This window comes from Cupressus sempervirens, chromosome 5, assembly GCF_028749045.1.
Source record: "Cupressus sempervirens isolate cs-2001-9-10 chromosome 5, ASM2874904v1, whole genome shotgun sequence".
NCBI classification, from domain to species: Eukaryota; Viridiplantae; Streptophyta; class Pinopsida; order Cupressales; family Cupressaceae; genus Cupressus; species Cupressus sempervirens.
This window is the reverse complement of record NC_143122.1, coordinates 823,753,164-823,825,252: the sequence shown is the minus strand read 5'-3', so window position 1 is coordinate 823,825,252 and position 72,089 is coordinate 823,753,164.

Here is a 72,089-nt window from a genome sequence, read left to right as displayed (position 1 = left end):
ATATGGAGCTAATAGCACTAAAAATTCAATGCAAGGATCAACGGTTTCAAAGTTACACTGTGATGCAACTATGAACTACAACACACTACAAGTTTTGGTATCAAGTGAGCTCATTGTGCTAAATATAGATAGAGTTTGATCTCTCATTTCATATTTAGGGCTCAACGTGACCATCTTGTAGCATTTGACATTTTGTTGATAGCCCCCACGAGCTTTGAGTTACAACCCTTGGAAGATTGACCTAGAAACTCACTTAGAGCACCTTGGAGATTCTTTGGAACAAGGTGGTCACGAATAATGGAGGCTTAATATGGATGAAAAAGTGTCACTAGGGTTTACCCACCCATATAGAACTAATGCCACTGATGATTCTATTCCAAGATCAATGGTTTCAAAGTTGTGATGCACCTATGAACTGAGGCACACTGTGAGTTTTGGCATCGAGCAAGATTATTGTGCTAAATTCAAATAGAATGTAATCTCTCAAAAATGAGAGATTATTTTAGGCCTAAACATGATCATCCTATAGCATTGAACATTTCATTGATAGCCCCAATGAGGTCTGAGTTATGACCCTCAAAATATTGACCTTGAAACACACTTAAAGCACCTTGGAGACTCTTGAGTATAGGTTGGCCATGATTGATAGAGGCTCTCTATAGCTAGAACAAGGGTGTCACTAGGGTTCACTATTCCATCTAGAGCTAATGATGCTAATGATTCAATGCCAAGATTAGTTGTTTCAAACTTGCACTCTAATGCACCTATCAATTAAGGAATACTATGAGTTTTGGCATCAATTGAGATCACTGTGCCAAATCCAAATAGAATGTAATATATTGAAAATGAGATAGATTATTTTTGAACTCAACATGATTTTCCTAGATAATTTTACATTTCATCAATAGCAACCACGAGATTTGAGTTATGACCCTTGGAAGATCGACCTCAAAACACATTTAGAGCACCTTGGAGACTCTTCGGTATGGAGTGGCTATGAATGATGGAGGCTCTCCATAGCCAAAAAAAAAAGGTTTCACTAGGGCTCATGCACCCATCTAGAGCTAATGGTGCTAATGGTTCATTGCCAAGATCTATGATTTGAAAGTTACATTGTGATGCACCTATGAACTGAGGCACACTATGAGTTTTTGCATCAAGCAAGATTGATATGCTAAATCCAAAAAAAATGTGATCTCTCCAAAATGAGATAGGTTATTTTAGGACTTGAAATTTCTATCCTATATCATTTAGCATTTTATTAATATCCCCCATGAGCTCAAGGTTTCAATCCTTAGAAGATCGACCTTGAAATTCACTTAGAGCACTTTGGAGACTCCTTGGTATGAGGTGGCTTCTAATGATGGAGACTCATCATAGTTAGAACAAGGGTGTCACTAGGGTTCACCTACCTATCTTGAGCTAATGGTGCTGAAAATTTGATGCCGTGTTTAGTAGTTTTAAATTTATGCTATGATGCACCTATGAACTGAGGTACACTACGAGTTTTGGCATCAAGCAAGATCATTGTGCTAAATCCAAATGGAATGTGATCTATCAAAAATAAGATAGTTTATTAAGCCATCTTTTAGTATTCTACATTTCATTGATAGCCCCTACAAGCTTCGAGTTATGACCCTCAAAAGATTGACCTTGAAACACACTTAGGGCACCTTGGAGACTATTTAGTATGAGGTTGTCACAAATGATGGAGCTAATGGCACTAATTATTTGATGCCCAAAAAAAGGGTGTTACTAAGGGTTCACCCTTGCATTTGGAGCTAATGGCACTAATTATTTGATGCCATGATTAGTAGTTTCAAAGTTACACTGTGATGCACCTATGAACTAAGGCACACTATGAGTTTTGGCATCAAGCGAGATGGTTGTGTTGAATCCAAGTAGAATGTGATCTCTAAAAAATGAGATAGTTTATTTTTTGCCTCAACATGACCATCATGTAGCATTCAACATTTCTTCAATAGCCCCTACAAGCTCTGAGTTATGACCCTCAAAAGATCAACCTCAAAATGTACTTAGAGCACCTTGGAGACTCTTCGGTACTAGGTGACCACAAACAATGGAAACTCTCTATGGATAGAACAAGGATATCACTAGGGCTAGTATTAAGTAAAAACTTTAATTTTTATCTCTCTCAATTTTTTGGCATTGGGCACAATGCAAGTTTGGTGTTAGTATGCATTAGAATCATCATTTTTTAGGTCCATCCACATTAATTGCATTAAGTAAAATCATCTTTGTTTTTTACATTAAATCAAAAAAATTACATTTACAATATCTAAAGTTTTTTATTTCATCATTATTACATCAATGTACAATTGTAAAAAATTGTAGTGTCAAAAATAGCAGTGTCAAAAATCATAGTGTTAAAAATAGAATAGATTTTTTTTCATCCTGCTCCTTATTTACTTTTTAATCTTCATGTATGGCTATTCTTCATAATGTACCTACATTCCAATATCATATAAAATATTAGTAACTTATTTTATTAAACAAGATAATCATTGGTTCATCGAATCATTATGAAAAAAATAATATAAGAAGTAAATATACCTAGTCAACTGTCCTAGTAGGGTCCTCTCTCTATTTTAAGGTCTTCAATAGGGCTTCATGATCAGAATTAGTGATAGTAAAAAGTTATTTTACTTTTTTTCTTCCTTAATGCCTCAAAAACTTAAATAATTTTTCTATAATAAGATGTGAATATATGAGAATTGTTTTGTACTTCTAATAGTCTTTGAATGCAAGAGTTCCATTCCTTCTAATCATATATGTCCATAGCCATGTTCTAGCAACAGCTACTAAACCAATATGATATGTGAATCCATCTTCATCTATGATCAGTTGTGCAAGATTTTTTTACCTCTTACACATCATGCTAACTAATAATCTAATTTCTCATCATCCCCTTGTGGTGCAACCAATGCAAAGACATGTCCTAGTTGAAGAAGATCTGATAGATGGATATGCTCAAGTGAACTTTCCATGTCATCATTTCTGATAGAGGGTATTATAGAAAATGTAGTAAGATAATTTGGAGCCTATATATGTCCACCCACTCACTCGACTCACAGTGATCCCAATCATATTGAAAACAACTAGGACAAAAGAAAGCTAGCTGTCGTATCCAAATGCTCCATGTACTAGAATCAGAGCTCCAAAATGAATGCATTTTTTATGAGTCTCTCACTGTAGCAAAATCTGATCTATCATCTATGGACCCTTCCAAAACCAACCAAAAGAACCTGCATACTACTAAATCAAGATGCCCCCCCTATGATAATGTTGAACTACACCAATCAATAATGTGATAGGCATTAAGAAGCTCTACACCTAAAATCTTCAATTGCTCCTTAACTAGAGCTCTCTTCACACATGGCCCTACTCCATCATGTTCCCCTTTCCCATAGATAGATCAAAAAAATTCTAAATATAAGGGACCCCCCTCTCTATGTGCATCCTACAAAACAATAAATTATGCAAGCATTCTTGAATTGACCTATGCAATTATTTGACCAAATGATATGTCTATCCATAGAAATATCATGGTCCTATAAGAAATCAAAATAATACTCGAAACAATGTTACATAAACTCATGAGAGTGAGATCTATCACTACTCATAAAAATGATACTCTCTAATAGTCTTCTAATTATCTTTCACACTATCAGGAGCATGTCTATGTGTTATGTGGACAAAAAGATCAATCTGAATGGAGTTGTAATACTAAGATTATGTCTCATTTTGAGGCTACAATGTGTAGTTCTTAGAAAAGTTAACAAATGATATAATAATGGCAATGGAAAAAGTATCCTTACACATTATAAATTGTTTATCCAACCACTCAGACCTATGACTATGTCTTGCATACTTGCAGAAAAGATTTATCTTGAAATCTGAAATAAAACTAGCCATGCTAATTTATTTTGCAACCAATTCACATCTAGAGTCCTCACCCCCACTCTTCAATGTGTATTTCACCATTTCATATACCATTTTTTTTACTATTGTCTTATCAAGATCTTGTTCACACCCCTCATGGAAACATGTGTCAAACTTGGATAGGTCACCACGTTCTGAACACAGTTCATTTAAGTAAGCATTTCTGTAAAAGAAACAATCATAAACTCTATGACATAAAAATCAATCTAGAAAGTCTCTTGATGATTTTGGAAGCCCTCTAGCACCACAATTATCCAACATTTCATTACTTTTCAAAGTAGAATAGATGGATCATAATAGTCAATGGTGCATAGAAAACTTGACATGATATTTGCAACAACATGTTTTTCAAATTTTAAGTAGCACACAATGGAATGGCTTAAAAGATTCAAAATAATTTTGTGATATATGAAATCTTGGATGACTCTAAATTTTTTGAACAACATATTTTGACTTATGACCAAATAATGTTTAGGATTTCATATGTGGTCTTGGATGCCAATTCTCAACTTTAACTTGTCTTTAGCATTGGGTGATACTCTGGAGCTAGATTTCCAAAACTATGTAATTTATTTCTTCATGTCATTAGATAGCTTCTTATCAAAACATGGAAGTCTCCCATTAAAATCCCACATTTCATTTTGAAGAGGATCATCAATTCTCTCTCGTCTACTAAATGCTCTTCTCAAAGTAGTACGATTTATGTTCAAGTCAATATAAGTTTGTCACATATATACACCCTTTCTCAAATGATGACTTGCCAAACAGATCGTAATAACCCTTTGAGTAGCTATCGTATCCTTCTCACTGGTATTTCTCCTAATGCTATTAAGAGCACTAAAAATATTATTCACAATAATGGCATTTCTTTCCAATTTTTTATTGACGCGAATCTTCAATTTGGAAAGCATAGGTCTCATCTTTTGCATCTTTAATAAGCTCATAAAACATTGACATTGCTCCACCACTGTCTTGTTGTTGAAAAACATCTTATTTAGTCTTGAATCCCATAATTGAATGGTTCTTTGTGCTTTTTTACCTTCCAAGTTGATAATAATCATTTCATCAATTTCAATTAACTATTTTGGTGTTCTAGAACCTTCATGTTGATTATAATTAGGAGATATGTATTGTTCTTGTGCATTATCATTTTTGACATGGTCAATCATGCAATTTACATTATGAATTGGTAAAATTTCATTCTCTAAATTTTTAATCCTGAAATTATCATTATCAATTGGTACATTTTCATTCCTCAACTATACATATTCATTATCTGACTCTATGATTTCACCTTTGATCAATACAACATCAACTTGACTCGCATTTAACATACCTTGTCTTTTCAGTCGGTGATTTACCTTGTACCTTTCCCTATACATTGCAATGTCTTCATTTGATACCTTCCTTTTGCATTTACCCTTTCGATGACTACTACTTCCCATTCAAAAAATGATATTGAACACCTAATCATACATTATAGAACCTTTTTCGATCATATGGGCCCCAAGAAATTATTTTTCTCCAAATCCATGAAAATGGCCCCCAAAAAATGTGATTGTCGGCTCTATAGTGACAAAGAATATTTTGGAAAAAGTATGCCATTATTTTAGGCACCTAAAATGGATGCCCAAATTTTGGAGGGAAGTCAAAATTTGGAAAGTGTGGGCAATGTGGACAAATTTGCACATTATTATATATTTGTATTTTATTAAATATAATATTATTATATTATTATTATTAAATATAATATAGTAATATATATTATTATTACTATTATTATGACCTATAAATATAATATATTAATATATATGATTATTATTGTTATATTTAATAGGATGTTATATATGATTCAATCAAATGCATCGAAAAGGGTCATAGGTTAATCTATGACCCCTTTTGATGCATTTCATGACAACATATGTCCCTAGGGGCCCTAGGACCCCTAGGGACCTATTTAGTTGGTTTGAATACACTGAAAGGGGTCATAGCATAACCTATGACCACTTTTGACAGTTATATTAGTCTCTTCAAAAGAGACTAATCTTTCTTGTTTTCTGATCTAATCCAACATGAAAAATAAAATAAGTTCCCAACCAAGAAAAAGAAACATTCCACTTCTCATTACTAATTCTCTTTCTTCCTCAACTATGATATTCTCATTATTTGGATCACACTTCCACAACCTTTGAACTTATTCTATAATGTTGTCAAGTTAATCTCTAGGTTGCAATTGCAAGGCAAGTTCATTCAGTTTCACTTTATAAAAGAATGACTTAAGTTCATTAGAATTTACAAATTAGTCATCCTTTGTGAACTCATCTACCTAAATTATTCTTTCATCCAACATTTGAATCTACAATTTAGTCATGTTGGGGTTCTTCTCATGCTCTCCTTCTTATTTAATTAAAAACCTCTGTCTAATGGTATCAAATAATTTAGATCCCTGAGGCATAATTTGCAATGCCTTTCCTTTGAATTTATTAGGAATATGAATCATCTTTAGTTTCTTCTTTCCCTTGGCTTTTGAAGATCTCTCTGGTTGATCATCCTCAAACTCAACATTTATAACATCCTCCTACTAAGGAGATAGGAACTTATGTCATTAATTCTCTCTATCTCTAAACTCTAGAAGCACTTGTGTCATTAATTCATCAAAATTTTCTAGGAACTTATTGTACATATCAAGGTAAGGTACATCATGGTGGAAACAATTGAATGATGGGTCTTCTACCCTCATGTCTTCTTCTATCTTCATTATCTTCCTCCAATTCTGATTCCTCTCCCTACAAATCTCTATTCGCAAGTAGTTCGTGATGCAATCTTCTTCCCAAATTGGCTTGTTTCTAGGAAGAGTGTACTTCCTCATTTTTTAAGAGTATTCCTCTCCAAATAATTTGGATCTTAGGTTCTAGTTGGAGTAGAGGTAAGTTTAACTTTAGCTAAACACTAATATATCTATTCTATGGCATCCTTCCCTATCAAAAGAACCTATCTTTTTGTTTCTAGTGACAAAATAGCCTTTCCTAATAGTAGGGCCTAGATACTCTCTATTCATCTTTTAAAACTTCTAGAAGAAATCTAATTGGCCTAATCTCTTAGGGACATGTCTAGGCAATATGTGGGGAGGCTAAGGACATCTAAATACTCTTATAATTGAAAAATTTTCAAATAAAAACAACTATCCTAGTCATGGTTGAGTACCTTATCCTCATTTGTGTAGGCAGATGGTCTAATTAACATCCTTACTCCCTTATCTACTCTCTCGTATACATTCATTAACACATTCATGATTGATAATAAAAAAGCATTATAGAAAGCAAAAGTACTAGCACATGAATAAAACCTTTGTCAAAAGATAGTCCATAATTGCATAGGTAGGGTTTCTCCATTCTCCTTAGTGGCCTCGATTAAGTCTAGACTAATGTGCCATATGTTCTTGGAAAGGATAATGTGCATCAACAATAAATAATGGAAAAAATTGAAGTTTCCCATGTCTCCCTTCTGAGCTGCCTCAATTTCTTCATGCATCCTATCAGTGATGTATTCCAAAAAGTCATAATAGACATTATGATTCGGATCCTATATATCTAATGCCATGATATGTTCATAACTTAGGGTATTCATGGTGCCATAAACTCCTAGTACCTTTCCAATCATGTAGATGATATATCTAAAATATTTGTAGAATAATTATAATGGAATTATTTCCCCTACTTTCTTAGGTAATTCACCCTTTTGCTTCTTCTTTTTTTGGAATGTGCCTCCTCATGACAATTCTAGTGCAGAAACTCTTGGAACTCTTTATGGTCTTATTCATTTTTTCTTTCCCAATTTTCTTTGTGAGAGGTCCTCCTAGGTCAAAAATGTCAAAAAATGTCTCCCTATCCAATCTACAAAGGACAATCATTTCCTTTCTACGAAAGGCCTTGGTTGGCAGATTGTAAGACTTGATTAGTGCCTTTACCAAATCTACATCAACTATCACCTTTGGCACTATTAATTTTTCCATGTTTCTGATCCATGGGTTACAAATTGGAGATTTTTCATACCTATTTTTATAAAAATATTAGAAAAATTCATTCTCATTGGTCTCAAGTACAATGGCATCCCTACAAAGGGAATATACATCTCTAAAGACATGGGCATTCAAAGTTTGAGCATGACAAGACACCAAGAGAAAATACACCCACTCTACATATAAAGTTGCCAATTTTGGCTTTTCCTACTCTATGGCCTATCATTTTTCCTTCCTCCTATAGCATGACCTTTGCAACTAAATTTTTTAGAACAATCTCTATCAATACTAGCTTAGAGGATATTGGGAAACTCTACATATTCTCGGTGCTCAAACTCTTGTCTTTGAACTTATGAAAAATACCATAACTCAAGAATTTATCACACCAACCTATTAATGGAGAGAAAATTAATAGAGGGTCATTTTTGTCTCTTAATGTCAATGTGAATGGGAAATCTCAAAAATTGCAAAAGTGTAGAACAATGATATGTACAACTAGTCTTTTAATTCTTTTATGCACCTTTTGAGAGGACATAACCTTTAAAGTCATAAATACACATCTAATAATCATTTCTCACTTAAAATTTCTTCCTCAAAACTTGGTGGATGTAAAATCTTACTTCTTTCCACTACTTCATGGTTCATCCTCTATTTTTGGTGACCAACCGTGCAATCAAGTGATCATGGGTTTTGACCCTTTTCCTAAATTTATTTGTGTGGTCGTCACCTCATGTTAACCTCAAAACTTAAGATTAATGACCCTGTGATGACTTTTACTTCACGAAGTTGTGACCTCAGACATGGTTATGCATTTTAATAATTTTCTCTTATGACCAAGAAAAAATCACATTCACCTTTGAATTCAACTACATCACATAGTCACTGCTAAATCTCTTTTATATTTACTAAATGCATGACCAAGAAATCAAGCCTTTCTAACCATCCTTTTTGGGTCGCAACTTACTTCTCTTACCAGTTACCTAACATTGTGACTGCATGATTTAGGATCTCTTTAACCTATTCACCTAGTCACATTTAAAAACTTAATTCTTTACCTTAACTTGTGGCAATGCAAAAAAAAACAATCCTTTTGAAAGTGATCCATCACCATGTGCCATACTGTCATTATATCACTATGAGTGAAAACCTTGCAACTCTAGATAGCAACATGAAGGCATTTGTTCATTTCAATCTTGATCTATGGTGTAGACTTTTTCTTTGAAACTTTACTTCTGACGGGTCCACTTGACAGGTGTCACCCCATTGCTATCTCACTAAGATTAAAAAACCTCCAAATTTATATAATGAAAAAGTGAAAGCCTCTTATTTTCTTCAATCTAATGTTCCTAACAAAATACCAAATTTTTATATATGCCAGCTCCCTTGACTAATCAAAAACTACCTTTATGCTACATCCCTTTGACACTGAACTACCACATCATCAGGTTTAATCCACATGGCAGCATGTCGCACCTCTACAACCTTAACCCATGGTTTTCATCAAACTCTAGTGATCCATAGAAATTCATCATTTCATGATTCAAACCTAAGGTTAGACTAAACCTCATGCAAACCCATGATCACAGATTGTTCACAAGCTCTTAAGCAGCATCGCACAATCACAGCCAACTATAAAAAAAATTTATCCAAGTGTCTGACCATGTGACCAAAAAAATCTCCTAGTCACTACCAAAGTTTGACATAAAATCTTAATAAGACAACCACAAGACCAAAACCATCTGAATGATTTCACTTGTTTACGGTTAGGAAAAAACATAACTACTAGTCTGCTTTGACTCAGTGATCAAACGGAAAAGCTTGCTTTTCCAGGTCACACCATTTGTTGTTGTGGTTTGGTAGAGAGCTTAGACTCTACAACTAACCATAGTCACATGGTCACATACTTAAAACACATGAACCTTCATTAGAAACAAGAAAGGGGTTTCCTTTGGGTAAAGCATTTTCAAATCTCAGAGAAACCCTAGGAACCTAACATAGATAATAAATTTCAAAATGAGGGTTTTGGTAGGGGATGAAAACATACTGTAATTAATCCAAACTTCTCAATTAATTTAGAACAATTTTAACAACACAATTTGGACAAAGGGCCTAGTGAAAATGAGGGCTAACACTATTGATAACATAAAGAAAAGAAAAAACATAAAGATAAAGAAACATAATAGAAGGAAAACTTTTTCACATTAGACAAAACAATTTTTTAGTGTTGGTGCAATTGAGGAAAAAAAAAAAAAATATCAATTTGAATAATGATATTTTTCTAAGGAAAACTATATTCTTAAGATTTGGTAAATAATAAAGAAGGCTTAAGATGAAAGAATAGAAGGTTTATGCAATCATTGAGCTTTCATAACCACTTCATGTAACTAACAATAGATTTTTTTAACATGTTGGATAGCTTAGATAATAAGTTATTGTCATGTGAAACATGTACAACCTTGATAGACTTCATGTTGAAGGGATGGTTTTAGTGGAGGACTATTTCTACTAATAGTATCATTATATTAAAGAGGAGGGAGATGTAGAATCTTAAACTAGAACCTCTTAAATATGGAATTTCATTTCACGTTGACTTTGATGAAAAATATTAAGTAGTTACTTTACGTAAGGATGGTAGATTGGTCACTTAATCAAGTGAAAAGCAAATGCAAATAGAAAAATGTAATGTATCTATATAATAAGAATTATACTTCATAATGTAGGATTCGAGAAAGTAGATGCATTACTTTATTTGGAATGAGTTTCTCTTATACACCAACCACTAAGTGGTAAATTTTAAATAATTAGGAAAATAATAATCAAAGACTTGTAAGATGGGTAAAAAAAAAATTAACTTTTAAATCTTAAATAACCATGTAGCAAAAACCTATAAGATATTAAATTTTTGATGTATTCAATATAATCATCAATTGAGTAGAGTACGTAGGTATAGAGATGATGAAGGATTTATGGTGTACAAATATAAATTTGATGTGTTCATTAAATAAATGCATGGAGTGGCATTCAAAAATTACTTTAGATAGAGGAAGATCTTTTAAAAATGAATTGTGCATCCCATAAATCTCAATGAGGGCTAAATTCATTAGAGAATTGCATGTTGGTATTTAGAGGATACTATGAAATCTAAAAGAAACATGTTTTTGATAATAAAAGTAGCAAGAGGATGTTATCCCATGGAACAATCGAACTAGCTCATTAACCATGGCTAACACATTCACAATAAGAGAGAGAAGCCATATTTTTACCCTTATCCAAAAAACAATACAAACCATAGCACAAAATAATATTTAAAATGAAAGTTAATATAAATACTTCAGCCCGCATGGTAGATACAACCAGTCTTAATAAAGAAAATTAAAAGGCCATCTATGGTTATATGAACTAGAGAGAGACACTAAAAATAAACCATAAAAACTAGTTTTTAGCACTTCTACCCAGCTACATGAAAAATAAAATAGCATTCCACTTCTTAAAGAACTCAAACAATTCCTTCTAGTCCTCATCATTGTTGACATTGGTGATAGTAGTTTTCTCCTACATGATGTAGAGTGTAACAAAGCATGTATGCATGACCTTGATAGAAAATATATTGGAGTTTTCAATATGCCTATTGAAACTGCCAACCTCCTTCTTCATCTCCTTGATTGTGACTTTGAGCATTGCTAATTAGTTCTTTATATTCCTTAGCATCCTACAACCCTTGGGGTCAGTCATGTCCATCTTTTCATCCTCCTAAAAATAATCCTACAAGGGAATGACATTGGGGGTAGTGATCAAGATTGGGTTTAGTTTTTGCAGAGGGTCATCATGAGGGGAGACAAATAGTTTTCTTTTCTTAATGAGGGAAGGGGACTCACAGGTCTTACTAGTAGAGTCAGTGGAAGACTCTCAATAATTTTCACAATAGAATTAGTAGACTTTGTGGACTCATTGTTTTATGATCAAGTTACATTTTTCTATGGAAAATATATTAGACCTAGAAGCACTAGGGGTTTTGATTAAGTCTCTAGAGTCAACAATGGAAACCTCTTTCTTTATTTTTTTGGTCAACCTAGTGTGTTCAATGCTAGTATTTTAACTAAAACTAGGGAGAGAAAGACTCATATTTAGCTCTTTTCCTATGAGTATCAGCTTGAGAGGGACTAGCTTCATGGGTAGATCTTAGAGGGGTAGCTTGATGCACACTAATGACAAGGAAAATAATAGGGGGATATAGGGCATGGTGGATATTGTACAACCTAAAAATAATGCCCTAATGTAGAATAACACTTTCATTAGCCTTACAAATGGCCTCAATAGTACTGTCAATTGAGCAAAAAAGAAAATAATGGAATGAAAATAAGGTATTTATTATGCAATCAATTGAAGAATAAAAGATTATAAAAGTAGAACATAGTAAGAATTCATTTAGGATGAAGTGTTTCATGATAATGTGGAAAAATTGTGGCCAAATACCTGGAAGATTCTCCCTGCTAAACCTTCCTTGCTTCTTCATAATTTTTTCATTAGGTGGTGTAAAGGACTTGTTGAGGACATCATAATCCAAGGTTTTTCTCATTTTTTTATGGTTATGTCCTTTCATGTATAGCCTAGCACACTAATGCAGGAGCATCCTAGGTGTGAGAGAAGTCTTGCATCACTCAAAAATATTTCATTTTTTCTTGAATAATGGTTACCTTAATGCATAGTTGTTGTTTCTAGAGGATTTCTACTTAGTAAGTTAGTCATACAAGCTTAGAATGTCCTAATTCTAGAGGTGGATGGTCATCTTGGATACATCATCCTACCCATTGAGTCACAGTGTCATATCATGATTATTTGTGGAGTACTTGCAATTTTTTAGTGTGTAATTTTAGTATTAAAGCTTTAGGCTTAATGTTTAAGGTAATAGAGGCCTCATATGGGCTATAAAATTGGGTTTACTAGAGCTTATGCAGGTCAAACTCTATAGATCAAAAGCTGAGGATTCTAAAAAGAAATTATAATAAACAATCAAACCAATAGTTCAAAATTTATGGTCTTTCAAAGTTGGGTTGACCAAAATTTCCAAAATAAGTGTCAAAGATGTATTAGAATGACTCTTTATGTAATTTTTGAGTTAGTGTCAAAGGTTAGGGTTCAAGATTTCTAGAATTTTTTGGGTGGTGTAAAGATTGCTATATAAGGATTTCTTATACATTTTCTTTGACAACTCTAAGTGATATCTTTCATCTCTATATTGAAAATTTTTGTAAGGAATGCACCTATGTGGGTTTGCATATTGTATCTCAAAATTTTGTAATTTCTCTTGAAATAAGAAGTCAATATCTTTTTCTTGTAAATCATTGCTATTCCTTTGTTCCTATTATGTGTTTGTGTTTTTAAGTGGAGAAAACTTGATCAAGTGGTATCAAAGCCTTGTTCATGAGTGTGTAAATAGATCACCAACTATGAGGCAATTACACCAAGATTGTGTTTTTGGTTGAGTGTGTAGAGAGATTGTGGATTGTGAGGCAATTTGCACTAGGGTTTCAACCAAAGTACAAAAATGCAACCACACATATAGAATGATGAGATAGAAGTAGGTGTTACACCTAAGGGTTTTAGAGCACTCCAAAGATAGATACAAAGATAAAAATAAAAAATCCATAGAGGAATAAAAAAAATTGTAAGAGATGAAAGTGAGGATGAAGATGAAGAAGAAGAAAATGTTGAAGTAGAGGCAATTTTGAACATAAAATAAGAAATACTATTCAAGGCCATCTACAAGATTAGAAAAAGATCTAAGTTTGAGGTTCCCATACTTTTGGTAAATCTTAACCCAGAGGATTTGATCGGCTAAATCAAGGAATTAGAGGAATGCTTTGAGTATGAAGATAGTGAGGATCCTGATAGGGTCAACTTTGAAAAGGAAAAGGTGAAGTGACATGCAAAGATCTAGTTGTAGAAGTTTCAATTGGAGCAAAATAGAAGAGGGGAGGAAAAATCATTATATGACATAGGAAGATAGATAAAATGAAGAGACAATTCATTCTTTTGGATTATGAGCTTGATTTGATAAAGAAAATGCAAGGGTTAAAGCAAGTGGGAAAATCTATTCAGGATCATACTGAAGACTTCTACTAAGTTCTCACAAGAACTAGCAATTTAGAAGCTGATAAAGAGAAAGTTGTTTGAAATCTTTATGGGTTGAGGCCAAGCATTTCAGATGCGTTGAGTCTAGTCTAAATGAACAATAATAAAAATGCATACTAGTTTTCCTTAAGTGCTAAGGAAAATATGAACAAGAAGTTTGATAACAAGAATAGTGGAGGAGATCGCAGTGGAAGATCTGACAAATAGTTTTATGGAGGCCAAAACAATGATTAGAAGAAAGAGGATGAGGCCAATAGTAGTAGTCTAAACCAAAGTGGAAATAATTCTAGAAAATTCTATGATCACAAAACTAGAGATCTAAGAGAAAGAAGTAGAAGCCAAGGATGTAGAAGAGGAGGTTTTGATGGAAAGTGCTTTCACTATAGAAAGAAGGGTGTAGAGCATTTGAATGGTTCGAGCACCAAGGAAGAACAAATTGGAGAATAAAAGGACATGCTAGAGTTGTGCATGTTGTTAAAGATGCTTAATCATCCCATTATGAATATTCTGAAAGAGGAAAAGTCCCAGTTAATCAAAGATCCTTGTTGAGTGGTGAGAATGAACCTAATCAAAGGAGAAGTTTGTTTTGCACAAGGTCCAAATATGAAGATATGTATTGTGATGTGATCATTTATGGTTGAAGTACTCACAATATAGTATTAGAAAAGATGGTCATGATATTAAATCTCAAGATGTAGAAACATCTACATCTATGCCATATTTCTTAGGTGCAAGATGACCACAAGATCATGGTCAATGAATAATGTTTAGTGATTTTCAAGATTGGAAGCTACTAGGATGACGCGATTTGTGATATCAAACCTATGGACATGTTTCATATGTTTATGGGAAGCCTATGGAAATTTAATAGGCTTGTTGTAAAAGAAGGGTGATAAAATACCTACCCTCTAACAAAGGGTGGTGTAAAACATAAATTTAATCCATTGAAGGTGAAAGAAGAAAATCTATGTAGTATTTCAAGAATATGTTCTGTTGATAGAAAAGAGTTTTTCAAAGTTATGAAGTGTGTCATATGTGTTTTTCTATAATCAAAAAAAATTTCAAAGAAGAAGTAGAGTAGATACTTGTAGATATTGTACACTTGTGTATAGAGTTTACTGGTATTGTATCAAAAAATTTACCTATTGAATTAACCCCAAGGAGGAAGACAAGTCACAAGATCAACTTGATTTCAAGAGCTAGTTTTCTAAACAAGGTTGTGGTACACAAAATGACACCACTAGAAAGTAAGGATTTTACAAACAAGTGCATGAGTTATTTTAGAAGGGGTTAACTCCTAAAGTACATCCTAAATCCATGTCATGTACTAGAATTTTTTGCACCAAAGAAGAATGGATAATGGAGGATATGCATAGATTCACATAATATCAACAAGACAACAATCAAGTATAGATTCCCATTTCTAAGCATAGATGATATTATGGATTGTTTGAGTGGATCTATATATTTTAAAAAGATAGATATGAAGAGTGGGTACCATTATATTCTTATTAAATAAGGAGATGAGAAGAAGACAGCATTCAAGATAAGGGAAGGATTATACGAGTGGTTAGTCATGCCTTTTAGGCTAACCAATGGACCAAGAACTTTCATGAAGTGTTGAAGCAGTTTCTTAATAATTTTGTCATTTTTACCTAGATGATATATTGATCTTTAGTAAGATATTGGAGGAAAACTTGATGCATATTCATAAGGTGTTTGATAAATTGAGGGAGGAAAAGTGATTATAAATTTTATGTAGTGCAATTTTGTGAAGGAGTTTGTGTGCTTATGATTCATAGTATCAATAAATGTCTAAAAATGTACCCCAAGAAATTGAAGGCCATCATCAAATGGCCTACTCCAAGGAGTGCAACTGAGGTAAGATTAGATGTATTTTTGAATATTTGAGTGAAACAAAAAGATGGGATAGAAAAGAATTTAAGGGGACTATAGGAGAAAATAAGTTATTTAATTTGTTGAAACAAAATGTTAAAGAGCACTCTATTTTAACACTTACAGATTTTAATATGTTGTTTCTAGTAGACTTTGATGCTAGTGGTAATGAAATAGGAGTTATTTTAAGCAAACAACATAGACAATTTACTTATTTATGTTAGAAGTCAAATGTTGCCAAAAGAAACTATTTTTAATGATAAGGATTTTTTATGCTATAGTTTAGGCATTGAAGAAGTGGAGACATTATCTTCTTCCTAAGGAGCTGATTTTCTATATTGGTCATCAATATTTGAAATATTTAAATAGTCAAGGAAAAATAAACCAAAGTCATTTGAAGTGGCTTGAGATTTTGCAAATTTATACATTTATTTTTAAACACAAGAGTGGGAAGTCTAATAGAGTTGTAGATGCTCTTAACAGAAGAAAAAAAATGCTAATAGAGATTGAGGTGGTTGGGTTCAAGGAACTCAAGAATTTGTATCCAAAGGACCTTGATTTTTCTTAAGCTTGGAAGGCTTTTACAGAACTTCTTACATTTGATAGGAAAAAGTGGTCAAATTTTTATAACCCAAGTTGGTATGATGTTCAAAGGAAGTTAATTGTGCATTCTCAAAACTTCTATGAGAGAGAATCTCATTAAGGAGAAGCATAATGGAGGGTATGATAGACACTTCGTTAGAGATAATACCATTTCTTTGGTTGTTTAGAATTATTACTAGCCATAGTTATAGCGAGACATCAAGAAGTTTTTTCAAATTTGTAGAGTATGTCAAATGGAAAAAGGAGTGAAGAAAAATATTGGGTTGTGTCAACCATTACTTGTACCAAATAAGTCATAGGACAATGTCAACACATATTTTATTCTTGGTTTACCAAGGACACAATGAGGGAACTATGGGATCCTAATATGAAAAAATTTCAATTACCTTTTACAATGTCAAAATACCTAGGAATTAGCTAGAAACCATAATGGGTATCCTAAATTGCAAAATAAAAGGACCAACTAATAGGAACTTAAATTCTTCTCCACTTTGAACTCTACAAGATTCAGGTGGGTTTACCTTAGGAATCCATTCTTATTTACTTCAAATTAGTGGTCTCAATATGAACTCTAGAAATAATAGATGAATAAGCCCTTTCCCTTCTAATTGAATAAGAACAAATAGATGATAACTAGCTATTTTACCAAACCCTAAATCCCATGAATCAAGTGTGGGCTAACATTTTAGACTTGAACATCAAAACATTAAAATGATTGATTAATATATATTTTATGAACTATATAAAACATCCCAAATAGATCAACTTATGAGGATGGCCAGTGCCTTATCCATTCAACTACAATTTAAAAGGATCATACACCTACTTCATTATCTTATCCTTATACTTTGTGCAAAGATTATCGATGTTCATTTCCATATCTCATTCTCATCATATCTTTACTGAAAACCATAGATTTCTTTCAATTTATATTAAACATTTATATAATCCATTAGATTATGAGCAATAGTAAATTGAAAAATAATTTAAAATGAATTACAAGGGAAACTTAATAATCTATTCTACTAAATTTTAGAGAAATGAGAAAAGAGAAAAGATGTGGGATGAATAATCAGCTTCATATATTTTATATTAATGCTCTAAATTTATATACAATTAGGTCAATATTCCTCTCATAAAGTAACACCAATATACCAAAAACTATTAATTTTCATATTCAATTCTAGAATATATATGTATAGTATACATGGACCAAATCAAAATTTGCAAGACTAGAGTAACAAAAAGAAATTTGGGCCCTCCTCTAGCCTTGGGAACTCACTTATATAGTGTGAGGTTGTGTGAGTTGCAATAAGATTTAGTCCTAGATAGAAAAGAAGAGCTATCCTTAAGATAAGAAGGTTACAAAAGGACAAAACTATCACTATCAAAAATTAATGAGAGGAATCAAAACTAGTGACCTTTTTCCTGGTAACAAAATGATCTCTTTATTTGTCACTTTATGGTGAGGCAAGCTTAGTTTTGATAGTTTCATGTTCATCCACCATACCTCATGATTGATTTTCCTTTTTTTTTTTCCTCACATTCGGGGACCACTTGCTCCTCTACTACTACACTTGGCTCTAACACCTAGGTGTCTATTGCAATTCATTGATCATTCTCCTCATTATCAGCTTGAAAAGCTTGATCAAATGTTGCAATTGGTTGATCTTTTTCTCTATCATCAGTCTGAACAACTTGATCAACTAACTACATCTCCTCTATGTTTGTTTCCTTATCTATGAGCCCTTCTAAGAAGCCACCTATAATAATAGTGTAGCTAAAGAATAATTTATCATCCACTTTTTGAAAATTGTGTCATCTGGCCAATTGAAGTTCAATATCTCTCTCTCTCTCTCTCTCTCTCTCTCTCTCTCTCTCTCTCTCTCTCTCTCTCTCTCGCTCTCTCTCTCTCTCTCTCTCTCTCTCTCTCTCTCTCTCTCTCTCTCTCTCTCTCAAAATGTCCTTTACCAATTTCTTTAATTCAACAAAGTCTTGTTTGAAAGAATAAAAGATGAATTGAGCTTGAACAATTTCTTCTATGGTCCTTGCAAACCAAATATAATTTTCTTTATTTACTACTTCATTCATTATGATGCTCATTAGTTCTTTAAATTCATTCCCTCATTCCTCGTTGTATTTTATATAGCATGAGCCTTTTCATGGATGAGGAAAGAGATCAAAAATTTTGCTTAGACATTTTGAAAAACATATTTTTAGTAATCTTTGGAGCATATCTCTTTTTTGATCAAAAACTAGTAGGTCGCTAGCTTGATCATATGTTTTTTCCACCTAATCATCCGAATTGTAAATTACAAGAAAAATAGAGAGAAGTGATGGAATCATCCCTACTGATCAATTTTTTTTAAAATTGTCTCAAGGTGGATTCATTATTATTCAATACTTTCCAAATGTCAACCAAGTTAGAAAAGTCCAAATGGAATAGGGGTCAGTTGACTCTATCTAATAGATACAAAATTGTATCTCTTATTCTATCCTCGTGCTAAATGCCCAACTCCACATGCAATGATTTTATTTTTCCTTTTCTTTATTGATCTCATCAACTATGTGAAATTCTTGTTGTTGAGGTGTGCTTGGAATCTCCACAATAGGACTGAAGGGAGGTAGTGGGATAGGGGCAGTTGTAATTCAAAGCTGGTTGGATTCTCTAACCATTTTTCCCTTTCATCATTGTTTTAGCATATTTGTAATTATATTTTCCAATTAATATAGCACCTTTTCAAAGTTCTCATTCAACTCCATGAATTTTTTGTTGTCCTTGGCAGCTACCACCACACTAAAATTAGCTACCTCTTTATTCATTTGAGCCACTCACTTACTATCCACTTCTTCAATCATGTATACCATGAGGCTCCCTATATGCTTAGCATTTGAGACTTTTTGGATTCTAGCCTTGTCTCTTTTCTGAATGTACCACATCAAAAAGGCTTTATGGCCATCTCTATACCTCACCCCTTTATGGGCTTTTATCACCTCTTCCTCAGTTTTGAATTTTGTTTCTTTTTCCATCATCACTATATCAAAGATTATTGTATTATCTATGTCCCATTTTGGAAGTATTATTAGTCCCAAATCCTTAAACATCTTTCTTCCCCATGCAAGGGTTATCTTATTGAAATCTTACATAAGATTGGCTTTTACTTCCTCTTTTATTTTAGATTTGTGTCTAGTAGGTTGCTCTACTTTTATTTTTTTACATTTTTCCTCAAACATTTTAATCTTATTTATCCAAAAAAATTGAATGAAGGCAATAGACTTTATAAAAATTTCATGATCCAAAAATTTCCTTGTTGCCTACTCCATAATAGGATCAATCTCATTCCCTTCAAAATCTTCTACAATAAGGGCTCGGAGTGGCATTGGACGCTCTTCAAGAGCTCCCTTCTCCTCCTCTAATGTATTGATCAAAATGTCACCCTAACCTCCCATCTTCTTCAATTTATCTCTTAGAGTTTCTTCATTATCAATATAGATGGGACTTTATAAATCAAAGTACTCCTTAGCTTTGGATGAGGAACCTTGTTCCAATTTGTGCCTTTTAATTGTTGGTGTTGAGGGTGGCCTCTTGTATGACTATCTTTTTTACAACAGAATAGGTCATATGTCTATATTTTGAGCTACAACATATCCTACTCTTCTTTTTAAGGTATATTGAGCTAGACTTATTATGACCTTATTTGCTGGCCACTTTTCAATTTCTATGGCTTGATCAGGGTATGCTTGTATCAAAATCCCTTTCTTCTCATCAAGGGTTTGCATGAACCAAACAAAGTTTGCCATAAGTTTATTAATCTTATCTCCCCAGTATTTAATATCAATAATGAAATTATACGTCTTATCAAAATAATTTTAAAAACTCTTGGACTATACTATATACTTTTTATTTTTTATTTTTTACTTCATGTTCTTGTAAATAATATTCATTTCTTATAATGTCTTAAGGAAAGTAAACAACATGTTCATAAGATTTACCTTTAGTTCTACCTTTAAACATGTCATAAAAGCCTTCAGGTTCAATAAAATGAGGATGTGACTGAGCCATTTGGTACATTTATCAAGAAAATTACCTAGTTATCTCCATCCTCCCTTTGTAAGTACAAAATTGTGGACCACTATGACTTTTGGGAAGATTGTTCCTCTTGATCTTCCCACTAGCTCTCTTTCTTCAAGTCCTCCTATCTGCCATAGAAATTCTAATTTTCCAACCTTTAGAGGTGACTAATATGGAAATGCATGGTAGATATAGAGTGAGGGATAACATCTCCCTAATTATGACTCATTTTCAAACCCTTGGCATGATCCTTAGGCCTGATCAACTCTAGTATGGGTTGGGGTATCATGGGGTGATCTCCATTCAACAGATTCCTCAATTTTGAGGCAAAATATCTATCAAAGTGAACAAACTAGCATATATAACCTTTGATGTCATGTCACCACTCAACAGCCAAACTAGTGGCTACTCCCGATCCTTTTTTAATTCTAGTTTCATTTCTTTTGAGAAAGCAAACACTCTTTTGTATAGGCACATATACATCAATAGTGAATACCAATAGAAGGGCTTTTCAACCTTAGCCTTACTGATGGCAATCAATCCATTATGAATTTCGTACGTAAGAAATGATGCAAAATTAAATATTGGGCTCATACCATACTACAATGTTTGGGAAATAATAAAAACTAGGGCTCCCTAGATGTTTTCTTACTCATCCATACCAAAGATTTTGTAGAGGGGGAAGTAAAGAGAATGTGCCCTAGGATTACAATATTTCCTTAATAATGGCTATGGGGTATGAGTTGTCAATAGTATTAGATGTCCTAACCTTACAAAATTTTCTTGTAGTGGTCCTCCATGAGGGTATACCCTCTAAGAATCATAACATTCTTGCAAATCATCTAGGTCAATTTTCTCATGTAATGCATGGGTAGGTTTCAACATGAAGACTTCCCTAATTACTTCAAGTGTGACCCTAATAAGGTTTTCCCCTACATGATTCTTCACAACCCTCAGCATAGGATCATACCTCTTTGTTAACATTTCCAATAGGTCATCGTCAAAGAAAAAACTAGGAATAATCAACTTTCCAATATCAAATTACCATACATTACTCAATGGAATATCATTTTTCCTTTCTAAGAACCATTTTTTGAATAGCTCCAAACCACGAGTAGATACCTCGGCATCTCTCAACCAATTTTCTTTCTCATGAAACCCTCATTGACCAATAGTCTATGGTTATTTGCAACCAATTATTTTCCTTCAATTGCTTTACTCATGGAAAAAGGCAATTGTTTTGAGAAATTATCCTGTACATTCCTATGTTAGTAATCTACCTTTCTAGAAAAATCCCTTCATGGAAGTATTTTTTATTGATAAAATTGAGATAAGAAATTATTCAAACAACAAAATTTGTAGGCACTTACCCATAAATTTCTCACTCCAAGAAAACACTTTTTTCGTAGTAATTCACTATATGGAAAAATCAAACTCTCGCCTCTAGTTCTCTATGCTTCAAATCACTTTCACTTTGTAACTAGTTATGAATTAAATTGAAAATTTTATGCACATTTCCTTCACAAAAATTTCTTTGATACACCATTTATGATCCAACACACAAATTATGCATGTTACGCCAAATATTTAGAATTGGTATGATCAAATAGTCATGTTTTAAACTTAATAGCCGCATCACCTTTTACTTAGTTGGACACGTGTCAAAACCTTATATTCTCTCTTTGACTAAAATGTGAGCACTTTAATTATGTCAAAATATGACCACCATCGATCCTTTCACATCCTACAATCACAAAAGATCTAAGTTGTTTCTACATTCCATATAAAAGTTGGGTCCACTAAGACATGTGTCACCACCTTGCATTCTCTCTTGGGCTAACCACCTTGCATCTTTATTATGCATGAATACAATGACCCTTGATCTTTAAGCAATGAATGCTCATGATTTTTTGCTCACAGCTATATGCAAAGTGTGGTCAACATTGATATGTAGTGAGTTCTCACATTTTCTCTTTGGTTAAACTCCAAACACCTCCATAATGCAAGGATATGACAACCATCAATCAACTAAATATCTAACAATTGGTAAAAGTATTAATACTTGTCACACCCATTGTAAAGAATGAATCAAAATTTGATAGCTATTATCATTCGGTGACAGCAACCATTGGCAACTTATTGCCCAATCTAGTCCCATAATTTTCATGTATCAACATGTTGCAACCTCTCTTTGATTAAATCTTGAGTAATTTAGTTTTGCAAAATTATAATGATCATTGATCTCCATCCGATTCTATGGTTGCAAAGATGCACTTTCTGCATGCCATTTTGCAACATATTATGGGCCCTAGTAGACACTCGTGAGTTTGTTGCAATGTCACACTTTTTAAAATGCTTGCATCTTCAATCTATGAAAATGTGGCATCCATTGATCAAGGAAGAGATCAACAGTTACAAAATTAGCTCACCCAAAGGGGGTTGAGTAAGGAAAGCCAAGATGCAAACTAACCAAAACATGAACTTGGGTTTAAAATTTACTTATGTGCTATGGAAAAATGAAAAATTCACAAAATAATTTTTGAAAAGATCACAGAAAAATATTAGAGAAATAAATTTTAATTTAAGTGTTAGGGCTTTTTAAATCTCCTACCTTAAATTGAAAAGGTGTGGGTAATTAATGATTTTTAAAGAAACTTAGGGTACAACTGATATTAGGGCATTAAAATTTAGGGCTTTTCTAGGGCATGGTTGATCATGAGAAATACAAACCCTATTCACAAAATAGGAAATCTGAATTTTACCAATGAATTTTTAAGTAATTTTTCTAGGTGGAAAACTAGGCCAAGAGTGGCTCTATCTAGGGATGATGAATAAACAAATTAATATAAGGACTTAAAATCTTTGGTAGGTGCATACCACATCCTTGATAAACCTAACAACATTCTTAGAGAGGAACACACAAACCAAGAAACACAAAAAATATATACAGAGGGAAAACATCTATGCACAAGAATTTCCAAAATGTACACAAACCTGAACTACTATTCATGGAAAAGAAAATGCCTTAAATAGAAGTATTTCCTCAAAAATTGTTAATGAACTAGCAATTCAAGAATGTCGCCTAATAGTTCTCTCAAAATATATGAATCCTCACCCTATGTATATTTAATTAAGTATAGGCCTAACCAAATGGGATCAAATTTACCATGCTTTCTTTTATCTTCAATTCTTGCATTCCACATTAGAATTGGGTCTCCAGGCTTAAATTTCCTAGCCACTACTTTCTTATCATATAGGTACTTTGTCTACAATTTAAAATTTTCATTTTTTGTAGAGGCTTCCTTCCCAGTTTCAAAGTTATTTTGGGGCATTCTTTCTTGAATGAATCATAAACTAGATAAAATGATGAAACACCTATTGCCTTTTTAGTTGTTACCCTGTCAGCCCACACTGTTAGCTAAAGTTTAGAATCGGATGCCCTTTTTTGTTATCTAGTGTCCTCTTTACAATCTTCAACAAACTTTTATTAGTTGACTTAGCCTATCCATTTCCTTGTGGATGATAAGGGGAGAGTGTTGATCTTGTAATGCCATATTTATCACAAAATTTTAAGAATTCCCCTTATCTAAAGAACATAGCATTATTAGTCACAATCTTCTCAGGACATCCAAATATGGTTATTATGTTATTCAATAAACAATTTTTCACCACTTTACTACTAGACTTCCTGGTAGGAATAGCCTCTACCCACTTTTTGAATTAATATTTTTCTACTAGTATCTAGAAGTAACTAGAATTAGACTTACTTGATATTTCTCCTATGAAGTCCATTCCCTAATATTGGAAAGGAGCTTACACTTCTACTGACTTCAAAGGGGTATTTCTAGAAAGTTTTAATCTTCTATCAAATCTCTGGTAGAAATCACATTTCTTAACTAAAACATGTGCATCTTTAAACAAACTAGGCCACCAGAAGACATCCCTAATTACTTTGTGGGTAGTGGTATTTTCCATGTAATGACCTCCACATACTCTTGAATGCATATTAGTGAGTACTTTCTTTGATTTCTTATGATCAAATTTTAGATGTATTCCTTCAAAATTTCTCCAACATATACTTCCTTTAATGATGATGTACCTAATTGCATGCAACCTCACATATCTCTTTTTCATTGTCAATTAGATGGGTTGGAGTCCTCATGTGTTGTAGGTAGTATATCACATCTTTATACTAATCCAAATTACCCATACCACATGTATCTAATCTAAGGTCTTCACATATAACATTTATGTGGTTAGCATCCAAATTTGATTGAGCCATCAATTTTTCTTATCCTTGACCTCTCACCAATTCAATAATTTGGATTTCAATGTTGAATTCTTGGATTCTATTAGTTTGTCTGTATCTTCTACCAAATACTTCTTGTTGGGAGAATATATCTTTGACTGCTACACTAGGCACAAATACAATAACAATGACACCAACTAAAGAACATCTAAAAGCTTTAACAACTTTGACAAGTTCATATGCCTACTTCTCATTAATCTCATATTTCGATTCTATAAGTTGAACCGATTTACTAAAAATTGCAATGCGTTGTTCATACCCTTCCTCATTCTTTTGAAGTAAAATTGTTTCTATTGTATCAAAGGAAGAAAAATAAAATATATACATTGTCTTTGTGTAGTCTAGTGTCCTTATTAGTGGTGCATTTTTTTTAGAATTTTTATTTGTTGGAAAGAAACAAGTGGCTCACCTTCCTAGTTGATTGCTTCTCCTTTATTGAGAATCTTAGAGATAGGTCTTCTAATCTCATCAAAATTTATCACAAATATTCTCAAGAAATTGACTTGGCCAAAGAAGAATTTTTGGGTTTACAACCCTTGTCTATTGTTGCCACCCTTTTAGGATCAATCTTTACTCTATCTTTAGACACAATGTGGCCTAGTAATTTTCCTTTGGCCACTCCAAAAGTGCACTTCTTTGGATTCAATGAAATTCCATATTCCAAAGCCTTTATAAAAATATTTTCTAGATGTCTAAAATGGTCCTCAACCTTATTTGAGTATGTTGTCAGATCATCTTGATAAATCACCATGAACTTGTCAATGTAATCCTTGAATAAAAAATCCATGGCTCTATGAAATGTAGCTCATACATTTATCAAAAAAAAAGGCATGCAAACATATACCTAGGTTCCCGAAGGAGTTGTGAAGGTTTTCTTAAATTTTTCCTTTTCATAAACCAAAACTTGGTTGTATCCAAAGAAAGCATCCATCATGGACATAAATTCAGAGCCAAATACTTGTTGCAACATAGCCTCCAAGTTTGGAAAGCCATAATTATCTTTTAGGGAAGCTATATTTAGATTCCTAAAGCCCACACACAACCTAATGTCACCATTTTTCTTCCTAACTCACACTAGGTTGGATACCCATGAAGAATGTTTGGTAGGCTTGATTATTCCTCTATCCCTCAACTCCATAAGCTCTTCCTTCATTTTAGGGGCTAATGTGGGATTGATAGGTCTTTTTGTCTATCTAAATGGCTTAACATTCTCTTTAAGTGGTATTACATTTTGGAAAAGGTCTTCCTTATAAGCCTTAAGGTCATCATATGACCAAGCAAGAACATGTCTGAATTTTCTTAGAAAATTATTTAAGGATTTTCTAATTACATGAGATAAAGTCTTAGCAATGTATACCTTTTTGGGTGATTTAGTTCTTCCAAGGTTTATTTCTCCAAGACCTTTTGTTTTTCCTTAATATCTAAATGTACTTTATCATCGTTGTTAAAAACACTCTCTAATATCACTAATCCTTTGATTACCTTGTTAGTTTTTAACTACAAGATCTATTGACCAAAAATGGTTTCTTTTCCATCTATTTCCTTAACCAAAGTGCTAGAATCAAGTTCTTGACCATGATATTTATCTTCATTCAGAAGAAAATTCAAAATATCTTTATCATCATCAAACACCTACCAATTTTCTATGTTGTCGAGGATGGATGGTCTATATTGCATCTCAATCTTAGATACACCAGCAAATGATATGCCATCGAGTTTAATGGTTACATAATCCAATAAATCAGCCATCGTATTATTGCTTCTATCCATCCAAGAAATATCAAAAGCATCAAATGCTTTAATCTGATCCCATACAACATTCCTATACTGGTTTAGCCTTTTTTTCTTGGATTCATATTTCTCCTTTATTTGGGACACTACTAATTATGAATCACCAATAACATACAATTTTTTAATACCACCATGATTTGATTCCACTTTCAATCCTAAGAAAAGTGCTCCATATTATGCGATGTTGTTGGTACATTAAAAACTTAGGGTGAATGAATACCTAAATGTATTTCCCTCTAGAGATATAAAGACTACCCTAGCCCCTAACCCTTCTTTAGAATTATCCCCATCAAAATACATAGTCCAAAGGTTTTGATAATCTACACAATTTTCTTCTTCTTGTGAAATTAGTGGGGCTAGCTTTTCAATTTCTTGAATAGTGAGTTCAGCTCTAAAAGCATTCACTTATGTATCTAGGAAACAAGTAGCATCTATATCAATGTTGTCTTCAAATATATGGGTAACTCTTGGTTCTCTATCAACCTTAATGGCTTTATCTCCTATGTGGAATGTGGCATAAGATAGATCACATTGTAGGCTACCTCCCATTGGAGCACTCCATTTTCTTAAGAGCAACATTCTATATAGTGGAAGAATATCAACAACTAAGATAGTCAAAGTTAGGTCAATATTAGGGTAGGCAGCTAGTTTAAAAGGCAATACAATAATTTTTCCTATCACAAAGACTTCTCTTGTATCCATGGTTCTACATCTACCCTTCTTTGTATCTACTTTCGAACCAAGTTCTTCCATAATCTTCAAAAGGCATGACAATATTTGAGACCCCTAAATCAATCATGCAATTCTTCAAGGTTTTCCTTTTACGATAAGGTTGAGGAAGAAAGGATCAATGTTCATTTTAGAAGTTGTAGATGAATTATCCAAATACATCTGGTGTATTTGGGACATGACTCCTTTGTCTCCTTTTATTTTACTAAAATTAGTATCTTTTTCCCTATTAATGATTGTCTTTCAACAGCATCACTATTTCCTATTCCTCTTTACTAAAAGAGAGCTTTATTCTTGTGCTCTTCTATCCTAAACAGCTCAAATAATGGGACTTTAACAATTATTTTTTATAACATAGAGATCATATCTAGAGGATCATATATAATAGGTTTTAGAAATTTAGCTTTGTGTTTTTGCACTTGAAGAATGGGTTGTTCCACTTGTTTGGTGAAATTGGGACTTGACTTCTTTTCTTGTGTGTTGATTTTAACTATCTCTACATCATGGAACTACACTTTCTTCTTGGGTGCCCATTTCTTGTTCTTATTGACATTGATTTTGATTGTTATTGGGTTAACCCATTTGTTTTCATCATCCATTTTATGACTTATGTCCATGAAAATGCCAGATGCTTTCTCAACAACATTGTTTACTGTCCTATTTGTGAGGTTATATGTACTATGAATTTGAGCTACCATCTCGGCAATTATTCTATCAATTTCTTCATTGGATGATTTCCTCATATTTATATGTTCAAAATCTGATATCATATTGCATGTCTTATCCTCATTTTTATCAACATCATCTAAATTTGAGTATTTCTAAGGCATGTTTTCCACCATATTTACATAATTTCTTTGTAGTGGATCTAGTGTTCCCTTATCCTTTATGCCTTGGGTAGGATTAGGGATAGGCTCACCATCCTTCCATTGTGTTGTGTAAAGATAGTTTTGCATTTTGGTATTCTTGTTGTAAGGGTTATTAAATTAAGACCTCTCACCAAGATTCAGTTTATTTGCATAATTTACTATTGGATTGAGATTTTTAAGCACATCCAAAACTTGATCCATTTTATCCCTTTCAGGTTTCTTATTTGTAGCAATCTTTTTACCCTCTCTTATATTACCCCTTAGGTTGAATAACTTTGGATCATCTCTTCTCCTGAGCTTACCAAATTCTTTCTGATTATTTTCTATATTGATAGCCATTTTATAAGCATCCCTAAATGTCCTAGGATATTTATCTCTTAGGGTGTAAGCCATTTTACTATCTAAAGAAATGAAGTAAGTTGTAAGACACATATATTTACCTAGTCTCATTACTTGGAATAACTTATATATTCCATTCTAAAATCTTACATTGATTCATTTGGATTCTACTTTATGTTATTGAACTCATTTAACACATAAGTTATGTTAGTGTTATCACCATATTTCTCTTTAAAAAGCTTCTCCAAATCACTCCATGAACCAATTCTATCATCAAGTAACCTCCTAAACTAATCTCTTGTATTTTTAGTAAGAGAATGTTCAAACAACTTCATCACCACATCCTCATGCTCTACCTTGTAGTCATTTAACATGTCAATGAATTTTCCTAGATGCTCTTCATGAGTTATAGCATTTTTTTTTCCTTAAAACTTAATTACTTTTTCTCTTAAATCATCTGAAATGGGATTAGGAAAGTTAGGTATGGCTACTAAATACATCTACTTATGTTTCTCAATGTAGACATGTCTTCTCTAGAAACCTATAGTATTAGAAGTGATTGGTCCTACCACTTGAGTTTGCACAAGGATTTATGTTTGTTGGGTAATAGGTATTTGGCTAGTTGTTATGAAAGAAGAAGTAGGTGTTGACTAAGACAAACTTTGGCTGGTTACTATAAGCCCACTAACTTGAAGAGAACATGTGGATTGTGAAAATTGATATTGAAAGGATGCTAGGGAAGAAGTGGATTTGATAAAGTGTATCTTTCTCATTGTTTCTATAGCTTGAGTCTCATTTTCAACCTTTTCAAGCTCCTTAACTAGATATCTATGTTCCTTCTTTGATTTCTCTAACTCTATATCAAGCTTGGACATGATAGGATTTTTAGAGGAAGCTTTCAGTTCATTGATCTAGATCCCTACTACCTTTTTCTTTCCTTTGTCAAGGGTTTTAATGGTTAAATCTATGACATCCTTTTCAATAGGTTTATAGGGCTGGATTTAGGAGATAATAGACCCTTCCTTATCTTTTAGAATGTTCTTTTAGTCTTGGATTTTAGAACTTAAACCTTCAACATCTCAAAAAACATTTGAATGTAATGTGTCAGATCTTTCTTCTAAAAAATTGTTTTGTTCTATCAAAGCCTCCATCCTTTTGAGAAAATCTTCCCTTTCTATTAGAGAATTCATGGTAATTTTTTCCTACTCCTTTTCCAAATGAATTAATTTGGAATCCTCTTCTACAACCTTCTTCTTGGGAGTCTCACTTTCTGTTAATAACTCATCTAGGTTTAAAGAAGTGGTCTCTGAATCAACTAGATCATTTGGGTCTATGAGATTTCTTTCAACATATGGGATTTTTCTACAATTAAATCTAGTATCTAGAGTATCTTTATATCCCCACCTATGGTTAAGTTCTCTTTCCATATTATGTCTAAGAGGGATTTTTCCTACAGAGGAGACAATTTTATCTTGATAGATCCATAAGTAGGGTGGTGAATATTTCTCCCAAAAGTCTTGTGGTTTTAGATTTAGATTTTATAGAAGAGGATTCTCTTTCTACACTATTTAAGTATTGTAAATAGTGTCACGCACTATCTCTAGACTTCCATGTATGGTTAGGATCTCCTTTTTCTTTCCTTGGTTCTTCTTAGCCACATGAGATAACTATGTGTACAATGACACTTTTGGGTTGGCATTTGTAAATGCTCTTGTATTTTTCCTTTGTCTTCCATTTTGAATTGATCACTTTAAAATATATATAGCACTAGCTACAGAATCTTTGACTGAGTCACCACCCAATGAAGGGAAAATACTTTTTTAAAATGTCTTGGAGATAGAAAAATATCAAGGAAAAAATAAGATCTTAAAACAAATTTGACACAAAAGCCCAACACAAAGGGATTTTAATAGTACAAAATTTGGGAAAAGTAACTTCTATGTTGCATACAAGGCACCATTCAAAAAAAATCCACACGATGTTCCTCTTGTTCTATTGGAAACTCCTTTTAAATTCTGAAGGTTTGCACTAGAAAGAAATTAGTATAAACATAGGCAGATCACAAGGGACTACAATGATTTAGAGAATGGGTTTCTTTGAACAACTCCCTAGTAGAGTCGCCATTTTGTTGGCTTATGATTTGACAGAATTTCAATTACTATTTAAATGAAATTTTACACCCTTGCCTAAATTTTTTACTTAAAGGAAACCTTGTATAACATGGAAACAATCTCAAAAGTGTCAGACTTTTCAATTAGAGATTGAGTCTCCAGAGAAGGTTAGCTTCCTTACTATCAAGATGCACCTAACTATTTGTTGAAAGGAAAAGGGAGAAGAAATGCATATAAGAAAACTACCTATTATAATCTGAGAGGGGTGATACACCAAGTAGTATTGTTCAAACGTATCCTTGTCCAAGGGAGCATAGTTCATCAATATCTTATCTTTGACTCAAAAATCATGCACATATCAGAACTCAATGAAATGGTATAAGGAACATACTTCACTCTATATCATTCAAATATGAATAGACACGACATATAACTGAAGAATGAAAGAAATACATCAATATAAGGAAAAGGATATTGAACAATATATTAATAGAAGAAGGAGATACAATTCAGAATTCTATTCATTCATAGGTGAAAAAGGGAAATTATAGTAATAGAGCATAGAATAATACTTCTATAGAATTGGAGAAAAGACCAAGCCTTGGGAGGGTTACAAAACTTTCTTTTATAGTTCAAGCATAACTAAGAAACTACATTGAGTTGGGATTATAGAGGAGCAATAACTATTGATTAGAAAACACCATGATTAGATGCATGTTCCCATACTAGAAGGTTTGATCTTGTACGTGTAAATCTGATTCTAAATGATAGAAAATCGTAGCCATTATCAACTAATTGGGTAGATAGCAAACCATAGTGGTGACTAGATGAGCGATGCATTAGAAAGGCATGGAGATCATCAAAAGTAGTTGTAGATGATCAATGAGATAAATTCTCCATTAAAGAGTTACTTTCTCTTTGTTCTTGATATGTCAAATCAAATATGTCATTAGATTGACTATATTCTATACCTTCTCTGCAATGTCATTGGTCTAAGAGCCTTAGTCATTTTCCAACTCAGATGAGTAAAACACCTTTTCATGTCAACCTAGTCTCCTATAATCTTATAATTTCCTTTGAAGTCAAATCCCTCCATATTATATCAAGAAAGGAAACAAACCTTTATGATCTTATGATCATCAATTTGTCACATTGTAGAGTGTTCCCTTTGAAACTTTCTCCGATCTTATGACAATAGCTTGTCATAGCATCACTATCACACATTTTAGCTCTAATGATCTTATGATCATAGTCTATCATGAAATTAGTCCTTATTTATTTATACCTTACAATCCTATGATCACAACATCACAATTCTCCTCTTAACCACAACATCTAACTCTCAATCATACGTTGGTGGTTTCCTTTTTTTTATCATAGCCTCATAACCCTTTCTAATTTCCCTTATGATCTCACAAAAAACTACCTTTTTGTAGCATCAGAGACCATTATTTGAACCTTTATGCTCACCTGGACTTACAATACTATGACATAACCTTTCATCTCCTTGTAGGATCAAAAATCCTTAGGTTTTTTCTATGAACCCCTACAATGTCATGACAACAGGGATGTCGTGAGATTGCAAACCTTGAGATTTCCACCTACAATAGTATGATACACTGGGTTTGACTAAGTTGTTGAATTCATAGGGTCACAACTTAAACCTTCATCGCTTACACTTGTGACATTACAATCAATTGTTTATGGGTAAAAGCACAAACTTGTGTCACCCTTTCATAAAGGAAAAGGCTACCAAAAGTATAATTGTTCACATCTTGAATGACGTAAAAATGGTAGTATTATTAAGAATTTGATAATGAAACAAACTAATGAAATGTATAGAAATGGATGAATTTTAGGATTATAATTTTTAATAATTATTTGGAATAAGAATTGATATATTTTCCTAATTTTTATAGACAATTTTTTACTTGATGAAAAATGCTGACAATTAGAGGTCTAATTCCCACTAGAAAATAATGTGAAAATAAACTTATTTCCCTTCAATCTTAGATTATGTTATAGATAACATATATAGCTAAAACAATCAAAAATAAAAATTGGCTTTAGACCTATATTTTATCTTTTATAACGATTCAAAATTAACTCATCTGAAATAGATAATTTTCATCTCCCACCACATTTTTGAAAACAAATCTTTTCTAACCAAAAGTAAAATTATACATTCTTGAAGAGGATTCTCTCCTCTAGAATGTCATGTGATTTTTAAATTTTTTTGATAAGATTTTAAATTTTTTCCTTTCTCAAACTTGACATCTTCTCAAGTGTTGAAATACATACTTGTAGGATTTTTTAATTACAATACACTATATCTAATTAAAACACTATAAACTCTATGTGAGAATATTCTTGACTTTGAACTCTATAAAATGATGTTTATATGTTATTAAAAAAATATCATAAAACATAGCAAGAGTTATTGAATGTTAGTTTTCTAAAATAATTTTATTTCTTTAGTAATTGGATATAAAGTAATATAAAAAATACATTTAATAGACGTTTCCATTTGGAAAAGTGTGAGAGCATAAATAACTTAGCTAGAGTGAATTTTTCTTAGATCATATGTTTGAAAAAAATTGATTGTTAGATAGAAATACTCAAATTTAGTAATTTTGATAAGTCAGCCTGAAAGGTGACACAACTTTTTACTTTTACCCTTATTGTAAGATCAGGAGACCATTTACCTCATGGAATAATCCTTTATTCTCCCACCTTTAACCCCACCATGCCACATGAAGGATCATTGTTTCCCCACTTTGGTTAAACCCTGAGCATCTTCAAATTCTAGGAAAGTGACATCCCTAGATATTCATATGATCGACAGTCATTGTGAAACTAGAAACCCTTGGCAATATCAACACTTCTGGCCAATCAAAATACACCAATATTTTATTACCTCTAACACATCCCCAATTGTTAGCCCAAATAGTAAATCTAGTCCCACAAGTCCACATGGTAAGCATTCTCTTTCCCACTTTGCCTAAAGCTTGTACATCTTTGGAAAGCACGTATACACCCACCGTTGATCTTGGAAGATCTAACAGTCATGAAAATCATGGGCCCATATTCAAACTTATTTGTCATAGCTTTAAACACCTTAAACAATTTTTTTACAATATCATAATCATTGTTTTCTTCTTTGTCATAGTGATAGCATTATCAATCCTTATCATAGCATTAGAACTCTATCATAACCATAGCATCCCTACCAATCTTACAATCTTACCATCATCAATAGTTCATAAAATTAGGCATGTCTCTTATCTTCCTCACAATCTTATGATCACAACACCTATCATAAGATCAGAGACCTTTTACAATCTTTATGTGATCATACATCCCTACAATGCTACAACAACTAATTATCATAACATCAAGAGACCCATAAATTTGTTAGAATGGCATTATCATTGCACCAAAAGATTGATCTATTAATGCCCAATACAACCACTCAACTTATAGTACATAGGATGTGGTTAATCCTTTTTCATGAATCCCAAGGGGAGCACTAAGAAAAAAATTTAAAATCTCCCCCTCAACATTACTTGTGGGTTTGAGGATTTGAATATGTGACCAAGCTCTAATACCACTTGTTAGAATGTGGTTGTCATTGCACCAAAAGACTAATCTATCAATTCTAGATACAACCACTCAACTTATAGTACATAGGAGTTGATTAAGCCCTTGTCATGAATCTTGACGGGAGCACTAGACAAATGTCTAACAAAATCAACTTCATGATCCTCTGTCGCATCATAAGGTTAGAAATCGCATTCTATTATAATATTGTAGGCCTTATTTCCACATCATTTTTTTCAATATTCAACACTTACAATCATATGACAAGGGGTCATCATAAGACCACAATCCTTAAAATACATACCTACAATGCTAAGACAAGAGGAGATTGTGAGATTGGGAGGCCTATCAACATACATTGGTGATACCACAACAAGAGAAGATTGTGAGATCAAGAGGCTTATCATTTGACTTTCTGATGACCTGCTAGCACATAATTTGTAACATCAAAAGAAATACATTGAAGTCCTATGACTAGATAATAAAACCCTCGATCGTAAGATTGTAAGCCTAGATGAAAATATGAAAAATAACATCGACCAAAATATGGTACAAAAAACTAGGGTTTGGTGGGTCTTAACCATGTAAGCAATCCTAATGCCATGAAAGGTATCTCCTATCAGATTTTGATGATGGTGTCAAGAAAATTATGGAGGGGGTGGCTAAAATGGTCAACAATTACCTTTTACAATGTGAGAAAACCTAGGAATTAGCTAGAAATCATAGTGGGTATCCTGAATGGAAAAATAAAATGACCTACTAACAAGAACTTAAAATCTTCTCCACTTTGAACTTTGTAAGATTCAGGTGGGTATACCTTAGGAATCCATTCTTATTTACTTCAAATTAGTTTTCTTAACATGAACTCCTAAAATAATAGAGAAATATCCCTTTCTCTTCTAATTCAATGGAAACAAAGAGATGATAACCAGTTATTTTACCAAACCCTAAATCCCATGAATCAAGTGTAGACTAACATTTTAGAGTAGAACATTAGAAAATTAAAAATATTGATTGATATATATTTTCTACACTATTTAAAACATCCCAAATAGATCAACTTATGAGGATGGTCAGTGCCTTATCCCTTGGGCTTCAACTTAAAAGGGCCATACACCTACTCACGACCTTATCCTTGCACTTTGTGAAAATATTATTGGTGTTCATTTCAAGATTTCATTTTCATTATATCTCTATTGAAAACCAAATTATCCTTTCAATTTGTATTAAGAATTTACATAATCCATTAGATTATCAGTAAAATTAAATTGAAATATAATTCAAAATGAATTACAACTGGAACACAATAATCTTTTCTACTAAATTTTAGAGAAATGAGAAAAGAGACAAGATGTGGGATGAAAAATTAGCTTCATGTATTATGTATTAATTATTTGAAATTTTATACAATTAGGTCAATATCCCCATCAAAAAGTAACACCAATAGACCAGCAATTGTTAATTTTTATATTCAATTCTAGAATAGATATAGCATCCATGGATCAACTCAAAATTTAAAAGACTAGTATTAATTTTTTTTTTAAATGGGACCCTCCTCTAGCCTTGGAAACTCGCTTATATAATGTGAGTTGCAATAAGCTTTAGGCCTAGAGGGAAGAGGACAATTTTCCTTAAGACAAAATTGTTACAAAAGGACAAAACTATCATTATCAAAAATGAGTGAGAGGAATCAAAACTAGTGGCCTTTTTCTTGGTAATAGAATGATCTCTTTCTTTGTCACTTTGTGGTGGGGCCACTTTAGTTTCAGTACTTTCTTTTTCATCGACTATACCTATTGATTTATTTTCCTCTTTTTATTCCTCATATTATGTGGCCACTTGCTTCACCACTGTTGCACCTGGCTCTAACACCTAGGTGTCTATTATTATTTGTTGATCATTCTCCTCATTGTGAGTTTGAATAGCTTGATCAAATATTGCAATTCATTGTTCTTTTTCTCTATCATCATTTTCAATAGCTTGATCAACTAACTACATCTCCTCTATGTCTATTTCTTCATCTATGAACCCTTCTTGAGAAACCACCTATATTAACTATGTAGGTAAAGAATAATATGTCATCCACTTTTTGAAAATTGTGTCATCTGGCCAATTGAAGTTCATTATTTCTCTATCTCTCTCTTTGAAATATCCTTTCCCAATTTCTATAATTCAACCAAGTCTTGTTTGGAAGAATCAAAAAATAATTGGGCTTGAACAATTTCTTTTGTAGTCCTTGCAAACCAAATATAATTTTCTTTATTTACTACTTAATTCATTCTAATGCTCATTAGTTCTTTCAATTCATTCCCCCATTCCTCTTTGTCTTTTATACAACATGAGTCTTTTAATGCATGAGAAAAGAGATCAAAATTTTTGTTGACATATTTTGAAAAACATATTTTTAGTCTTCTTTGGAACATATCTCTTTTCTGATAAAAAAACTAGCAGGTCACTAGCTTGATCATATGTTTTCTCCACCTGATTATCAGAATTAATAGTTACAGAACAACACAAAGTAGTGTTTGCATCATTCCTACTGATCAATTTATTGAAAATTTGTCTCAAGGTGGATTCATTATTATTCAATTCTTCCCAAATTTCAACCAATTTAGACAACTCCAAATAGAATAGGGGCTAGTTAACTCTATATACTAGATCCAAATTTGTATCTCTTTTTTTATTCTAATGCTAAATGCCCAACTCCACATGAAATAACCATATTTTTTCCTTTTAGTAAGTGACCTCATCATCTGTGTAAAATTAAAGATGCTAAGGTGTGCTTGGAATCTCCACAATATGGCCAAAGGGAGGTAGTGGAATAGGGGAAGATACAATGTGAAGCTGGCTAGATTGTCTACCCATTTTTCCCTTTCCTCGTTGCTTTTGTAGATTTGTAGTTGTGTTATCCAATTGATATATCTCCCTTCCCCTTTCATCATAAGCCTCTAGTACCTTTTCAAATTTCTCATTCAACTCCCAAAATTTGTTATCGTCCTTGGCAGCTAGCACCACACCAAAATAAGCTACCTCTTTATTCATTTGAGCCACTCGCTCTCTATCCACTTCTTCTACCATGTATATCATGAGGCGCCCTATATTCTTGGCATCTAATGCTTCTTAGATTCTAAATTTGTATATTTTTGTAATGGACCACATGAAAAAGGCTTTATGGTCATCTCTATACTTTACCCCTTTATGGTATTTTATTACCTCTTCCTCAGTTCTAAAATTTGTTTCTTTTTCCCTCACCACTACATCAAAGTTCATTGCATTAGATACGTCCCATTCTATTACTAGCATTACTTCTAAATCCTTAACCAACCATCTTCCTCTTGTAGGGTTATCTAATTGATTTCTTGCATTAGATTTTCTTTTACTTCCTCTTCTTTGTTAGAGTCATGTCTAGTAGGTTGCTCTTCTTTTATTTTCTTACATTTTACCCCAAATATTTCAATATTACTCCTCTAGAAAAGTTGAATGAAGGCCCTAGAATTTATTAAATTTTCATCATCCAAAAATTTCCTTATTGCCTACTCCACAATAGGATCAATATCATTCCCTTCAAAATCTTCTATAGTAAGGGCTAGGAGTGGCATTGGAGGCTCTTTAGGTGCTCCCTCATCCTCCTTCTTTGATGCATTTATCAAAATGTCACCCTAACCTTCCATCTTCTTCAATTGATCTCTTAGAGTTTCTTCATTGTCAATATGGATGGGAGTTTGTGAAGAAGAGTACTCCTTAGCTTTGGATGAGGAACCATTTCTAATTTTTTCCTTTTAAGTGTTGGTGTTTAGGGTGGTCATCTTCTTCAATTGGTCTCTTAGAGATTCTTCATTGTTTATGAAGGGGAGTACTCCTCAGCTTTGAATGTGGAAACTTGTTCCAATTTCTTCATTTTAACTACTAGTGTTAGGGGTGGGCTCTCTGATGACTATCTTTAATATAGGGGAATAGGTTGTATGTCTATATTTCTAGCTACAATATATCCTACTCTTCTTTGTAAGGTATATTGCACTGGGCTTATTATGACCTTATTTGCTAGCCTCTTTTTCAATTTCTATGGCTTGATCAGGGTATGCTTGTATCATAATCCCTTTCTTCTCATTAAGGGTTTGCATGAACCCAAAAAAGTTTGCTATAAGTTTATTAATCTTATCTCCCTTGTATTTAAATTCAGCAAGGGGATCATAATTCCTATATAAAACATTAACAAACTCTAGGACCCTACTATATACTTTTCATTTTTCCTTCTTTACTTCATGTTTTTTCAAAGAATATTCATTTTTTATAATGTCTTTGGGAAAGTAAAGAACATGTTCATAAGATTTAGCTTTAGCTTTAGTTCTATCTTTAAAAATGTCATCAAATCCTTTAGGGTCAATAAAATGAGGATGAGACTGAGCCATTTGGTATTTATCAAGAAACTTACCTAGTTGTCTCCATCCTCCCTTTGTAAGTACAAAATTGTGGACCACTATGAAATTTGGGAAGATTGTCCCTCTTGATATACCCAACAGCTCTCTTTCTTCAAGTTCTCTTATCTTCCATAGAAATTATACAATTCCAACCTTTAGTGGCACTTGAAATGGAAGGACATGTGGTCTCCCTTGAAAAACATATACTCTAAACATAGTAGATACAAATTAAGGGATAACATCCTCTTAGTTGTGACCCACCTTCAAACCCTCGACATGAGTCTTAGGCCTGATCAACTCTAATAAGGATTGGGGTATCCTCAGGTTATCTCAAATCAATAGAATCCTCAACTTTGAGGCAAAATATCTATCAAGGTGAAAAAAATGGTATATGTAACATCTCATGTCATGCCAACACTCAACAGCTAAACTTGTAGCATCTCCCCATCCTTTTCAAATTCTAGTTTCATTTCTTTTGAGAAAGCGAACACTCCTTTGTATAGACACATATACATCAATAGTGACTACCAAAAAAAGCGATTTTCAACCTTATCCTTATAGATGCCAATTAATCTATTATGAATTTCTTCTACAATATATAATGCAAAATCAAAGATTGATCTCATAACTTACTGCAATGTCTAGGAAATAATAAAAACTGGGGAACCCTAGATGTGATTTAGGGATCTAAAGACTTTTTAGAGGGATAAGTGAAGTACATGTGCCCCAGGATTAAAATATTTCCTTAATAATGGCTCTACAATATTAGTTGTCACTAGTGGTAGATTCACTATCCTTGCAAAATTTTCTAGTAGTGGCCCTCCTTGAAGGTATAATCTTTTAGCATCATATTGTTCTTGAAAATATTGAGGTCAATTTTCTCATGCAATGCATGGTTATGGTTCAACATGAAGACTTTGTTAATAACCTTAGATGTAACCCCATAAAGGTTTTCCCCTACATGATTCTTCACAACCCTCAACATAGGATCATACCTAATTTCTAACATTGTTAATAGGTCATCATCAAAGAAAACACTATTAACAATCAAGTTTCCAATATCAAATTTCCATACATTACTAAATGGAGTATAATGTTTCCTGTCTGAGATCCATTTCCTAGACAACTCCAAACCACCAAACTATCAATAGATACCTCAGCATGTCTCAACCAATTTTCTTTTTTGTAAAAGCCCTCATTAACCAATAGTCTATGGTTTTTAGGGATCAATTCTTTTCCTTTAGCTTCTTTATTGGTGGAAAAAGGAAATTGTTCAAAGAAATCATCATGTACATTACTATGTTGCTAAGCTACCTTTGTAGAAAAATCCATTTATGGAGGCTTGGTTTATTAATAAAATTAAGATAAGAAATTATTCAGACAACAAAAGTTTTAGGCACTTAATCACAAATTTCTCTCTCCAACAAAATACTTTGTTTTGAGCAATTCACTGTATGGAAAACCAAACTCTAAGCTCTAGTTCTATGTGCTTCAAATCTCTATCACTTTGCAACTAGTTATGAATTAAATTGTCAATTTTATGCATGTTTCCTTCACATGAATTCACTTTCATACACCATTAATGCTCCAATAGTCAAATTGTGCATGATATGCCAAAAATTTGAAAATTGGTCATTGATCTAGGCATGATTAGATTGTCTTGTTTTAAACTTAATGGTTTTTTCACCTTTCACTTAGTTGAACGCATGTCAAAGCCCCATATTCTCACTTTGGCTAAAACTCGAGCACTTTCATTATAAGAGAAAATGACCATCGTCAATCCTTTTGCATCCTATGATCATGAAAGATCTCAGTTGTTGCTACATTCCTTTTAAGACTTGGGCCCACTAAGACATGCATCACCACATTGCATTCTCTCTTGGGCTAACCACCTTGGATCTTCATTATGTGAGAACATGATGACCCTTGATCTTTAACCAATGGACTATAAGAATTTTCTTCTCACAACTATATGCAAAGTGTGGCCCATATGGATATGTGGCGACTTCTTGCATTCTTGATTTTGTTAAACTTTGTACACCTTAATCAAGTGAGGATGAGATAGCCAACATCAACTAAATATTTGATTAATGGAAAAAAATATTAATATTTTCCATGCCCATCACAAAGAACAAATCAAAATCCACCAACTGGTATTATTCGTTGACAACCACCTTTGGCAACTCATAGCCCAGTCTAGTCCGACAAATTCCACATGTCAACATGTTGCAACCTCACTTTTCTTAAAGCTTGAGTACTTCATTTTTGTGGAATTATGATGATTTTTGATCTCCATGAAAATCTACAGTTGTAAAGATTCACTTTCTTTAGGCCATTTTGAAACACATTATGGGCATACATGGACACTTTTCAATTTGTCACACTTTTCAAACTTCTTGCATCTTCAATCTACAAGAACATGACAACCATTGATTAAGGAAGAGATCAATGGTTACAAAAATAACTCACCAAAAGGGGGTTGAATAAGGAAAAACAAGATGTGGGCTAACCAAAACATGACCTTGGGTTAAAAATTAACTTGTGCACTAGGGAAAAACCACAAATTCATTAAAGATTTTTTTAAAAGATCATAGAAAAACCTTAGAGAAAGAATATTTAAAAAGTGTTAAGGTTTTTTTAATCTCCCACTTTAAATCTACAAGGTGTGGGTAAATAACAATTTTTAAAGAAACCTAGGGTACAACTGGTACTATGACATAAAAATTTAGGGCTTTTCTATCGCATGGTTATCATGAGAAATACAAACCCTAATAACAAAATGAGAAACCTTGATTTTCTTGATGAATTTTTTAGGATATTCATTAGGATGTCAACATGGATTTTATTTTTGGTTTACTAAGCACACATTGAGGGAATTATTCCATATTTGTGGTGGTTGTCATATTTTCAAAAATTTCACATTCAATTCCCTTCAAAAAGACTAGTGATGTTGTTCATGTGGCTAAGTTGTTTTTTAGAGAAGTGGTGAGACTACATCGTCTACCAAAGAGTATGCTTTTTTATTCAGATTCCAAGTTTGTTGGGTATTTCTAGTAAACATTGTGGAAGAAATTGAATACATATTTGAATTTTAGTTCATCACATTATCTACAAGCTAATTGACAAACCGAAGTTGAAAATTAGAGTTTTGGGAATTTTTTGAGAAGCTTGTTTGATGATAAACCAAAGGGTTGGGATCTAATTTTACCATAGAATGAATTTTTATATAATACTTCTATTAACAAGACTATTATTAAATCACCACTATAGATTTTATATGGGAGAAGTCTCAAAAATGCTTTTGAATTGAGGCAGTTGGCTAAAGGAGAAATAAGTAGTCTTGAAGTGGATGATTTTGTTGAACACTTTAAGAACATTCATCCGGAGGTGAAGAATTGCATTAAAAAGATGAATACATAGTACAAAGCTAAGGAAGATGTGAAAATGAGTTATAATGAATTTCATATTAGAGATAAAGACATGTTTCATTGAGAAATGAGCTTTTTCTAGTGGGTACATATAATAAGCTAAAAATGAAGAAGTTTGGATTATACAAGATAATGGAAAGGCATGATTCTAGAAATGCCTATGAAGTGGACTTTCCTATTGAACTAAATATTTCATAAGTATTTAACATTTTAGATTTTATATAGTATTATGAAGGAGGTGATGGAGATGAAGTTGCATAAGTGCATTTGGGTATTCTAGTAACTAGTTCAGTTACGAAGTAGATTGAGGTGATGCTGGAAAATAGTATTGGCAAAATTACATGGAATAAAACTCATGAAGATTACATGGTCAAATGGAAAGGGAGTCTTGTAGAAGACTTACCATGGCTATAAACAAATGAGGTTGTGTTAGCATCAATGTTGATGATACTAAATTGGGAAAGTATCCTAAGCATTGGATGGTATTAACATATTGCATTCATGACTATGTTTGTCATTCATGTCAACATAACAGTAAGTCTATGAAGACTGGTTTAGCAGATAGAGATCTTAGTTGTATAGACAAGGTTTTTATGTATAGTGATGTGCACCCATGGACATGTTCAATACAATGTCCCGATGATGAGGTTTAATGAGTAGCATGTAACTCAAAGACATATAGAAGTTGTACTTGATTTATTGGGAGAAGTATAGAGAAAAAGTGCTTGGAAAGAAAATTTTGATCTTTGTATTATATCTTTAATCTGAGATGTAATAAGAAGATGCATGATTAGTTACTGATAGAGGATAGATGGAAAGTGATGGCAGCAGACGTACAAGCCCTAGTATCACATGTGTAAATTTTTGTCTAGACTGTGAGCCAATATTGCTATTATAATTATAACTAAGTAATTATCGTATTATAATTAATTGGGAAAGCCTCAAGGATGACTCAAGGAATTATTTTGAAGATATGGTATAAAGGAAATATTTTTTCCTTGTTAGCAAAGTGTAGCAAGTATTGTATGAGGTGCAAAGTGCAAAAAGGATAAGAGTGTTTGGTGAATGTGAGTAAGTGATCCAAGGCATTATTGGATGAAAAAATTTTGATCTAGTTACAAGATTAGAAGGAGAAAATTTTTGGTGGACATGACAAAGGAAGGAATTATAATTAATTTCTATTATTCTGCAAGGAATAATATAGAGATCATTTGGATAGTGGGTTCATTGGTCTTTCCCTTGAAGATATTTGGGTAGTGGATCTAGCTATCTTCTACAACTCCTAACATGATTGGAAAAAATCCTAACAGGGTTGGCACAACTCCTAACAGGGTTGGAATCTCCTAACAGGGATTCAAAGTCTCCTAACAGGGATTGATATGTACTAAATATAGTTATAGACTCCTAATAGGGTCCATCCTCTAACAAGGAATATTTATATTAGTACATCATCTTTTAGGTATCATCCTCACCGAGGTTTTTCCTCTAATCAAGGGTTTTCCTAGTTAACATATCTAGTGTTATTGTGTATAAGTATCTTATTATATTGCTCATATGGTTAAAGTTTAATGGGGTTGATAATTGTGATATTAGTTGGATAACTGATTCTACCCCCACCCCCCCCCCACAAAAGTTATATTGGTGGATTATATATTCTAATAGGTTGACAATGTTGGTTTTCCTCTAAATGCATGATACAACATAAGGTCACTTCTCAAATTACCCCATGTGTTTGATGTAGGCATATCATGGGTGTAAGAAAAATCTTCCATTGCCTAAAACATTTCCTTTTGTTTCTTAAAGAAGGGTTGTCTTAGTGCAGATTTGTTGTTTATAGAGGATTTCTACTCAGTAAGTCATTCATATGAGTTTGGAGTGTTCTAATTTCATAGGTGGATGTTCATCTTGGACATATTAGTAAACTAGTTGAGGCTCAATGTCATATAGTGAGTATTCATGGTGTTATTACAAAATTTTGGTGTGTAGTTTTAGTATTAAAAATTCAAGTATAGTGTTGAAGGCCTCAAAAGCCCTGAATGGGATCCAAAATGGGGTTGATTGGAGGTTGCACCAATTAGCCCTATAGATTAGAAGCTGAGGATTCTAAAAAGGAGTTAAAATAGCCAATCAGAGCAATGGTTTGAAAATTATGGTATTGCAAAGTTAGGCCAGCCAAAATTTCCAAAATAAGTGTCAACTGTGTATTAGGTTGGCTCTTTATGTAATTTTAAAATTAGTCAATCTCAAGCATTCGGGTTTGATGTCTAGAACTTCCTAGGCAGTGTAAAAATGCATATATAAGGAATGTCCATACATCATCTAGGATAGCTCTAGGTGATAGTACAAAGCTCTACTATACAAATTATCATAAGGAAGGCGCCATGTGGGTTTTTATATTGTATTTTAAAAAATTTTAATTTTACATTTCCTATGATAATAAGAAGCCCACATTTTGTTTTGGTAAATCTTATTATTCTTTTGTTCTCTCGAAGCTAATACCTTGCATTTTAACCCTTCCCTCAAACCAAGAAGAGAAAATATTTTGACAAAAAATGGTCATGTCCACTAGTCATGAACTCCATGAAGGGAAGGATTCCTCCTTCCTTAAATACAAACATCACCTTTAGACTATGTTGGAAATGATTGAAAAGATCATAAATGGAACTGTTAAAGAATTTTTCAATCATTGTTTTGTCTTTGATGTCAAACTTGCTACTTGCAAGAATGAATTTTGCTTAAGTAACCCAAATACTATCAATTGGTTGATTGACAAGGAGGTGGCAATCAATAAGATGTAACTAGAGTACCTAGAGAAAGGTTGAAGTTATGATGTTCTAATGAAGTATAAGGATCAGATAAGCCATTGATGAAATAATGTATTGATAACATACTCTAAGACACAAAGGATGGACACATTGAGACACATCAAAGATGTAAGGTTTAACTAAGTCATTTGTAAAGCCTAACTAAGTTCATTGGGTAGAGTTGAGTAGATTCTCAGTTGAAGCCTAGTAAGTTCAATTTTAGTGTGTGTCGAGTGATCTTCAAGTACCGAGCAGCCTTCAGGTGCCGAGTGAAGATCAAGTGTTGAGTGACTTCAAGTGTCAAGCAAGATATAGGAGCCAAGTGATATTTAGGTGTCGATTCTTCAAGCGTCGAGGAAGGTAGAAATATTATAGGTGCTGACTACTAGTAAAATAGTAATAGAAGCCGAGTAACACAAAAAGAGCCAAGCATCAATAAATCAATGATGTCAAGTTGTTGCATTATTTGTTAAAGTCAAAGATTCTCCAGATCAGCAGTGATAAGTTTGTTATATCAAATTTTGTGAATTAGTTGGATGATAAGGATGATGAGTAGATGTCATAGAATTTTATGTAAACCATGCAAACCAATTCAAGGCAAATGTTAATGAACTTATCATGAAGTTTCTAGAAGAAACAATTTGGAGTGAAAATAATACCATTTTCTCAAAAGATTTGAGCAAGAAATCGAGAACAGAACTTCTTTATAAGGAGTTATAGGTCAGAGATCAAATGTGCATGCATGAGAGGGAGTTGGTCTTAAGTGTGGTCATGTGAAGAAGCCAAGAGGATTAAGAACAGAGCATCAAGAATCTACGTTGATCAAGTGACCATAGAATGCATTTGCATAACGAGTGGAAGAACTCAAGGAGATAGATCTTGAAGGGTGAACAAGCTGTTAGCATTGCAACGGAGGGAAAAAAAGCAAAGAAAAGGACTGAAGAGCAATCTAAAATCTATAAGGTTGAAGTTGCAATCTGTATCAGGTCAAAACCCTTCTAATACTTTCTTACCATTGTATTAGATATTGAAATCCTACATTGCTAGGTTAGCTTAATAGCTAAGTGGATAAGCCTCAGGGGAAGGCTAAAGAAATCCTTAGGAGAAGGATAATTTGGAGAAGGATAAGAGATCCTTAGGAGGAGGATAGGAGATCCTTAGAGAGGGATGAAAGATTCTTTTGAGAAGGTGACTATAAATCCCTTGGACTTGGGTAAGCCTAACATCTCTATGTAAATCCTTTAATAGGGTGACACTCTGAGTTAAATGTTCTTAAGTCCTCTACCAAGGCACACTCCTAACAGGGTGTAGAAATCCTTTAACAGGGTCACATTTAACAATGTGTTGTAGCCTTTAACAGGGCAGACCATTAGAAGTGGTTGAAATCAATTGCACAGTTATTTTGTGGGTATCATCCCCACCCTAGTTTTACCTTATTATTCTTGGAGGCTTTATGGGTCATCAAAATCCTTAGTGTTATGGTGTGATGCATGTTTACTTTTCATGATAGTATAATGTTCAATTGCATGCATGATAATTTTAGTTATGTGCCATTAAGGATTAGAAGAAAAAATTGTATTGGACATCATTCGACCTTGAATAACTAATTCACCCCCACCCCCCTCTTAGTTATTCTAAAGAATTCTAACAATTGGTTTCAAAGCTCATTGCTGATTTGTTTCAAGGTATCAGCCGTAGGAAGATCAAGATGTCCAAGATAGAATTTCCCAATCTAAACAAAGATAACTTTGTTGCATGGAAAAGTCTGATGAAGCTACACCTCAGATCAATAAGTGACTATGCATAGACCTCAATCACAATTGATCATGTAGACCCTCCAGGACTACTCACTGCAGATGACATGAGCAAGAAGAAGGAGCACTACCAAGCAATGTTAGATATTGCTTTAGCACTAAGCTATGCCGAGTATGATGAGATCAAAGGATGTGATACTTTACATTAGATGTGGGAAACATTGTCAAGAATCTATGGACGAGATGATAATGTCAAGACAGCCAAAAGAGAAAGCCTAAGAGGAAAATTTGATGATATGAAAATGGAAGAAGGAGAAAATGTTGCTCAATATGGTGCAAGAATGAAGGAAGTAGTCAGTGCCATAATAAGCCTAGGAGGACAGTTAGCAGAAGAAATAGTATGTAGCAAATACTTGAGAACTTTGCTTCCCATCTATGCTATAAGAGTATCAGCCATCCAAGAGCTAAGGTGTGTACCAGGAAACACATTGTCATTTGAAGGAATAATTGGAAGACTCACTGCCTTTGAGCTATCCAACTTTGATAACTACAAGCCAGAAAAATTTGAATCTACATCCAAAGCCAAGATAACATTAAAAGACAACGAGGAGATACAAACAAAGAAAAAGAATGGAAAAGGAAAGTATGTATCTAGTGACAGTAGTATTGATGAAGATGATGTGGATCAATTGGAGGCATTACTCGCAAGAAGATTTCATAGAGGATGAGGAAAATTCAAAGGTAAGATACCAATAATTTGTTTTAATTGTAATGAAGTTGGTCACATTGCAGCCAGATGCACACAAAAGAAAAATTACAAGGATGGAGGCAATTTCAAGAACAAGAAATAGGACAACAAGGACTACAGAGGTAAAGGCAAAAGATTCTACATTGTTGAAGAAGACTCTGACGAGAATAATGATGAAGTAGTCTATGTGGCTATGAAAGATGAATTAGATGAAGATGAAGCAACTATCCTAGTAAACTGCATGAACAAGAATGATATATGGATCATAGATAGTGGATGCTCTCATTACATGACTGGAGAAAAAAGTAAGTTCATTACCTTTACTCAATATGAAGGAAATAGTGTTAGATTTGGTAAGAATGCACCATGTTAGATCAAAGGGAAAGGTAGTATCAAGATTACTGAAATGATATCATGTGATAATGCATACTATGTTGAAGGCCTGAATTATAACTTGTTAAGTGTCTCATAGTTAGGCAACATAGGATACAAGTTTGAATTTAGAAATGGAATTGCTAAGATCTATGATTCTCAAGGAAGTCTAATAGAAAAAGGTGACCAGACTAGGAGTAATTTTTTTTATCTAGACATGGAGGATGCTTCTTCTCTCATTGTTCAAACTGATGATGTATGGTTATGGCACAAAAGGCTATGTCATATAAATTTTGACAATCTGATAAGCATCAGCAAGATGAAGAAAGTTAGAGGTCTACCAAAGTTGAAGAAACCTGATAACACCATGTGTAAACAATGCCAACTAGGGAAGATGACCAAGTCAACTTTCAAAAGAAATACTTATACTTCTAATGAAGTATTAGAGTTAGTTCATACTAACTTGTGTGGTCCTATTGAACTACAAAGCTACAAAGGTGACAGATACATAATGTTATTTGTAGATGACTATTCAACGATGATGATAGTCATGTTCTTGAAACTAAAATTAGATGCATTTCAAATGTTTAAATGGTACTTGGCTAGAGTAGAGAAAGAGACTAGGAAGAGTCTAAAATGTCTCAGATCTAATAGAGGAGGTGAATTCACATCAATAGAATTTGAAGAGTTCTGCAATGAAAGAGGAATCAAAAGGTAGACATCAGCACCTAGGACTCCATCTCTAAATGGTATAGCAAAGAGAAGGAATAGATTAGTTATTGACTATCCCAGGACCGTAATGGTGGAGAAAAATATTGTACTCAAATACTAGAGAGAAGCTATAAGTATTGCAGTCTACACACTCAACAGAGTTCAAGTCAAGAAAGGTACAAATGCAACACCTTTTGAATTATGGTATGGGCATTCTCCTAATGTAAAATATTTCAAAATATTTGGATGCAAATTCTATATATATAAAGAGTATAGAAATGTAAAGTTTGATGCAAAAAGTGAGGAAGGCACATTTCTTGGTTATTCTACTAGAAGAAAAGCTTATAAGTGCTTGAATGTTAACACTAACAAAGTAGTAGAAAGCAAAAATGTGAAGTTTGATGAGCTTGCAAAAGTTCAAAGTGTTGAGAATACCAAGAAAGAAGAAGAATACAAGACCTTTGTATACTTTTATGAAGGTATACCTAATAATGGTGAAGTTACAACTCAAAATGACAATCAGCAACAAAATCCAATATCTACCGAATCACAGATAGTGAATGCAAAATAGCAGACACATTTAGAAGCCAAGGTACAGAATACAAAAAATGTTCATTCCAATTCTGAGAATAGCCAACAAGAAGAAAATGGAAAAATACCTGATGAAAATATACATGAAGATTCAGATTCTGAAAGACACAATATGCAAACAAGGAAAGAACCAGTATTGGAAAAGTATGTAAGAAGAAATCATCTTGCAGATTAAATTATTGGAAACAAAGAGGTAGGACCAATGACAAGGAATATACTCGAAAGTGAGACATGCTTGCTCAACAAAATGGAACCAAGAACAGTAAGTGAAGCCATAACAGATGATGACTGGTACAATGCTATGAAAGAAGAAATAAAACAAATTGAGAAGAATAAGACATGGACCTTAGTCTCAAGACCAACTAACAAGAATGTAATTGGAACCAAGTGGGTGTTCTGAAACAAGTTAGATGAGAATGGTGAAACCACAAGAAACAAGGCAAGACTAGTTTGTAAAGGGTATGCACAAGAAGAAGGACAAGACTATGGAGAAACTTTTACTCCAGTTGCCATAATGGAAGGAGTAAGGACCTTAGTGGCATATGCAGCCTTCAAAAGATTTAAAGTCTATCAAATGGATGTTAAATCAGCATTTTTGAATGGTATACTTGAAGAGGAAGTTTTCATAGAGCAACCAGAAGGTTTTGTTGATGAAAAGAAAAAAAAATAAGGTATGGAAATTACATAACTCTCTATATGGATTAAAGCAAGCCCATAGAGCACGGTATGAGAGACCTCACAAGTATCTGGTGCAAATAGGACTTGAAAGAATTAATGACAACAACAACATGTACATCAAATTAGAAGAAGGTAAGGATATTCTTGTATCTGAAATATTTTTGGATGACATAGTTTTTGGAGGAAAGGAAGTACTTTTCAAAAGTTTTGTTAACAAAATGAAACATGAGTTTGAAATGTCTATGTTTTGAGAATCAAGTTCTTCGTAGAATTGCAAGTACATCAACTAAAACATGGCAAATTCATGACACATTCAAAATACATCAAGGAGATACTGAAGACATTTGGATTGGAAGACTCCAAACCTATAAGCACACCAATAGCAACAGGACATAAGCCATCTAACAATGATGAATTAACTAAAGTCAATCAAACAATGTATAGATCCATGATTAGAAAACTACAATATGTTGTACATAGCAGACTAGAAATAGCACTAGTAGTTTGAATAGTGGCTAGATTCTCTCCTAATCTTAGAGAAAATCATCTCATGGCAGTAAAAAGGATAATGAGGTATCTCAAAGGAATTGATGATTTTGGCCTATATTACAAAAAGAATGAGAAGTTTGAGCTCAATACATACACAAATGCAGATTGGGGAGGCAACATTGATGACAAGAAAAGAAAAAGTGGAGGACCATTATTCTTAGGTAAAATGTTAGTTACTTGAACTAGCAAGAAACAAACATGCACATCTCAGTCCACTATAGAAGCAGAATATGTGGCAGTAGCAGTCAATTGTACAAACATTGTGTGGCTTAAACATCTATTGAAAGGAATGAAAGAAGAGGTAACCAAACTTGTGATATTGTATTATGATAATACAAGTGCTATAAACATATCCAAGAATCTAGTAATGCATGCAAACACCAAGCATATTGCAATCAAGTATCACTATGTCAGAGAATTGATGGAAGAAAACCAAGTGAAGATGGAATACATTCACACAAAGGAACAAATTGCAGATATCTTCACCAAACCATTGCCCAAGGATGCTTATGAATATCTTAGAGGCAAGTTGTGGGTAATGCTCTTAACTCAAGCAGTCTAAAGAAACAAAGAAGTTTCCCTGCATCAACAGGAGTAGATCATTGAAATATCAGAAGAATGATGCAAATGATGATAACATGAGCAGAAACTCTAGATCTATTGAAAGCATGGTGACAAAGGGAGAAAACATGAAGATGCAAAGCTTATATTTAGCATGTTGAAAATGCTAAATCTTTGGCATTTATGTCAAAGAGGGAGATATATGAGGAACTGATCAATACAAATTAAGAGGGAGACATATATATGAGAGATATATATGAAAGAGGGAGATTCAGAAGAGTAAGGATAAACCAGTCTAGAGGGAGAAGCAAAACAAAGGATTCAGTTTGTATCAGCAAAAGAAGGAGTTATATAACAAGTAGAAAATGTATGTAATTTTAGTGGTAACTAAGTTGATCAGCTTAATCATTTGATCAGTTTGGTTTTCCATCAATGCCAAAGAGGGAGATTGTTGGAAATGATTGAAAAGATCATAAATGGAACTGGTAAAGAATGTTTCAATCATTATTTTGTCATTGATGTCAAACTTTCTACCTGTAGGAATGAAAATTTCTTAAGTGATCTAAATACTATCAATTGGTTGATTGACAAGGAGGTGGAAATCAATAAGTTGTAACTAGAGTACTTAGAGAAAGGTTGAGTTATGATTTTGTAGTGAAGTATAAGGATCAGATAAACCATTGATGAAATAATGTATTGATAACATACTCTAAGACACAGAGGATGGACACACTAAGACACATCAAAGATTTAAAGTTTAACTAAGTCATTTTTAAAGCCTAACTAAGTTCATTGGGTAAAGCCGAGCAGATTCTCAGTTGAAGCTGAGCAAGTTCAAGTTTAGTGTGTGCCAAGTAATCTTTAGGTGCTAAGAAGCCTTCAGGTATTGAGTGAAGATCAAGTGCTAAGTGACTTCAAGTGCCGAGCAAGATATAGGAGCCGAGTGATATTTAGGTGTCGAGTCTTCAATCACCAAGGAAAGCAAAAATATTATAGGTGTCGAGCACTAGTAAAATAACAATAGAAGTCAAGTAACACAAAAATAGTTGAGCATCAGTAAATCAATGATGTCAAGTTGCTACATTATTTGTTAAAGTCAAAGAGTTTCCATATCAGCAGCAATAAGTTTGTTACATAAAATTTTGTGATTTAGTTGGATGATAAGGATGATGAGTAGATGTCACAAAATTTTATGTAAACCATGCAAACCAATTCAAGGCAAATGCTGATGAACTTATAATGAAGTTTCTAGAAGAAATAATTTGGAGGGAAAACAATATTGTTTTCTCAAAATATTTGAGTGGGAAATCAAGAATAGAACTTCTTTATAAGGAGTTACATGTCAAAGATAAAATGTGCATGTTTGAGAGTGAGTTGGTCTTAAGTGTGGTCATGCGAAGAAGCCAAGAGGAGTAAGAACAGAGCATCAAGACTATAAGTTGATCAAGTGACCATAGAATTCATTGGCATAACGAGTGTAAGAACTCAAGGAGATAGATCTTGAAGGGTCAACAAGCTATCAGAACTACATGGCAGGAAAGCTAAGCAAAGAAAAGGATTGAAGAGTGAACTAAAATATGCAAGGTTGAAGTTGCAATCTGTATCAGGTCAAAACCCTTCTAATACTTTCTTACCATTGTATTAGATATTGAAATCCTACATTTCTAGGTTAGCTTAATAGCTAGGTGGATAAGCCTCAGGAGAAGGATAAAGAGATTCCAACAAGCTATCAGGACTACATGGCAGGAAAGCTAAGCAAAGAAAAGGACTAAAGAGCGAACTAAAATATGCAAGGTTGAAGTTGCAATCTGTATCAGGTCAAAACCATTCTAATAATTTCTTACCATTGTATTAGATATTGAAATCCTACATTGCTAGGTTAGCTTAATAGCTAGGTGGATAAGCCTCAGGAGAACGATAAAGAGATCCTCTAGAGAAGGATAAAGAGATCATTAGGAGGGATGAAAGATTCTTTTGAGAAGGTGACTGTAAATCTCATGGACTTGGGTAAGCCTAATAGCTCTATGTAAATCCTTTAACAGGGTGAAATTCCAAGTTGAAAGTTCTTAAGTCCTCTAACAAGGGACACTCCTAATAGGGTGTAGAAATTCTTTAACAGGGTCACAGTTAACAATGTGTTGTAGCCTTTAACAGGGTAGACCATCAGAAGTGGTTGAAATCAATTGTGCAGTTATTTTGTGGGTATCATCCCCACCCCAGTTTTACCTTCTCATTCCTGGAGGGTTTCTGGGTCATCAAAATCCTTAGTGTTATGGTGTGATGCATGTTTACTTTTCATGATTGTATAATGTTCAATTGCATGCATGATAATTTTAGTTATGTGTCATTAAGGATTAGAAGAAAAAGTTATATTGGACATCATTGGACCTTGAATAACTAATTCACCCCCCCCCCCCCCCGCTCAGTTATTCTAAAGAATTCTAACAGACTATTCTTGGAGATGATATCAATGTTTTTGGGCTCAATACATAGCTTGGCTCCACCCATGATAGAGAAATGAAAAAATAGTCGAATTTGTCTATAGATGAGAGTAGCAGACTAGAAAATAATAAAGCCCAAAATCACCTTTTAATGTTTCCTCTAATCACCAATTTTACTATGATAATTATCATTGGAAAACTACTACTTCATAATGTGTTCAATCTGATTGTACACATGAAATTTCAAATTTTAGAGTGTTTTTGGTATGATCCCTAAATAGTTTCATAATTTCAACACTTCACATACCTGGTCATATGTTTAAAATGCCACCATAAAATCAATGGAGGATCCCTACCATAAATAGTCCAAGTTATCATTAAATCATACCAAATATTTGCATAATGGGTAATCATCATTAAAATATTAGGGAAATATCATCATAATTATCAGTAACATTACTCAAGCTCCCCTTAACCATATTATTTTTGTCCTACATGGTTAAAAGTTGTACCATTGTGTTCATCTTTCCTTAAAAGGATCTAAGTATTGTCTGGTGGCTAAAAACTTGTCCTCCAACATCTAAAAATTTCTAGTTAACCCAGCTACAACCTATTGAGTTGTCAATTTGCACAATTCTTTAATGACAAGAATCCTCTCAAATTCCTCTCCTAAAAAGATAATCTAGGATTAACTCTAAAGTTCTAAGTGATCATGCAACCTATTGAAATATTCTTAGTTGAAGATAAATTTGTTTGTTCATAGAGAGGCCTTTGCTAGTTCTGAAGAATTTCAAATGAAATGTTCAATCTGCTTGTTGTTTCAAAATGTAACCACAAAAGATATATGTTTTTGGTATTTTCTATTTTATAATGAATGCAATCTAATGATGCAACTATATGAATTCCTAATTTAACCAAAATTTAGCAAAGAAAATAAAAAAGATAAGGTAATGAGAAATGAAAGGAAATAGCATGAAAGGGAAATTCCTAATGGACATAAACCATGGTAATAACATGTCTTCGAGTTAAATCATTGAAAAGATCAGGTAGAAAACTAATGAAAATAAGAGCAGTGCTTCCTCAAATCCATTGATGCAATTGTCAATGAAAAAATTAGTAAAAACTGAAAGATGTTTCTCTTCTCACCGAATCTCAAGGCCATGGAAAGTGCACTCATGTGAGACAAGAAACTATGTAGGAACAATAGGTGATCTTTTCTCCAACTTAGTACATTAGCAGAATTTGTTAACATGTAAAAAATACCATAACTAGAAGGATTGCACAATCAAATCAACACAAAAAAACTATTTGCTCCATTATTGTTCATGAATAAGAATTTACAAAAATAACACACTTTGAAAAGAATAACTACACTCAGAATGAGAGCACCAATAGCATATATTATTGCATCAAGATAATGACCTAGAATAAATATTGCATTCCTAAATTTATAAGAAAAAATCTCCTCAATTTGTGTTGAGAGTGAGAGATCTCTTAATGTAAACATATGATTCTAAAGTAATGAAACAAATCTAATTATATACAAATTGACTCTCTAAATGGTATTAAGTAGGACTCCACCCTTGTTTTTATCAATTAATGGATTCGTGAGCCTTTACATGACTTAAATAAATAATGAAAAAATAAGTAGATAAGAAGAAGGGACTCTTAAGAGGATCTAAGAGTCACTGGAAGCTTTAAAAATGGAAGCTCGACCTTCTCTAAGCGTTTGTAGAAGTTAAACTATTTTTAGAATGTGTTTTCAGTGCATGGAAAGCTTTAAAGTAGCAACTAGAAATTAACTATTAGCACAATGTCACTTCTTCAAAAAAATTGGTGCACCTCTAGAATAGTGCACCTTGATTACAAGTTCAAAAAACCAAAAAAAGTTCCTAGTGTCAAAAATGAATTTCCAGCATCTGGGTTTTTTCTCTCTTTACCCCAAAGTAATGTCTAGATGCTTACTTTTGAATTTCTCTATAATCTTAGCTACTTGGGAAAATTCTGAAAAATTTAAAGCCTCTTATTTATGGCTTTTTATTTTCCAATAATTACTAGTATGCATTCGTGTCTCCACAAAATTATCAAGTCTAGTGTCCAATTCCAACAATACCTCTCTAGTCTTAAATTATTTCCTAATATCTTCATCAAATAAAGCATCCTTGAAAGTTCTTTAGAATTTTTCAACCACTGATTGCACTAACTCGAGCTTTACTTTTGACTCATCTTCAAAATTCTCAAGGGCAATAGCATCATAATACCTCTCTGTTTCCAAAATTTTCTCTTGAGTCTAGTCTTCTAACTTTTGAATATCTTCATGAAGTCCTGCCATGACCTTATTTCTCACATCTATCTTCTCAATCCAATCTTCCAATTTATCCATCTCCTCTACTATATATACATCCATGAGAGTGTAATATCTTTGACCTTTCATTACTATGAAAAATTTAATGTCCTTAGCCCAGTTCTACACTTCATCCGTCAAACCAAAATCTTGGTTCACTATAGATACCAATTTCTCCACACTAGACTGAATGTAATTTAACAAGTTCAAATTACCCTATATTATTTGTACATTTTTCTTCTTAAAATTATTACACCATTACTGATATGCTCCCAAAAAAAAATCAACTTGTACATTCCCTTTGTCTTTCTTCTCCAATACTGTAGAGAGAGTAAGTTTTGGGTGATCTTGGTCCAAAGGGCCTATAATTTCATGTAGATAACCTCTTAGAAGCCCATTCTATTTATGCAGCATCACGAATTCAGACTCATTTTCATCTAAATGATGGAACACCTCCTTGATGCCCATAGTGATCATTACTTTAGCTATGTCTACTATGGGATTTCCTAACATGTGTTCTTTAATCTGATAGTCCATACGAATCAAATCTTTAGTATCATCATGTGGAGGAGGGATGGCTATATGGGAAAGTAAGTCCTAATCTCTATTCTTCATTATGAAGGCCAATTGTTGTGCATCACCTGTAGATGGCTCAGGCTTCTTGATCACTTTTACCAGCTCATCCATACTCTCCTCGATAGTCATGTCTAGCTTCCTATTTTGCTGGACCATAACCTCCATCTTTAGCCATGCTAGTGTAGTGTCCATGGTAGACATGTATTTGGCTAAAGAGGAGGTTTGTGCTACTAGCCCTTTTCCCTTATTACTCCTTTTCAGAGTCTTCTCCTTCTGAGAGAGATCTACATTGGGAGTCCCTATCTCTATTGTATCCAAATTCCTTGCTTTTGTATCCCAAGAAGTATGATGAGGTTCTTTAGGTAATTGTCCCTCCTCTAATACTTCATTGGTTTCCATCTATTTGGGCTCTTCTCCATACACTTCTTGTTCTTGTTCTTTAGTGACAAGAGGGAGAGGAGTGACTAAGCCTTTGCCCAAGAAAGACAAGTCCTAAAATGGTGGTGGTAGTGTCCCTAGAGACCCTTGTGGTAGAGGTGGAATTTGGTTCCAATCCTCTCCAAAAGGTTGGCTCATATGTGTATCTCATATCTTATCACCCACCATTTTAGTGCCCATGGGCATAAAATCAAAATTAAAATTTTTGAAGACATTTGTTTGTTGCCTTTCCTGGTCATCAATCTACTATTGTCGCTCATCTTCAAAAATGGTAACCTAAATAGGTTCCTTAGGAATAAATGGTAGTGTCATAGTGGAGCTTCTTCTTCTTATTGCTTAAGTAGTCCTAGACAAGTGATACCTCTGACTTAAGGGAAGATTATCCTCTTCTTCTTCACCATCTTCATTATTAACTTCAGGGATTATATCTAGAACTAGAGGAATGGGAATAACTTTCTTCTGTAATCTCCCCTTCATGTACTTTTCACAATAGGCCCAACCTTAGCCTTCTTATTAGTTGAAGGAGTGGCTTCTTCCTATTGACTAGGTGATGATACCTCTTGTGGTTCCTACTCTGGATCTTGTTCATATTCCCAATCCTATTCAAGTAGAGGAACTTTTTCAGTCTCTTAATCTTGAGCCACTTGCTCATCTTGAAGCTCTACTTCTACTAGATCTTGTTGAAGTTGCTAAGATGGTTGGGCCTAATAAATTTGTTTGTTTTCCTTTATTTCCCTATTTCTTTTATTCTTTCCTTTATCCACCCTAAAAGACTCAACTTTCCTCTCATGTTGATGCACCATTTCCACTCTAACTGGGGATTAAGTAGGGAAAGTCGGTACTATAATTTTTATACCTTTACCCTTAATTGGGCATGTTGTGGCTTAAAAGATAACTACCTGAGGAATTATGTCAATTTTAAAGGGTTTCTTAGTGTATTATCTTGTTAAATAGATTATATGCCTAGCCCTATGGTTATATGCATTCTCATCCCTATTAATCTTTGCATTCATAATTGGCCTATCATATATCTTATCACAGTTATACAGGAAATCCAAGACATCTTGAGTGTCTTGTTGAATATCCTTAAGTGGGACCTTTATTTTTAAGGAACTTTTTTTCCAAATATAAAGTCATGGACTAAAATAATCCCTTATTCAAGTATGATAATCATATATTGCATTCATCTAATGGTCTTCTATGGAATCTTTCTACACAAACTACTTCCTTACCAAATGCTAAACTCTACCAATATTATCAAAATAAGGATGAAAGGAGCTGTAATCCTCTAAGGGATATTGATCCCATTATGAATCAAAGGTTATGATATCCTCTTTTTTTTTTACCTCAAATGCACCTATGGCAATTGGCCATACCCATGTCTTGTTATGTGCTTTCCTCACTCTATCATACACAGATGTGAGTTGTCTAGCAATATCCAATAGAAGTAGCCTATCTAATGGATATCTCAAGAGCTTCTTTGGGTTGACATATGTGTTGGCTACCCTTAGATAAGTGAATTTCTTAAATTGGATGTAATAGGTGTCAATCTCTATCATCCTAATTATTGCCTCTACTGACATCCTCTTAGCATAAAAGCATCATTCAAATATAATTACAAATATGAGAGCATCATTCACTATTTTGTATTCCTTTCTCTAATCTAAGATTATTTTCTTAACCAATTGGGGGTAAACCACATAAGGCCATGCATTAGAATATTACATGCTCCCCTTCTTATAAGGACCTAGTAATCTATCATTCTAGCTTCTAGTAAATACACCACATATGATGTCGTATAGAATCTTGGATCAACTTGTACTCCTACAAGTTTCTCATTTAGATTATCACTGAGGATAGTATCCTATTCTATTGGAATTTTGGTCATTTTGGTAAGCTTGTGACTCACCTCAAAAGAACAATAGTGTATCTGATGTCATCCTTCATATATCCCTAGGTCATGTCTTCCTTTCCATCTTTGTATCCCACAAGTGTTCTATCAATCAAAAATGAAGATTGTATTATTTTTGAAACTTCCTTTTCATTCTCCCTATATCATCTTTCTACTTTATCATAGGTTATCTTCACATACTGATCAACTCTTGGGAGATGAAATACTTTCTCAATGTTCCTAGGTCTAAGTTCTAGGACTATAATGCTCTCTACCACCTTCTCTTTAGGTACATAGTTCTCTGCTAATGCCATGATAAGTTTAGAGGGCTGCATGGATGTGGGATGTGATGCTATATTCACTAATCCTAATTTGATCATTGTTGAGACCATGGCAGACCTCTCTTTAGGTTTGTTATGTATTGTGAGGAAAGAATTCCAATTGATGTGGCCAAGCTCAATGTCTCTAATCTTATAATGTCCATCTTGGAAATGAGATTTCTTTCATGCACCTTCAAATTTGAATAAACCAAGATTTGGAGCAATCTTCTCTGCAAGTGAGGTTGATGAGGATGCCATTTTATCTACACAAAATATAAAATCATTAGTCTGGAGAGGTTTAAATTAAACCCTAACCAACCCTAATTTCCAAAAATTAACACCCAGAACACAAAAACCTTTAAAAACTAGTTAAAATTTCCCCTTAGAGCTCTAGAATGAAAATCATCACACCTTGTGCACCTTGATAGGTGCTCTTAATGACCACTAAATGGTCATTCTATGTGTAGTTATGCATGTATGCAAATACCCACCATGATGGGGTGCACATGTGCACTATTGTACACATGTAAAGCAAGTGTGAAAGAGGGAATAATTTAGTTTTCCTTGATTTATTTAGTGTGCGCACATGTGCACCTTGATGGGGTTCACATATGTGCACACTAATGCATCAAATGTTTGTTTCAATCATAAAATGGTCCATAGATGCGGACCTTGGCAAGGTGTGCATGTGCACACCATTTCTTGGGTATTATCTTCTTTTAAGAAAGGTGTGCACATGCACATCTTTGATAGGTGTGAAAGTGCACACCTTTCATTTATTTGCTTTAGGTTGTTATTAAGTGAAAATAAAGGTGTGCATGTGTGCACCCTGATAAGGTGAGCACATGCACATCTTAAGGTCTAACATTTTTCTTGTCTTAGTGTTTATTAAAAGTTTTGGCACACCTCAAAGTGAATGAATGTGTTGTCAAGGATGGAAGTGTGAGAATAATGAGGAAGGGGGAAGGGGTCCAAAACTTTTATAGGCCCAAGGTAGTGCACACCCTTTGGAGGTGTGTAGGTGTGCATCTCTAAAGGAGAAAATTGCACACTTAGCACATTTAGGGCACTTGCACACCTTGAAAGGGTATGCATGTGTGCTAGGTGTGCTAGGTGTGCTAGTGCACCTTTTAGCACTAAAATACACTTTAACACTCAAATTCTCTAGTTCTAACACCTAGGTTTCTCAAGTAAAGGACTAGGGCTTGACCCAGACTATGAATGAAATTCAAAGAATGACTTAGGCCATAGACTAGAGGTCTAGGAAAATGAAATTTTACTAGGGGGTCCCCATTTATAGGAGAAATGGGGCATGCATTGTGAAAGAACAACACAACCATTAAGTGAGTAATAACATTACCCTCCTAGTGCATGTATCCTATTATGTATCTATGGAAGTATTTTAGAAGAGTGATAGAGTAAAAAAGGATTGTATTAACTATCCAACCCACACTCCCTCTACCTTTGATAGCCTCAACATTAATTTTGAGTCCCCTTCCACCTCAATCTCACTAGCTCCTATAGAGTTGGAGAAATTCAACCCCTACAATAGGATCATGCCTTCATCTTAGTTGATTTTATTATCCATTATTCATAAGCTACCATGAATTATCCTTAGTGATCCCTTGTAATTCCTCCCCTCATATGTATATCACTTCTAGTGACTCTATCAAAGTTGAGTTTGCACCACCCTAGTGGTGCTAGAGACCATCTAACTATGGCTCTTTTTATTCTTTTTGGAATATAATACTTTTCAAATCCTTGTAGGAAGTTCCAAACATTTGTAATTGCTTGATCCAGAAGTGATGGGGTTGAGTCTAGACATTTCCATTTGAAATTCACAATGTTCTCCAACAACATGCAAAGCCCCATGTAGAGAGTTGTTTGGGAAGTTATTTCTTCATTTCAAAAATGTTGTTACTTATCTCCTTCCAAATGCACTAGAAGGAGTGGGGGGTATTAGTCTCCATAGACTTATGATGAGGGGGTGTCTAGAGGTGCATTTCTAGCAATAAAATATGTCTTTATTCATGGCCCATGTCAATTTTAGTTTTTTGAGGATTTATTGGTAGATGAAGGAAGAAAATTTATAGTGCATAAAGAAGTGGTTAATGTCCTCATCTTCCTTTTTATACAAAATATATATTTTGGACACATTAAAACCATGTTTAATTAGGTTATTCTAGGTAGCAAGTTTCCCATGGAAAAGGATTTGTTAAAAGAATTTGATTTTGGGAATTAGATGTGAATCCAAAATCATGTCCCAATCCTAGTTGTTCTTGGTGTATGTTATACTTAGGTCGTTTTCCAACTAAGTGGTGAATAGGCTAGGAGTATTAGGAGAAATATAATCTATTGGAGTTTGAAAACTATGAGGATGGAAAGGACCTGATATGAGGATGAAGAAGACAAAGAATCAGTCTAAGGGGTAGCTACTTCATATATTCAACTAAATTATCTTTAGATCTGGACCAACATTAACAAAATCAAAGGGATTCTCTACACTTTCAGCTCTACAGGACCAAGGTGGGTGCACCTCAAGGATGGAAATATGACAGGTTTTATGATTCTTTCTTCAAAAATGAGTTCATTGATATTCTTCTTTTAGATCTATCCTCTCTAGCACAAACTGGTCACAAATTATTCTTGGATTTGAAATAAATTCTTGACTACAATAGCTAACTATAATTCAGAGAAATACTATTACAAATAAGTGATGACCAACAGTTGACTTTTCATTTATAGAAAAGTAAAATTGATTTGATTTATAATTTTCTTTATGTAACCACATGAATGCTTCAATATGCATCTAAATTGATGATTGGTGCCTTATCCATTGCTATATAGAGTCTACTCAGCAAATTCTTGACCTAATTAATTTCCTTATAATTAGTTTATCAGTAGTTAACCTTGAATTTCATTCTTATGAATATCCCTCCCATATACCTAGAAACCCTATCAATTCAATGAAATCATTTACTTAACTCCTTGAATTAAAAGCAATTAATGAAAAGATATACAACCCATCCAAGCTGCATTAAAATGAAATAACCTTATTCATTCATTTCAAAAACCTTAGACATATGAAATAAGAGACAAAATTCAAAGACACAGATGTCTCATAACATTTCTTTGTATTTATCTTCCTTGAAAATAATACATTACTAGCATAAAACTCAAGAATAACTCAAGACAAGAAAAACTTATATTCAAGATTCAATTGTATATTGCAAAATTGACATACACTACATGAAATTGACACAAAAGCTAGGAGACTGACTACAACATAGCATAAACACTAAAATTGTACAGACCTAAAACCTCAATTCCACATCCTACAAATCCTTTTATAGGAAGGATTGCAACAAGCTATAGATGGGAGGAAATATGTCAAAATTCTATTAGGAAACAAATACAAAGATATTTTATCTTCTATTATAATACAAAACATTCTTTTTACATGATCAAAATTCTAGATGCAGTTACAAAACTAGTAGATGGCACTTTTGGTAGGTGTCTTGAGCATCCTTTTCTTGGTCTTCAAACTCATGTCACTTTCTTTTCCTTTTCCTTGTTCCCTTTCCCTCTAACTGCATGCGTGCACTGCCTAATCATTGTCACCAAATAGTAAGATGGCAAGGCCTTGATATCTATAATAAATTCCCAAATAGATATATTTGTGCTTACATCAGGCTCGTTGGAATCCTTAACTACATCTAATTCTTCAAGGCATTTTTTCCATTTGGTATCTATTTCTAGCCTTAACCTCTACAGTTATTTTTGACATCTTTGTTTCTAACTTGTAGAGCATGTCAATCAAATCATACACTATAACTATACTTGTCTCATTATTGCAGTACGTTAGAAACCTAGGATGATTCAAAATGATATCAAATGATGTTGACCATTCCACCCGGTCCTTAACTTTTCCATCACTCTACAAAATTGTAGGAACAAAATTTGGTATTCCTATGGCAATTGCTTTCATTTTATTCTAGATCAATTACAATTTTCCACCAAGGACACCATCTAGATCCTTTACCTTGTTGATAATTTTTATGGTGTTTATAATGATTACCTTAGGTAGATCCTTCTTTTGTGTCAGCATAGGGACCAAACTATCAAAAAATGGAGTATATAGACCCCATACGGTGAAAAGTGGAGATAATAAGGCAACTGCCTCTGAACATCTATACTATGCTCCCTACAACACAATCTAGTTCCTATCCACATTCTATGAGACCAGTTTCAATGCATTAATTTTATGAACTAGTAGGTTTTTTATTGTTCTAATTTCAACCTCCTTGCCTGATTCCAAGTCCTCTTCATCAACTTCCATTGCTTGGCCTAATGTACCTTCTATCTTTGATGCTTGGCACTCTATCTGGATACCTTCATCTTGTTAACAATTAGCTAATGAAGATATGTAATTGTTGTCATTTATGGAAACACATGATTTACATTCTTATAGGAAACCTTGGAAATAAAGATACTTAGCTTTTGGTACTCAAAAAATTGTCTAAGTATGAATTTGGTTTACAGTAGTGTATTGCTTTGTATGTAACTTGTTACTGACATCATATTATGACTAGAAAAGTTAGATGGTGATTGTATACATGTATTTGATGACGTGTATAACCTTAGAAGTTAGTACAAACTATACAAAAAAGTGATATTCATGTTTTACCAATGAAATAAGACATTGAAATCAAAGGAAAGGAATTATTTTGTTTACAAAATAATTACTTAACCAATTAGGGTCAAAATCCTAGATGTTTACTCTAAGCTGGAAAAGTTTATTGTGATCTTAACTGACCTAGTAGAAATTTGTGTAAAGGCATGGTATTTATGCAAAGGACATCTTGTGAATTCAAGCGTGTAAGTTATGCAAGTATTGTGATATGCAAACTTTCTGTGAAAGTGATATATGTGAAGTTTTGAGAAGCTATTTTTATGATCCAAGATTGAGCTAAAGATTAGAGATTGGTCAAGGAAGAATTTATAGTATCTATATTCCAAAAGTCTAATTACTTGTTTGGGCAGTGAGCTCTTCTTGTAATTGGAAGTACATTTTTGGGTAGTGGGCTCATCTTGCATCTACTATAGTACAACTCCTAATAGGGTTGGCATAACTTCTAACAAGGTTGGAATCTCCTAACAAGGATTCAAAGTCTCATAATAGGGACTCTCTATACTAAATTCTCTCATTGACTCCTAATAGGGTCCAACCTCTAACAAGGAACTTATATAGTAGTATATTATCTAGTGGGCATCATCCCCACTGGGATTTTCCCTTGGCCAAGATTTCCCTACTTAAAAAAATATGGTGTTATGAGTTATCTTTGTGCATGGTTACTATTAATGTTCAACAATACTTTTTTACTTTGTTATGTATAGTTTAAAGTAATAAACAATATCTAGTTGGAGACTAAAGTTTTTAGATTACTGATTCACCCCCAGCGCCCCCCCTAGTAATTCCTATTTCTAACAATTGGTATCAAAGCCTAGTTACTTAGAAGAGGCGTAACAACTTGAGTAAGATCCCTATGGATATGGAATAGTTTGAAGAACCTTGAAAAGGCACTTGAAAAAAGTGATCTCCTTATTGATGAAAGAGATAACATGAAGGATAGATATGAAGACTCCAAAGTATAATTGAACAATTGAAGAATAAGATTGAACATATCAAATCCAAGCCTAAATCTATTGAATCTAAAACTAGTGATGATGATTATTCAAAGCTAAAGATAGAGTACAAGATCTTGAAGCATGAATTGAAGATTATGACTCTAAATTTGACTTTGAAGAATCTTAGCAAAGTTGAATTTTATTTCAAGACTGAGAATACATATCTTAGACAAAGTCTACTGAAGAAGACATCTGACTTTGAAACATTGAAAGAAGATCATGAAGAACTTCATAAGTACAACACTATTGTGAAAGGTGAATTAACTTAGTGCAAGAAACAACTTGAGAAACTTTATTCTATTAGAGAAAAGCTTGATGATTCAATGTCAATACAGAGACCTACTTATGATAAGACTAGTCTTGGTTATCTATTTAACATGTTTACAAAGAAACCTTAGATTAGATCAAATCTAAAAGAAAAAGATAAATCTGATGACAAGATTGAATCTAGACAATCTTTTGTTAAACCTAAAGAAGTTGGACAAGACAAGGAAGTTGAGATATTGGATGAACCAAAGCAAGTGGAATCTCCTAAGGAAACTAGGTATGAATTTAGAGGTAATTTTTTTTCATGTAATGAAATAGGTCATATGAAAAGAGATTGTAAAATAAGTCATTTAATCATGTTAAGGATTTTTATTGTCCTAATTGTCATGGTATGGGTCATAAAGAAATTGATTGTAGGAAGCCTAAATATGATAATGATAGAAGGAATAGTACAATGTCCAGAAATATTAATCCTATAGATAGAAGAAGATCTAATGAAAGAACATTGAGAGAAAGAAGACCTTATGAATAATGGAGACAGATTATTTGTTATAAGTGTAACAACTTTGGACACATAGCTCATAATTGTCATGCACCTAATGAATAGTAGAATCCCAGAAGCAGAACTCTAGTATGTTAGTTATGCAATAACTTTGGACATACAACAAAGTATTGTAGAATGGATGGAAACTTTAGAGATAGAAAGAACAATGGAATAAATTTTAAAAATAGAAGGAATGATGGAAGAAATGTTAGAAATAATAGAAGGGACCATGAGAGGAACTCCAAAACAAACAAAGAAAATGAGGAACAAAGAAATGCAGTCAATGAACTTTCGCAAGAACTCAATGAGGGGTGGACCCACAATAATGGGTTACACTTTTTTGCCTAAACTGACACTGAACTATGAATTTTCAAGAAAACTTTCACATTCAGATGCGAATTGTCATTTAACGGTAAGGAATTTGAAGATGAAGTAAACTAGAGTCCTTTAGAATTTTCTATGTAGATTCTAAATATTTTTTTAAATATTTTTTTTTAATTGATTTGATTGAATTAATTTTTCTCCCAAGAAAATTGCTATGTTATCAAAAACCTGATTTTTAAAAAGTGACATTGTTTTTGACACATATAACTTTTTTTCTACAATAGATATCAATATAATTCTTTCAAATTTAGTTTTTTAACATCCATACCAAAACCGCAAAGGTCATTTGATGTCTTTATCATTAGTATTTCATATTTTATCAGAGTTTAAAGTTGACCTAACACTAATTTGGACATACATGGCTTTTGACACATGTAACTTATTATATATTTATCCAATTTCAAATTTATTTTTTTTGATTGAAAGAGGACTCAAATACAGAGACCGTAGTTATTTTTCAAAATTTTTATTCTCTTATTTACTATTTTTCCATGAGCGTTCAATATATAGGTTTATTTTTTATAATGAACCTCTATTCAATTAATGTAAAAAAATGTATACTAAAAAAATTCAAAATTTATCAAATCCATATTCATTAGAAAGCTCATTCTAAGTACTTGAGTCATGGAAAATGACATGTCTTTAGTGCTCAATCTGAACCTAGAAATTGAGCCTGGAAGCCATGAAAGAAACTAAGAATGTTATAGGCTTTGTAAAAGCCATCTACTTTACTAGTTTCGATAGAAACTAACTTTCTATCAAAACTTTTTTAATACTTTCGATAGAAACTATTTTTAGTTAGTTTCTATCGAAACTAATAAGGCCAAGTTTTCATGTAAAAAATAGTTTGGATAGAAACTATTTAGGATAAAAAAATTTTGCATAGTTAGTTTCGATTGAAACTACCATCAAAAGTAGTTTCGATAGAAACTTTTATAGTTTCTATCGAAACTAGATGATTACATTATATCGAAAGTTTTTCGGCCAAAAATTTGACTTTCACAGTTTTGGAGGAATTTCTTCCTCCAAAAAAGTGTAACCCACTATTGTGGGTTCACCCTGAGGCATTTCTAAAAGGATTAGACATATCAAAAGAAAAGTTAAAAGATGATGAGAAAGGAAGATCAATTTAAATAATTGAGTTTGATTCAATTAAGTTGAATTAAGCTTATTCACAGCACCAAAATTTGAAACTTCATCTAGAGATTGAATTAGAGGTAGTGAAGTCAGGAAAAGGTGTATCGAGATAAGTTTAGATGGTATCTAAGCTCACTTGTAATATGAAGCTTATTTAAACTATTTATGAAGGAATTAAGAGTTATTTTTATTATAGAGAAAGCTTATACTATAGCAGAAGATGAAAAATATGTTTCTATAGAGAATTCCATGAAGCAATTTTTTTTGGAGCATTGTAATGATAGAAGGAAGGTATGGTAAACCTTAGGTAGCATGTGAATATCGAATAGAGGATCTTGAGTAGATATTTGATTTCAAAATGTAATTAATAGCTTTTTTGTGTTTGCAAAGTATGCAATTAATGCAAGATTGAATTGGAGGAATAAAATAGAGTACAAATTTGATTATGACTTCATCTTGATTACATCAAAAGCATGGAGCATTTAGAAGCAACTTGATAAGGTGATTTTGAAGATAATTCTATTTTTGGAAAGAGGTATTTTATCATTTATCTGTAGAAATTATTTGATAAAGTTTATGTTTGATAGAATCATGGATATGTCAATAGTCCATAATGTTGAGAATGAGGAGAGACCAAAATTGAAGGTTGTTTCCATAAATCTTGTGGAAGGAAACACTAAGTCAGCATTATCCATTACCCTAAACAATGTAATTTGTTTGGAAGATGTAGGAAGTTATCTTAATAGCAAGTTTGAATCTATTGGGAGCAAGTATATAAAAAAAATATGGAATTAGTCTTTAACCATGATATGACTGTGAAGCCCAAATTTGAATATGTGAAGAAACTAGACCTATTCAAATATCATTTCTACTAAGAATTGGACACTAATGAATGGACACAGATCATACTAAGTAGAATTCATCATGGAAAACTATGGATAGAAGATAATGTAGTTGATATTTTAGCCAACATTATTCATGAGGTAATTGGTCTTAGCAAACAAGGTAGTGTACCTACAGGTGAGAAACTGGTAAAGAAGAAAGTTGAGAGATAGACAAAAGCAATTTACAATGGAAAGACCATGGTGATCAGAACCATTAAAAAAGATGATGTAAGATTCTTGAGTAGAATCATTACCTGCTCTATATGTTCAAGCTCTAAGATTGATGAATTGTCACTTAGATTCATCTATATAGCCAATAAGATTTGTGTTGAGAAGGAACAAGTTAAACAAGTAGTGAAATTTTAAGAATACAACTTCTTGAAAACTTAGAGAAAGTAAAGAGGACCAATAATAGTGTGCTTAGCTTTTAGTCACTGATCAATCATATATTATTTCATGTACTATGACAAAAATTAAGTCACAGGTAGTCAGACAGACTATGAAAAAAGTTATAATGAATGTACAACCTTTATTAGTGTCTATTGCAAAGACATCTTCTAGATAAAGCATTCCTTATGCAGCAGTGTCAGATGTACATCCATGTGAGCCGAAGAGGAAATTAGAAAGATTAGTGGAAGTTGTCACCAACAAGACAAAAAGGGTCAAGCAACACACTGTTGGACTTGGAAAGAGATATAAGACATTATTGACAATTGTTGAATCTAGTGAAGAAGAACAAGAACAAGAACAAGAAGCTAAATAGGAAGAGAAGGTTACTAATTCTAAACAACCAGTAGGAAAAACTCAGCAACCCTAGAAGCCAAAGATAGAGAAGATAAATTTAGCCATTGCTAATAAAATAAACTTTGTTCAAATGAAAATTTTTGATGAATTGTATAATAATTTTGAGAAAGATCATATTTATATCTCTACTATAAGATACATAATAGCTAATAATCTGAAATTTAAGGATATTCAAGGCACAAAAAATCAGAAGGTCTATGAAAAACTTATTAAGAAGAAGGCACCAACTCGAGAAGAGGACATAGAACTTTGGAAGTCTATGATAAGGACAATATGAAAGACTAATGATGATGAAGAAGTTAAGAGATTGTTGAAAAATCTAGCACCTTTCTTGAAAAACAAGGTGAGACCATTTATTTTTATGGTTGGTGAGAAGGACAAAATAAGAAGTGAAACTATGACAGCTATAATTCAGATGATGATAGAATCTAAGGCAACATCTTCACCAGCACCTAGAACCTCAAAAGTGTTAGTAAGTGGTGACACAGTGCAAATTGATTAGACCAATGTTACCATTAACATTGATGATACTAACCCTTTTGAGAGTTTGAAACAGACTGAATCTCATACTGACGATATTGAAGATCAATTGAAACAAATTGAAGAAGAGAAGAGGCTATTAGAGGAAAAAAAGAGGAAAATAGAAGAGGCCAAGTAGAAATTGCTTGAAGAAGAGACAAAAAGAAGAGTTGAAGAGGAAAAGAAGAGGAATTTATAGGAAGATAAGAAGAAGAGAATAGAGGAGGAAGAAAAGAGAGAAAAAGAAAGAAAAGAAAGAGAAGAGAAAGAGGAAGAAGAAAGAAGAGTCAAAGAGGTAGCTAAAAAGAAGTAAAGGGAAGATGAATCTAAACCTTCTAGTTCATCTACTCCACTTTCACTTGCTAACCTGAAAACTAATGATGATGATCAAGCTAACTTGATCTCATCTTTTTTAAAACTTATTGAAAAGAATAGAACAGTGAAGAACCTACAAAGAACCTTGATGGAGGTTATTGATAGATTACATAGTACTCTAGTAGTTTAGCATACAAAGGCAGATCTTGAACAAAGGGCACAAGTAGTATTAAAATCTTTTGATGAGAAATTTACAAATTTGTTGGATGTTGTAGAATCTAAGGCACAGATCTCACATGATGCTAACTTGTTTAACACTATTTATCAGAACATCAAGAATAATTTGATAAGTCTTGATACTTGTATCAAGGAACTTCAAAAATGTCAATAGGATGGAAAGGTATCATACATCAAGTGTACCTTATCTAACAAGTTGACCAAGGATCTTGATAGTTATATTGAAGGTAACATGAGTGAGCTAGAGGCTCTATCTAGTGAGATACAACATCCTTCTAGTAAAATTGATGACTTTGAAGGACAAGTGGTAGTATTCATTGTGATATCAGGAAATTGTAACTTTGGAAGGAACAAATTTTGAAGAGATTATCGGATTTCAAAGAGTCTATTATCCAAAAATATCTATTGTTAAGAGACAATTGGAGGAATGTGTCAAAGTCAAGGACACCTACTCAAACTTTTTATACTCCAATCTTAATGTAGTTGACATTGCATCATATGCCCTATGTGCAAATCTCACCTCTACTAAATCAGCCAAGGATACATGGATAAAAATTTTAACCAATCTTAAGGAAAGTTTTGATGATTGCATCAAGATACTATCAGTTTAAAGGTAGAAGAACATAGTTTTTGACATTCTAACCTTTGGCATTGATGTCAAAAGGGAAGCAAATGCATAAGAAAATTTTTAATTAGGTAAAGGAGAAAATAAAATTATAAGGTATGAAATCATATGGTAAGGGGGAGCATATGTAAGATGGACAAGTTTAAATAGATGATTAATGTAGTGTTACTTTATTGTTTTTGAAAGGTTTTTAATACTTAGCCAATTTTCCCTATTTTGTTGCCATCAATGACAAAGGGGGAGATTTTTGACAATTGGCTAATGAAGATATGTAATTGTTGTGATTTATAGCAACACATGATGTACATTCTTATAGGAAACCTTAGAAATAAAGACACTTAGCTTTTGGTACCCAAAAAATTGTCTAAGTATGAATTTTGTTTATAGCAGTGTATTATTTTGTATGTAACTTGTTACTGACATCATATTATAACTAGAAAAGTTAGATGGAGATTTTATACATGTTTATGATGATGTGTATAACCTAGGAAACTAGTACAAATTGTACAAAATAATGATATTCATGTTTTACCAGTAAATTAGGACAGCGGAATTAAAGGAAAGGAATTATTTTGTTTATAAAATATTTACTTGACCAATTAGAGTCGACATTCTAGATGTTTATTCGAAGTTGGAAAATTTTTATTTTGGTCTCAGCCAACCTAACAAAAATTTGTGTAAAGGCATGGTATTTATACAAAGGAAATCTTGCAAATTCAAGTGTGTAAGTTGTGCAAGTATTGTGATATGTGAAATTTCTATGAAAATGATATATGTGAAGTTTTGAGAAGCTATTTTTGTGATCCAAGGTTGAGCTAAAGATCAAATATTAGTAAAGGAAGAATTTGCAGTATCTATATCTAGAAGTCTAATTATGTGTTTGGGCACTAAGCTCTTCCTGTAATTAGAAGTACATGTTTAGGCAGTGGGCTCATCTTGTATCTACTGTATGACAACTCCTAACAGGGTTAGCACAACATGTAACAAGGTTGGAATCTCCTAACAAGGATTTAAAGTCTCCTAATAGGGACTCTATACTAAATTTTCTCCTTAAATCCTACTAGGATCTATCCTTTAACAATGAACCTATATACCAGTATATTATCTAGTAGGTATCACCCCCACCAGGGTTTTCCCATGGCCAGGGTTTCCCTAGTTAACAAAATATGGTGTTATGAGTTATCTTTGTGCATGGTTACTGTTATTGTTCAATATTACTTGTTTAATTTGTTATGTATGATTTAAAGTAATTTAAACAATATCTAGTTGGAGACTAAAGTTTGTATATTACTAATTCACCACACCCCCCCCCCACCCCAAATAATTCCTATTTCTAATAGGTGTTTCACCTCTATAGCCAATCTATTATGAGTTATCTTTGTGCATGGTTATTTTTATTGTTCAACATTACTTGTTTACTTTGTTATGTATTATTTAAAGTAATAAAAAATATCCAATTGGAGACTAAAGTTTGTAGATTACTGATTAAGCCCCCCACCCCCCCTCAATAATTCCTATTTCTAATAAGTCTTTCACATCTATAGCTAATCTAACAGTGTTCATTAATGTTGCTACTTCATTTTCCAATCTAAGGGTCTTTCATTCTAAGACAAAAGTCTTCTTCATTTC